At 35.4% G+C, this 72,089-nt stretch overlaps 2 protein-coding genes across 4 annotated transcripts; both read left to right on the top strand.

Annotated features, from left to right (window-relative positions):
* Positions 1–30,741: 30,741 nt before the first annotated feature.
* Positions 30,742–35,923, top strand: LOC145692995 (uncharacterized). Of its 2 annotated transcripts, XM_081768625.1 has the most exons (3): positions 30,742–31,312; positions 33,519–33,859; positions 35,799–35,923. In XM_081768625.1, the coding sequence occupies exons 1-3, from the start codon at positions 31,246–31,248 to the stop codon at positions 35,808–35,810; spliced, it is 420 nt and encodes a 139-aa protein (XP_081624751.1). In that variant the 5' UTR covers positions 30,742–31,245; the 3' UTR covers positions 35,811–35,923. The 2 variants fall into 2 exon arrangements, with proteins under 2 accessions (XP_081624751.1, XP_081624750.1); XM_081768624.1 differs by lacking the exon at positions 35,799–35,923 and having other exon boundaries at positions 33,519–34,484.
* Positions 35,863–44,338, top strand: LOC145692993 (uncharacterized). 2 transcript variants are annotated; one of them, XM_081768622.1, is made up of 4 exons: positions 35,863–35,977; positions 37,759–37,918; positions 39,002–39,132; positions 40,866–44,338. In XM_081768622.1, exons 2-4 carry the CDS (start codon positions 37,846–37,848, stop codon positions 41,199–41,201), a joined length of 540 nt encoding a protein of 179 aa, XP_081624748.1. In that variant the 5' UTR covers positions 35,863–35,977; positions 37,759–37,845; the 3' UTR covers positions 41,202–44,338. The 2 variants fall into 2 exon arrangements, with proteins under 2 accessions (XP_081624748.1, XP_081624749.1); XM_081768623.1 differs by having other exon boundaries at positions 43,277–44,333.
* The last annotated feature ends 27,751 nt before the right edge of the window (positions 44,339–72,089 follow it).

Raw genomic sequence — 72,089 nt, 5'->3', positions numbered from 1 at the left:
GTAATGAGCAAAAGCATTTGCTTTCTCAGTATCAGTATGGAGAGGAGTGTCATTCACAATTAACGGATATGGAGTGCTGGAAGATTTACCAGTGAGTTGATTAAATCGCTTCCAGAATTTTGTGGGATGCGTATTGTCTGATAAGGTATTACATGTTTTGATCCAGGTCCGTTTCTTGTATGCTACAATGTAATTATGCACAGTCCGTTGGTATTGACGAGATAAGCGAAGCGATTCCAGATTGCCGGTACGTTTGTAGTCCCTATACAGTTGTCGTGAGCGACGAATCAAAGGCAAGTATTGAGGCGGTAAGGTAGGTTTGTACGGATGAAGAGGGGTGTGCGGTATATATTTAAAGGATGCTTGTTGGATGTTGTGAGTGATCGTATGAAGAGTGTTGTATAAATCTTGTTCGGTGGTGGGAGTGGTAATGTTTTCTAAGTGGGTGGTGAGATAATTACGGTAGTTCGGCCAATCTGCTCTATCGTAACGAGGAATGAGCCTGGGAGGTATGGCAGGAGGAACTGGATGGTGCTGGCCGTGGGGAGTGATGATAAGCTTTATTGGCACGTGGTCGCTGCCCATGGGATCCAGCACATCCACTTGTATCTGAGAAAGTAAGTTGGATGATGTAATGACGACATCAGGTGTAGTGTTACTGCTGGGTCTGGTAGGTTTTGGGAGGTTATGGATAAAGCCAGTGGTATGAGTTTGGATATATGTGCGAAAGGCCGATTTTTGTCTATCGGAGCGACTGTGGAAGTTAATGTCTGCCATGATAATATAACTGCGAAATGAGTTTGAAATAAACTGAAAGAACTGTAAAGGAATAGGATGTCCAGGTCGGATGTATATGGTAGCTACTGTTACGTAACATTGTTGGAAATATAAGGTGCTGATTATGTGTTCGGGCAAGGATTGTATCCCAGAGCTATGGAGTCTATGAGGAATTGTAGGAGGGAATCCGATAGCTACGCCACCGTTAGCGCGACGTGAGGGCGTAAGGCAGTCGTGACGGAGTAGATGGTAGGATGGTATTTTGCAAAGCAAGGCAGAAGTAAGATATGTTTCATTCAGTAAGAAGCAATTAATATGTTCTTCCAAAAGTAGTTGTTCAAACAAAGGTTTATGTTTAGCTAAAGAGCGAATATTTAAAAACAAAAAATTAATGGCCATAATCAGCGTGATGATCAGTAGATGTAACAAGGCGTTTAACGGCTGTTTCATAAGGAATTGAGTGAAAGTGAACATAGTTGCCAGAGTACGTACCAGTGAAATTAATGTGAAAGATGCTTTTGGCAGCGAGATGAATTTGCTGAAGGATATGTTGTCTGAGGAACGGATGGATGTTTTGTAGAGAGACTGTAAGAAATGTAAGGAATTGATTGATAGTGACAGGTTCAGAAGCTGAAGCTGGCGTAGGGGTAATGTCTGGTGATTCATGTGTACGAATAGGTACAGTAAGTTCAGGTTTCAGAGGTTCTGCTCCCGGTTTCGCCTTACACTTATAGCTGTAGGTGGGATGAGGCGCGTTACAAGTCGAGCATTTAGGAGGGTTTTGGAGATTCGTACAGGCCTTCGTTGCATGAGGTCCTGAACAGAAGCCACACTTAAATTGATTTTTACACTCAGACGTAGAATGTGAATTATAAGACTGACAGCGCTCGCATCGAACAGGCAGAGGAGGCGAGGAGCGAGAGGGTTCAACTCGGTGACGTTTTAAATAAATATAAGCACCGTCGCTAAGAAGATTGTCTATGGTGTCTTGGGAATTCGTAAGAACCCGCACCATATAAGTAGAACCATTAGCGTTCTTAATACGGATGCACTTTAGTACGGAATGTCCCTCTAGCTGTAGTTCTTTGGTGATTTCCTCATCGCTGAATTGAGGGTCCACACCGCGTATGACTACAGAAAGTGCCGGTGGTTTACGAGGAGGCGGAGGTTGCTTGACTTGTTTGGAAGTTAGCTTCTTAAGATCTGCTGATGGTCCGAAAATTTCATAAGAATAAGTGTTACGTATGGTAGTGGCTAGATTTGGATCTGGCGAGCGTATAATGATACCATTCTTGGTATGAATGAGTTGTTTGATGTTAGTTCGAGGAACGTATTTCAAAATTCGTATATATAGCTGACGAAGATCCTGATATGTAGCAGCATAGTTCGTGAGAAGGTAGTCATAAATTGGTGGTTTAGTAGATGTCTTGAGCGGCGGGAAGTCTGCGTCCATGAGTTGATTAGAAGAAGAGGAAGATTCACTTAATGTGTGAGGACGTTTTGAAGCTTGCTTGATTTGGTCAGTATTCATAGGAGCGGATGCATTGGATGGCAAATTTGAAGTTCTTGTAGAATTTGAAGTGACTTCATTCCGATCCTTCCGCTTATCCCCTTTCACTGATGGGATAGAGGGGCCCTGAACAACTTGGTGTGGTAGTCCGGGATGCCCTGGACCTGGTCCAGGATCCATTATGCAAGCTTAAAAAGCCGCCTGATGTTGTAGGTAAGATAAGGTTATATGAAGACCACCCGTTCGGATAGTGGTCTAGGTGGGCCTGAAGACGCTTGGCAACTGCGTAGGTATCAGCTGAGGTGGGCTTGATGAGTCTCTCAGCGGTTACACACAGTATGAAGCTTCTTCGACCAGGAAGTTGGACAGGATTCTCAAAAGACAACTGTTCTGACGTTTGGTACGTCACAGTTGATACGGTCGATATTGCTATCGACCCAGAAGAAGATGACACGCAACGCGCCGTTGCTTCTTACAAATATCTAACATGTTACTATATTAGTGGCGAGTACTTGAAATTTCTACCTTTTTATATAAAAACGTAGAAAAATGTTTATACGTTAAACACAGCGTTCAGATAAAGTTTATAGTAAGCTGTAAGTTAAACTTGAAGTTTATATTAAAATATCTGCAACAGTTCTGTATTCTTTCGCGAAATAAGTAGGCTCAAACCTGCTGCCATCTATGTTCACATTTATGCTTTATACGTAAATACTACAATTTGTTATGCCTCATAGTTACCGAAATATGAGGAAATAAAGAGCGATATTATAGGTACGTGGGACTAGAGTACTAGAGTACTAGACGGAACAATTAAAAAAAATAATTAAGTTTGTCCTTTATTCAAGCTGAATGCTAACAAGACACTAACAACGCAAACACTACCTTATCGCCGAAAGTAAGGAGGTCAGCGTCACGTGGATTTTGAGAACAACTGAAAATCGAACGCGCGCGCTGGCTTTTTACTTTAATCTAAAGAAAAGCGTCTCGCAAGCGAAGCGTGGGTTGCCCGCACTACGGCTTGCGCTAAGCAGAAATAAGCTTTTGTGTATAAGCCAAAGCGAAATAAAATCAAATAAAAGCGGCAGGCAAGCTTGCGGCAAGCAAACATGCTGTCTGGGAATATATTAACCTTTAAGGATGTGACGTACAATCATCATTTGGTGACTAGTCTATTGCACTGTTCTACTTCATATGGATATTTTAAAAAGATATAGGCCTTTTTGAATGAAGATAATGGTATATATATGCTATGGTTTTGGTCTTAAAGTTTTACAACGAAACTTCATGTCTTTTCAAAAATATAAGGCCAGATTAAAAAGAACAGTGATTTTAGAACAAATAAATTATTTAAGTTCTATCCTCTATTTTTCACTTTTCTACGATATTTGACCCGTTTTGGCTCACCATGTTTTCTTACGGAGTGATGCCTGATTTCACATTTTATGCAGCACGAAGTCCTGAATTTTGTTATCCATCAAAGATGCAAGAAGCACGTATGGCCGACAACTTCTATTTTTCTTTTTAATTAGCGTAAAAGTTTCAATGTTGTTCTAAGGGAGACATATTAGTTTGATTTGCAGAATCGAAGACAATCAAAATAAAAAAAGAGAAGAAGGAAGAAAAAAAGATGATATACATTGTATTAGCATCTTTGATGAATCATTTTATTCAGAAGGTCTCCATGCCATATAAAATTTAAAACCATGCATCACTCCGTAAGGAAAATATTTGTTAGGATGTTCCCGAAGGAAATCGGAAAGGTTTTAGTATGAAAACTTTCCTGAAAAATACGGCCAGCTCCGGAGGCAGAGACGTTTCCGAGGAATTTCAGAAACAGCAATTTTCCAACTCACTAAGAAACACGTATGTTTCCGAAAACTCTCGGGAAGATGTTCGGAAACTTTTCCGACCCAAGCCAGAAAACTTTTCCGATCGTTTTCGGAAACCTACAAGTTTCTTAGCGAGTCGGAAAAATACATTTTCCGAAATTCCTCGGAAACGTCTCTGCCTCCGGAGCTGCCCGCATTTTTCCGGAAACCTGGAGAAAATATTTTTACAGTGCTCATCCCTTTTTCTTAATTCACGTTTATATATATATATATATATATATATATATATATATATATATATATATATATATATATACACCTTGTTTCAAAACAACAACGATAACTCTTAGGAGGTGATTCTTCACCAAGATAAGATGAAAAGTATAGACAAACCTGGGTGCACAAATGCTTCCTTTCGGAATCTCTTAGAATGGTTCGAGGTTCGACTCAAGGCCTTGAAAATATGCGTTTATGTTTGTTCTGTGGTAGGGATTCGGGTTTGTCGTAGCATAGCAGCTATGACCAGAAGAAACTTTGCGTGCTTTCATGATCATACGAAAAAAAAATGTCCGGTTATGGCTGGCAATCACGTCGACGATGATCTTAAACACATAAATATTATAGTTCACTAAACCGGATCGTAAGTTAGGACTGTCTGATGAAATAAAGCTTGATTAAACTTCATTTCAAGCAATATCAATGTCTCGGTCTAGCTATGGCTTACCAAACGGTTCATCGTCTTAAAAACTTAGTCCCAAATATTTCTTCACGATAATTTAAATTTTAAAATCACCAAACAGCTATGGTTAAATATTTTCAAGAATTTTGTTTGAAAATTTCGAATTATTTCTTTTGTTCGAAACTTTAACTTTCAGTTCGATAATTTTGGTTTGAAATTTTAGGTCCAAAAAATTTCATTTGAAAATTTCATTATAAAAATGCTTTAATTCTAAAATTTTACTTTCCACTTTCTAGTTCTAAAATTTGGATTGAAATGTTTTGGTTCGAAAATTTTGATTCCATTTTTAGAAACATTTTAGCTTAAAATTTCTGGTTCAAAAATTTCAGTATGAAACTGTTTGGTTTCAAAAATTTGAATTCGAAAATTTTAGTTTCAACTTTCTAGTTCAAAAATTTGGACTGAAATATTGTGGTTCGAAAATTTGAATTTCTTTTTTCGAAAAAATTCATTTAAAATTTCTAGTTCAAAAATTTCAGTGTGAAATTGTGTGGTTTGAAAAAAGTTTGAATTCGGAAAGTTTTATTTCAATTTTTTTGTTCAAAAATTTTAGTTTCAACTTTCTAGTTCTAAAAATTGGTTTCAAAAGTTGAATTCGAAAAGTTTTATTTAAATTTTTGTTCGAAAGTTTTGGTTCGATGTTTATAATTCGAAAATTTCAGTTTGATTTCTTTTGTTTGAAAATTTGAATTCGAAAATATTGATTTCAACTTTTTTGTTCGAAAAGTTTAGTTTGATGTTTTTAATTCGAAAATTTCAGTTTGAATATTTTAGATTTGAAAATTTGATATCGAAAAAATTTAGTTTCAAATTTTCGCTTGAACTTTTGTAATAACTCGAAATTAGTGGACTCAAAATTTAATCGAATAGTTAAAAACCGTTTATTTGTTAATCGAATAGTTAAAAACCGATAATTTTAATCGAATAGTTAAAAACCGGATAACCTTTGGCGGTTAACCGTGAAACGATTCCCTATATGCATTCACTGAAAATTTTTTGGCATATACTAAAATATTTTTGAAATGATGATTTAAACTAAACAGTCAATTTTATTTAAGATATAAATTACACGAACTAACACAAGGACCAAGAAGGTGACCTTAAAGTATCGTGGTTCTCTCATCACAAAGCTTAAGAGGAGTGCATTTAGGTACGCATATCCTCATTATATGTAAATAAAGTAACAGCAAACTCTACTTTGAAGAGCTCAGACAACGTCTATGTAGAGCATAAGTCCTAAACAGCACAAGAATTTAAGTTAATATTAAAATCATATAAACTCTCATCGAGAATCAAACTCATGACCTTCGGAAACTAAATATAGACCGTGTATGGCTATAACGTAATAAACAGAATACATGAGGCTAGAAGGCTTCCCAAATTATATCTTTAGCAATTTTAGGTGATCAAATACTAACATTAGTTCTAGGGACCATGACTTTGGTTCTGCCAAATTAACCCACAAAAAGTTGATAGCAATCACGTTCGTCCATGTACTCTTGCTCTACAAAAGCCTATACGCATCCATATACTGTAATAGAGAACCAATAGAGCTTAGAAATATTACACAATATTGAGAACATTTTAATCATGAACCTAAACAACATGTAACAAGCATATAACAAGTGCAGTCGGAACAGTTTTCCATCAGCTGAGCCTTTACTAATTAAACTAAACACAAACGCTGAACGTTTAAATCGTTCAAACCAATAACAATGTTTTGTAAGAGTCATTACAATGAGCTAATCAGATTTAAGCAAAGAGAAAATGTAACGTCATTATTATTTATCCACGAACGGAAACGAAAGGTAGTAACTAGGTTCGAAGTCAGCTCATCACTTCCCTCTTTTACCTTCTCTAGGAATGAATATATTCTTTCAAAGTAAACCATTACACATATATGTCCTTGTTTTGTCATAAGAAATAACTCCTCAATGTTATCTCGTTACATAAGTAGATTAATCGTTATTACAATGAACCAATCAGATTTAAGCGAAAAGTAAATGTGACGTCATTTATTTTAATTCACAAACGAAAACGAGAGGTACTAACGAGGTCCAAAATCACATCATCCCATCCCTTTTATCCTTCTCAAAGAATAAATATAATCTTTCAAAGTAAACCATTACACACTATTTGACAATTAAACACCGTATTTGTTCGAACAAACAATGCCAACGATACTGTGACAACGAATACGTAAGCATAGGTAACACGATGATTATAAGTCAATACACGAAGAAACTTTTCAAATCTTTCCAACAGTTTTATTTAACCCACAAACGAATACGATATAAATTATTGCTGTTAACCAGGTCCGGGATCGCCCCTCCCCCTCTTTTCTGCGTGTTAATAAATGTATGCTTTCCTGGACACACTTTTTGACAATTGAATATCGTGGTTCGAGTCCCATAAGTCCCGTGAATGAAAACTATACCTTAATCAAAAATCAAGTATTTTTCCCAAAGTTTTCGAGTTAAGTTGATTTTGAGTTTAACGTCCCGTTCAGCAGCGAGGATAAAACCTACTAATTAACGTGAAATCCAAACCGCATGAGCTCCTTCCGGGAATCAAACCCTGGTCTCCCACGTTAAAGACGCATATGCTAACCGGTTAGTCACGAAGGAACTCAAAAGTTTTCGAGTTTCATACTAATACTAATACTAATTTATACTATTACTGGGTCTACTAATTCATAATGTAATAGGTCATCTAAAAAGAGATCACATCTTGTTTTGGTGATTTTATACCCATAAAAGGGAACGAGAAACCATCATAAGCTCCAACCTAAAAGTCCCAGTTCAGTGACGTCAAACGAACATATTAGCTCGAACAAAATACCTCTAACTCATTCATACCAGTAGAAGTGCGGTGGCTCAGTGGTAGAGCGTTCACCTTTGTTGTATTTGGTCCCTGGTTCAAACCCCGCGAAAATAGTTTTGTGGTGGGCAACATTATGCTCAGGATACTCCAATTTTCTCCCACACTTCTCATTCATTTCTCATTGTCACTGTCCCATTTGGCGTGGGAAGTAAAACTAAAGATTTCATTTGCACCGGTGTTAGTTCATCTCATCAAAGGGATAACAATCTTCAAATTGTATGCCATAAAAGGGAACGAAAAATAAAAAAAGCATTCGTAAACCTGTACTATTTCATAACATAATGAATCATCAAGACCATATTTTTAGTAAATTTAAAAGAATCATCATAACATCTGATCCAAAACTCCCAATTCAATGACGTCATAGCCGGGCCAAGGTACCTCTGACTCATTCGCACTAGTGTGCATGGCCCCTGAAGAGGCGTAAGCAAAATTTCAATAGGTGACACAATCCCGGGCCAAAACATCCCTAATTCACTTACTATGGTCCATGGTGGCCCCAAATTGGATAATCGAAAGTTCGATAGGGTGGGGCAATTACTTCTAACTCTTTTCTTAGTGTCTAATGGTAACTCATGTCAAAAATTCCATGTAAATACAAATTTCAAGTTTGTAGTTAAAGTAGTTTTTCCCAGGCGCTGATCAATCAATCACTCATTTACTCAGGATCTCTTCTTTAAATATAGATACTACCTGGAATTTCTGTTCTTCGTACTTATAAAATAGGTTTATGGAAAACACCTTAAGGCCTTTCTTCCCTTCGGATAGGTATTTCAATGATGCACTCAGATTTTGGCATAAATTTTTAACTCCTCTTCCGCTATCTTAGGATAATCTTCATAAATCAAGGCAACATGATAAGAACCTTGAGGCAGGAACAATATTTCAAAATTCATTTCAAACCGTAAACCACTTTTCGTGATGCAATCACAAACAACAGAAAACGTGTTCAAATGTGGCGAAAAACTATAGAAAAGCATCTTCTTTCCTTTAAATACGTAATCTTTGAAAATGCTAGGTCGTGTGTTCGCTTATATGTGATGAGGAGATTGTGTTGAGACTTTCATTTTACTAAATTGAAGGACTCATGACATATTGTATCTTTCGCATTAATTCTCAATTCCATACTCCTTTCGGGTTATGTCCTCTTACGAAGATGCTGATTTAAACCTTCTGCGTCAGGTAGATACTAAGTATATTTCAAAATTCATGTGCCTGTTGTGAAAATTGCTAAATGATATAAGCTAAATGATGATAATTTAGCATATTTTATTATACACCCAGGAGATCACATGTTATGACTGAAGGCTGTAGAATCCCCACCGCCCTCGTCTAAACGATGTTCTAAGTAACCTAATTGTTTTGCATTGAGATGACATATCTAGGTAATTTCCCGTCTTTTCAAGTTTTTCAGTTACATAGGGGTTGAGTGATGAAATAATTACATTGACTTTTACATCTTTCAATACTTCAGTTAACATAAATTGTTGAGAGGGCTAAGATCAAGGTTTCAAGTGGGAAAGCCTCAACTTTACAAATAATTTTTTAGATAGGAAATCCAGCTGTTTTCTCTGAATTATTCTCTCATCTCAATAAAAATAATAAAACTAATAAACCCTCTTATACGTTGTCATTTGAGCATTGTGCTAATTGAAAAATTATGTTGAAAATGTGAACAAAAAATGATATCAATGAGATATGTTTTCATCTATTCTTAATTTGGTTGGTGATATCATTACATACAATAAGGAGGGTTAGCTGGCTCTGTGGTAGGGTTCTCATTTCTGGTATGACAGGTTCTTGCTTCCATTCCGGATCATGTTAGATTTTGGTGGACAACATTGTGTCTGTAATATTTCTCAGAGTTCATCCGCTTCCTTCCTTACTGCGATATTTGTCTCACTTGTATACGTGTAAAAACGTCAGAAATACATTGAAATTATATATTACAGCACGTGATGTTCCTAAAGTGAAGAACCGTGAAGCTTACGGTCCGTAACACTTCCGATCTCCGGTCCGCGCATTCCGTTTTCACTGCTATCAAAACTCTTTTGCTTACTTCAGAATTATGTTTAACTCAGAGCATGTATGATACATTTGTTGGGAACATGTCTTGAAAGTACGTTATGTAGGGAATCACTTACGTACACATTGTAAATTGCTGAAATATGCACTTTTGCATATCATATGTGTGGCTTTCTTTACCTGCATATCGACAGCCACTCTATGGTTTGTTCTGCTCTATATAAAGCGGGTTGAAATGTAGCCTTCCACACTTTTGGGCAGCTCTAACTGTGAAACTGAGCACTTTTGCACTTTTTCCGCGCAGGTCCTTGTGAATTTCTTTTCTTATTTTGATGTGAGGAATCATGTGTTAAAGTTTGTCGATATATCAACAAGAAATCCATATGAAGCAGCAGATGGTGGCATTAGTCCATTCATGGTAATCAATTTTATAGTTTGCAGTTAATTTAATTTACATTACGTAAGTAATTATCGTAAGTACTTACGTAAGTATTAACATTAGGTCTACACAATATTTTTAATTGGGAACATTAAAATTGTACCGTAGTTTTCACAACATTTCAGTTTTGTGAGTAGGCTTGTTGTTTTGTTGTATTTATCAGTGGCGGCAGGTACTATATGTTGCACGGTTGTGCAACTGTATGATTTTTACTTCCAAAGATTTTTTTTTAATTTTAAAATAATGTTTCGTAAAAATAATCCTTTGCTATTTAGCACAAAACAGTATTGATGTATCTCTTAAAAATCATGTCAAAAAACTGAAAAAAAAAGAGAGAAATACACATCCAGTGGCAAAAAGCGTTGCCACTCGATCCAATAGCATCGAGCATACGGCAGAGAGCTCCTATTTCTTAACATTGGAAAGCACATTTATTCTTGCATCGCTCCTATCCTCTTGTATGGTCTCTATCCAGTTGCGGACACCTTGGCAACTGCCACTCAGCTTCTGTAATAGTTATGAATTCCTTCACTCACCAGCGATGAAGGTGTGGGTGCTGCGTGGGTCGAGGCAGCAAACTCGCAATAATAATAATAATAATAATAATAATAATAATAATAATAATAATAATAATAATAATAATAATAATAATAGAATAGAGGGAGTGATATGCAGAGTGTGTCCGATGTTTTGCTCATAATATTGTTACAATCGAAAATCCTATTGTGCTGGCTTATTGTAAGTGTGTGTTTGAAGAATGTGATGGTGTTTTTGTTCTTAGCCTGTGAGTGATATTTTTAATATTAAAATATAACGCTACTAACAGGAAACTCAAAATGAATTCAGTTTGCAGTCTTCTCAGGAGCCCGTTTTCTAATAGGCCGATGGAGGAGAAGGTTGAAATAAAAAGGTTTGGGCGTCCAACACCAATTTTAACAATCAATCAACCAGTCAAAACAGGTAAGAGACAGTTTCAGCGCTCTTTTAAAAACGCGTATTATAACAACACAGACTGGCTTTGTGGTTGTGAGGGGAAAATGCTTTATTTTGTTTTCCTTGTTTACTTTTTTGGGGGGTGAACGTGCTTGGACTGAAATAGGCATAAAAGATATTAATCATTTGAGTGAACGGATTAAGGGACACAAAGCTACACATATTCATATGAAAAATGTATTACAATTAGCTTTATTTGGTACTGCCAAAATAGCTCAGCAGTTAGACAGTGAGTATAGGCGAAATATAGCTTTGCATAACGAAAGAGTGAGACATAATCGTTATATTCTAAATATTATAATTAATTGTGTGGGTTTTTGTGGTGCATTTGAATTAGCGTTGCGGGGTCATGACGAGACAGAAGGATCTTCAAACCCAGGTGTTTTTCGTAGCCTCATTGATTTCAGTGCAGAACTTGACCCAGCCATGAAAACTCATTTGGAGAAAGCTAGTGTCTTTAAGGGAACACCTAAAATGATTCAAAATGAACTTTTAAATATTATGTTAGAAGTTTGAAAGAACAAAATCTCACAAGAAATAAAAGAATCAGAATTTTTAGCTGTGATTGCAGACGAAACTAGTGATGTGGCTAATACTTTTCAAATGGCCGTCATTTATCAACATTTAGTGAATGGAAAACCAGTTGAAAGGTTTTGGACTTTCCTCGAACGTCCTAAAGACGATGCAAAAACTTTGGCGTCATGCCTGTTAAAAGAACTTGAAAAACATAGGTTAGAGGAGACCCCACAGAAATTAATCGCGCAGACGTACGACGGCGCGTCAGTAATGTCCGGAACGTCTGGAGGAGTACAAGCAATTATTAAACAACAGTTTCCAAAAGCCGAGTACGTTCATTGTTATGCCCACCAGCTGAATCTAATTATGCTCAATGGTGCTTCAGTGGTAAGAAATGTTGAATGTTTTTTGCCACTTTGCAGGGAGATTGTTCCTTCTTCTCAACAAGTCCACAGCGTACAAAATTACTTGATGATATCGTAAAGAAAAGACTTCCCCGGTCTGTTCCTACGAGATGGAATTTCCAATCACGCGGCGTTAATATAATTTATCTGTAAAGAAAAGAAATAATTCAATGTTTGAAAGATATTCTCAATAATGAAGACATTAAAAGTTCGAGCAGAATCGAGAAGGCAAGAGCGCACATTGACACCCTTACTAGACGCAGCTTTGTGTTTTGGCTAACTCTGTTCCACAAAATTTTACCTCATGTTGACATCTTGTATGGACAGTTCCAAAGAAAGGACATTGATGTGGTAGGTGCTCAAAAGTATGTTTCAGTTTTTGTAGAAAGTTTTGAAAAAATAAGAAACGAAGAAATAGATATTGAGCCTTTAGTTTCGTCGGAGACATCGAAAAGAAGAAAAACTGATAACACACAACTAAACATGGAAGCTAAGTAAGTGTGTAGTGCGATTATTAGTAACGTTAAACAAAGATTTAGTTTTACTGGCCATCTTGTGGCGGGCACTTTATTCTGTAATGAAAAGTTTGGAGAATACAGGAAGGAATTTCCAGAAGAAATTGTTCAAAATGTTTGCGACTTCTATCCATTTGTCAACGCAAAGCAGCTTCATTTCGAACTTCCTGTAATATATAACACTGCCGAGTTTTCATCAATATGCTGGACCAGTTAGTTTATTAGAATTTTTCCAGCACAATAACATTGAGAGAACCTTTTCTGAAATAACCAAACTTCTGAAGGTTTTGCTCCAATGACTTCATCGGAAACAGAGAGATGCTTCTCTACCTTAAAGAGAATAAAGACTTTTCTACGGAATACCATGACACAAGAGAGACTATCTGCCCTGGCAATGTTATCTATTGAGAGAGACTTGGTGAACAGCATTCCAGATTTTAATCAACAAGTAATAGAAAAAATTGCAGCTCGAAAAGAACGAAGGATGGTCTTCCTTTTCAAATAAGGTACGATTTATTTAATTAAATAATTTTGTTTAGCTTTATATATATATATATATATATATATATATATATATATATATATATATATATATATATATATATTCTTTTTCTTTAATGTTTTCGTAATGATCTCATCAGTAGCGTAGCGTGGTATTCCGAAATGGGGATGCCAAAGTTAGTCACTTGTGCATACAATACTACTAAAATTAGCAATACATAGCTATAACTAACTAACTAACTAACTCTATGGCCTATGGAACCCGGAGGTTCAGTGCCGCGTTCACAAAAGCTCTCCACTGACTTCAATCCTTAGCTAATTGCATCCAGTTTCTACTTTGTATTCCTATCTCTGCGAGATCCATCTTAATATTGTCCTCCCATCTGCGCCTAGGTCTTCCTAATGGTCGTTTTCCTATGGGTCTACCAGTCAAGACTTTGAAAGCGTTTCTACTTTCTTCCATTCTAGCTACATGACTTGCCCACCTAAGCCTCCTACACTTGACGACCCTAACAATGTTGGGTAAACCGTATAAACTATGTAGTTCCTCGTTATGAAGCTTCCGCCATTCCCCATTCTCGTTCCTCTTGGGTCCGAATATTCTTCTCAGGATCCTGTTCTCAAATACTTTCAGTCTATGTTCTTCCCTCAGAGTAAGCGACCATGTTTCACAACCATACAGAACAACAGGCATGATTATCGTTTTATATATTTTAAGCTTCAAATTCCTCGACAGAATTCGCGACGACAAGAGATTTGGAACCGAATAGTAACACGAATTCCCTGCTTTTAGTCGACATTTAATTTCTTCGTGAATATGATTTTCGTCTGTTAATATTGATCCTAAATATTTGAAAGTATCTATTTTATCAAAAGCATTATTTAATATTTTAAAGCCTCCACAATTTGCCGTATTACGGTCCCGACGCACTTCCATGTATTTAGTTTTCTCTGCATTTACTTCTAAACCCATGTCCCTGCAAGCGTTTAATAAGGTCTCTGCATTTATTTCTACTGTTCTCCTATCATCACCTATTAAATTTACATCATCAGCATATGCCATAATCTGGTGAATGACGTTCAACTCTAGGCCCTGGTTGCTATCTTTGATTTTCCTTATGGCGTATTCCAGCACAAAGTTAAATAATAATGGCGACAACGCATCTCCTTGTTTCAGGCCATTTTCGACGTGGAAGCTCGTGGACAAAAATTTTCCTACCCGGATTTTACTTTGGGATTCACTTAAACATATCTTAATTAATCTAATTAGATTTCTCGGTATTCCAAGTTCTGTAAGAACGTTGTATAATGTTTCTCTCCTAACCGAGTCGTAACCCTTTCTAAAATCAATAAATAGTTGATGTACCGGGGTATTGTATTCCCACTTCTTTTCGAGTATTTGGCGAATGGTAAATATTTGGTCGTTAGTTGATCGATTTCGTCTAAATCCGCACTGATAATCTCCAATAATTTCATCTGCGTATGGGGTCAATCTTGCTAACAGAATATTTGAAAGGATTTTATAGGATGTTGACAGAAGAGAAATGCCTCGATAATTATTACATTCAGTTTTGTCGCCTTTCTTGTGAATTGGAACAATGATTGATTCTTTCCACTCTTGTGGTAATTCTTCCTTGTTCCAGATAAGGAGAATGAGTTTGTGTATCTTTTTCCACAATTTTTCGCCTCCAGCTAAAATTAACTCAGCCGGAATTTCATCTACTCCCGGAGATTTGTGTTTCTTCAATTTCTTTATACCAATACATAGCTATACCGATGGGAAATATAGGGTTGTAAAAAATTTAGGGGGGACGCCCCCTTATTTGTGACCTAGTGGGGCATACAGAAGCAAATGCGTGGATTACGTCAGAAGCCAATAAGCAATTGTCTCAGCTTCTTCTTACCACTACCGTGTGACAAGAAAACTCGGCCCCGCTGTTGTATGAACATTGTTTCCAGTATAGTTCCCTTTATTTCTTTCTCGTGTTTAGCTTCTTTCTCCGCATACCATACTTCAATCTCGTTCTTTAAAAAGTAGCCCCTAGAAATTTGTCATCTTGTATCCGGAACTCAGACGCCCATTCGTGAATATGGGCCTGAGTGTATACGTATATCATTAGAAGATGTAAATAGAAAACACTTAAACCAATTCTGGGGGCCTGTTTCTGAGTATGTATTTCGTTGTCAGATATCCAGATACTGAAGGCAGGGGCGCAAATCTGTCTTCAACATTCGGAGAACGGGTAAGACCGTTCCCATTGTTTAAAGCGATGTTCAAAACATTTATGAAGTTGAAAAACAATGCTGTGGAGGATCAGAGTTGTCTTCAACATTTGGAGGAGGGCATATTTGAGGCTTACTCTGGGGGAAGGGGTGATGAAACTCATATTACGGTAGATGAATCTGATTTCTGAGGTGAACCTGTTGTATATTATATACCAGGCGATGTAGATAAAATTGTGATACGTATCAAGTGTCGTGAACACATTCGGAAATCTGAATACATGCATATTTATAATTGATATGTTTCTATTTACGCATCCACAATGATCCACATTAAAATTTTAGGACACTTGTTTTATAATAATATAAATAATGATTTTCCCAAAACTATGAAAGAAAATCAACTATGTATGGCGCAACAACACTCTTTTTTGAGCAAAATTATGATGATCACAACAGCATTATAGGAATCGTTACAGGAATTAAACAAATAGTTGAAAATAGACTAACAATAATAAATGATAATGAAATATTAAAAAACACGATTCTTTTTTTAAAATGAAACAAGTTAAGGGAAACAATTTCATACCACTTTCCTTTGTGGCATTCGGATACAAATCATCACAATTTCAAATCGGGTGGAGGGGACATGTTCCCCTCATCTCCTCGGGATATGTGCTAATGACTGAAGGGCCCAAGCAATCTTTGCGAGGGGCGAGAATGCTGGCTCTCTTGGTCTACCAGATCGGTGACCGTGATTCTACAGAATGCTTTATATTTATGCTTGTGTGTGTGAGCTCCCTCAAAGAGTTTCTGGCCACGCCACTGGACGTACTATGTATTTATGATGAAGATTAATAGTTTGCCTTTAATTACGATTACAATTACGATGCATTTAATTACGATTAAAGCATAACTATTTTTATACTATTATTTACATAACCGACATGCTTCAAAAAGACATTTCTGTTTTGTTCTCTTTCCTTGACGTTAGCGCTCGTACGTTCTGTACAGAAACTATAGCTTAGTTCAAAATAGATGGAGTTGGAAATACTTGAAGATATGCCAGCGTATATCTAGAGTAAAATGTAGAGTTGCAAGGGGTGAAGGAAGTTAAGAAAGCAAGTAGTTGCGCATGCGCAGTCCACAGAAAGCAGACAAAAAACCCGTTTCTTGCAGTAGGCCTGGATGCCCAAGGAACATAGCATACGACAAGAGGAAAGATAGAAAATGTGCATCTGATTGACGCGCATACGTAGGTTCCGCTTATCAAAGCAAGGCGAGAGAGCACATCCAGAAGATTGCAGTGGAAATAATTGTGATAATTACAAGCAATCAATTTATATACAATGAAATACGTATTTTTTCTTATTAATAGGGGATGCCGGGGATACCGGCGTTCCTTTACGCTACGCCGCTGCTCTCATGCTGTTTATATTTCCGTGCTTTACAACACATGCTGCATTCTATTTATCTTTTGTTTAAAAGTGTCGTATGTGCATAACGTATAAATGTGCAATGACAGTGATTGTTTACCTCGTTCGGAAGGAAACAGAAAAGATAGGTCATTTCAGTAATTGTTAATATACAGGTTGGCCCTAAAGTAGGTATACACCCCTGCATTGATCAAGTGTAACATTCCAGTTTATGGATTTATTTGCTTCGACTGCTCTGGGCTTAAGTTATAAGTAAAAAGACGTTAAGAACAAATAATAAGGAAACTAAGTCTACCGGTTTGATAACAATAAGAAATGACATAAAATTCAGTACGGGACTATACCTACTTTTGGGCCACCCTGTACTTAAATCAATAAACATAGCAGTAGAGTTTGGAGGCAAAGACACAAGAGAAGGAAGGTTGGGGTGGAGTGGAGTGGAAGTCGCGCGTAAGCATGTACCTTATGATACTGCAACTGCTGGTTTTACAGACCACGAATCGCTACTGGTATTTATTCTATAAAGAAAATTGTCAGATATTATACATACACCACAAAGGCGTAACTGTGCGAAGATTAAAATTCTTTATGATGGCGGAAATTACAGAGGTATGATGGCGGAAATGCTTTATTACATTGTTTTCACTGGTTTTGTATGCTTACAACCTAAATATTCTCACAATTTGTCTCAAGTTTCTCATTATTATGAAGAAATATGTTAATCCTTTATGGGAATGAAAGTACACTTGGATGGAGTCACCCTACTGAACTTTGTTCTACGAAATGATAGCTAGATATTAATTATTAAGAGAGACGTTACGTAACTTAACATTTAAATAACTTGTTCGTCGTTCGTAATTCAAGGACAAAGCTTCTTAGAAATATTTAATTTTCATGTAGATGTGTTCTAAATCATCTTTAGTCTACTATCAGTATCTTCGCCATAATAAATTTATATTGTTGTTGGATAAGTTAAACTTGTTTTATTTCTTTAAAATGTGTTGTAGGAGAGGGAAATGAGCAGTATCAGATATTCTTAGATCAGATTTCCATGCATTGTCACAAATGTATGTACTGAAGATCATATTTCGCTAGGAAACTAAAACTATGCTCAGACTGTCTTTCTTAGCTAACTTTTACAAGTGGTAGCAATTGAAACTCACATGAGTATATGGTAACCTCTCACCCGAAGTCTAAGGTTAATCTCTTTGCACATGGCTTAAAAAAAAAGTCTTTGTTGCCTCCATTTTCACTATCCCCCTCTGCCAGCCTGAATCCCCATTATATTACCAAATGTTATCAATCTTTAATTTCAAATTAAGTGCTTTATGATTTTTTTTTTTTTTTTTTTGCAATTATAAAGTCTCATTAGTTTCTGTCACCGTTGTCCCTTAGGACAAGTTATTATAACAAAGGAAAAACATATTAATGGTTCCTCTTGATTACTTTTCAAGGCTCTTTCTTATAATTCACTTAAGCACTATTACTTTTTTTTTTTACAAATTATAATATCCATCTATTTCTTTTTTTTTTTTTTCATAAAATCTGTTTTCAACACATTATATTATCATGCGGTATTAAAACAAATCTGGAACTTCTGATATTTATTTACCTCCATCATTCCATCCGGAAAATTAGTGTGATCTGTACACGAGGGAATGTTTTTGGGCTGCTAAAATTAAGATTACTGGTGCCATGCTATAACTTTGAGTTTCGCCTTATCTCAAGTAGATGCAGACATGTCAGAAGGTTTGATCCTTGTAGATACACTAGTTCAAACGCTGTCCAAGATGAGGTCTGGTAAATATGACTCTCAACGAACAATATTCGAACAAATTTATCAAGAATGTTTGGAGATGTGTAAAGAAAATGGTCTCGAATTCCAGAGCCAGAAACAAATATAATATAGGGGTTCCTCGTGGAAACGAACTAGACATCCGCCATCGAAATATCACAAATTCATTTTGGATGAATCTTTTCCTTCATTGGATGCAGAAAACGAATTTTCTAAAGATAATATATCTATCAAGAGACATTTTTCTCCCTACTATTGATAGACAATCACTGATATGGAAACCCGCTTTGTGTCATGTTGCAAAATCATCAGATCAATCACCACTCTACATCCAAAAAGTAAAAACTTTTTTAAATTACAACATTGTCGAGCCTATAACCCAGCATTATGGAGTGATCTGCAAACATTAAAGTGAGAACTCAAAATCCTCCCAAACACACTTAATAGAGCAACCCAAAAGCATAAAAAGCATATAAAGCATAACAGCAATTTACACATATGGTTGGTACCTTGAACATGATTGTGATTGTCTAAGAGTCCAGAAGAAACTAGTTGTAAAAGCATAATTTTAGAAAATAAAACATAAAGCATAATTTAAAATATATAGCACAATTCTTAGAAAATTCTCTTTAACTGAAAGTTTAACATAGTGTGTTAATATTTTTTAAAACCAATATTTACAATGCAAAATCACTGAGAACATAATAATGCAACAATGAAAAGCTTATTTTCATTCATTTAAACTTTTCGGTGTAATCCTTTATGTGGAGAAAAGAAAAAAGTAAAAGAAGAAATTTTTCCGCCAACAAGGAATAGTATGCAAGAACTACATACTATATTGTTATGTTTACTTTTTGAACTTAAGCACTTTCTATACTTTTTGGTGGCATCTTTTATTTTCCCTTTCTGTATATATGTACCTGTAAGGCGCACACAAATGATAGAAAAAGTTTTATTCGAGCAAAGCACATCTCTTTACAATGAATTAAGTAGAAAGTTCTTTAAATATGAGAGAAACTAGTTGCAAAAAATATCAATAAATTGATCAAGATATTTAGAATATTTAATGTATAATAAATATTATACATTATCCACGAATAATGTAAAATAATCATTGAAATTAACAATAAAGCATAATACTATTAATTGATTTCGTTATTGTTTATAATGTAAATAAAAGCACTGCATATTGCCAGTATTTACTGTTTAGAAAATTTAGAGAAAATGACTTAATTCCTAGGTACCTGTTTGCCTTACGCGAACGAACCTTGATCCCTAGTAACTGATAAGACTTTGCTTGCTTTCTATCATTTCCAGAGGGTTTGTGTTTTACCTACATACAGTTTGGATTCGAATGGACTGTTAATTTCGTTCTTTGGTTTTCTTAGATTTGTTGCCGAAAGTGAATCGGAGTAAAGTTTGGAAGGAAAATGTTTAGAATTCTTGTTGGAGTTCAGATTGAAGCCAATTTCATTTTCCTACTTGGCCCTGTAGAAGATTGTGTAAAGGACTTTGATAAGACCCAGCCGTTAGTAATATTGCGATAAATGAAGGAGGTTACATTTTGTGGTTTGCTTTCGATTTCTGCTTGCAGGTGGTCGTTGAGTCTCACTTGAGAATTTAAATTATTTTCAGTTATTTTAAAAGGTTTGATTAGCACTGTTTTGATGGGAATTGAAATTATAGCGGCATTCTATTTCTATCCTTGCTTTTTTTCTTCAAACAAGCTTTAAACAAGGCGACTTCGTGCCAGGCCTCACCGACCTATATCGATACCTCTTCTCAATTCAGCACTCCGTTAAGAATGGACTGCCATTCCCGAAGAAACCTTCCAACACTTGCGTGCGAGAGTGGAAGTTGTCATCAAGGCTGGGCCAACACCATATTGAATTCCAGCAGTACCGATGGAGGGCGCCACGAACTTGTAAGTCATTTTCAGCCAGGTGTGCGGATACTATTGGTCCTTATTTTTACATGTCTGAAATTTCAACCTGTGACACTTTTCAGGTTGCTCCTTTCTACGAAAATCAATTTTCTGAGACATTTGAATCAAATTTATTAATATTTAAAGGTGGCTCAAGCGATTTGATGTTGCGTTGCCTAAACACAAACCACTGTTGAATTACGCCCATGAGCAAAATTGTCAACTTAATTTAAGATGCTATTCACTGTGTTTTCTTTTACTTTCGATCACGATGCGGGGAAAGTCTTTCATTATATGTAGCGTAGTGTTGTTGCTACATATTTAATTGTGCAATAGTGAAGTCGGGCATACGTATCTATTTGTTGACAACTAACTTGTGTTAATCTTCCATTTAAGAATTTTTACAACTCTGGGAATCATATATTTTTCCGAACTATTGTAGTGCCGAAGTGGTCGTTGCAATCTTCTGTGTTTCCACAACGGAAGAAATTGGAAGTTAGGAATGAAGAAATCTGTCCCTGAGAGCAAATATAACAATGAAAAATCGATAGGACCCTTAAACCTCAGCGATTCTCATGAAAATGTATGTCTGGTTTTAGTAATAAGGTATGTAAATCAAGAATACACGGAAACACTCAACCATTGAAAAAAACACAACCGTAGAAACAATGATTGTATGCAAGGGTATGGTCTTTGTAAATGGTAACAGTAAATTGTTAGTCGTTAGTTTCAATATAGATACAGTCTACGATATTAGGTTAGGTTAAGATAGTTGTGATTGTAAATTGTAATAGTAAATTGTTAGTATTTTCGATATAGATACAGTCTAAGATGGTCATTGTAAATTGTAATAGTAAATTGTAAGTGTTAATTTTCAATATAGATACATGCGGTCTGTGATACAATATTGGGGTCTGTGAGAACCCACGACAAAAGAATACGAAAAAATTAAGGACAAAAAATAGGGGTTAAACACTGCATCTTGATATTACCTTTTATTTATAATACGTACTGAAGGAAACATTTACACCATTTAAATAACACACATGTAGATTATACAAGATGGATCCCTTGTTAAATTATATATCTCCCGTTGCTATAACGACAAATACACACAGAGCCCGAAACGACTCGAAATGACAGAAAAATTCATGTCTTCAAATTTGGACATACTTTAATGTGTACAAATGAACTGCCTTCTAATGGCGGACATAAGGAAATATGTCGATTTTTTGACATTAGGGATATGTCCGCCATGAACTTAAAAAATGTTGCAACTATAGAATGTCAAAACGATCTACTGCCTTGTTTTCACTAGTTTTGACGGATTAGTGTGTTATGTTTTGATCACTGGGGCAATGTTTGAGATGATATATTTTCACATCAAAAATTTATACAAATGTGAAGAAACGTGAGGCGGTTGTAGTTTTCTCTCGTTATCAGTGTTACCAATGTAGCACTTTGTATCTTGATCTAGAAATTTTTAAGGATATTTTTTATCAAAAACAATCGGTTCATTGTTAGAATAGAAATTTAGCACCCTTTAAATGTCTAGTGACTAAACTAGCGTTATTTCCACTAAAATTAATATTTCTAGTGTCTTCTTGCAGTGTGTTAAGTAACAGTATTATTCACGTTGTTGGCAGTGCGTTTAGTATCATTACGACATGTGTATGTACCCTATTACGGACAGGTTTGACATATACTTTGCATGCAATATCTTGTCCTTCGGGCTCTGTGTGTAATACATACCGTCAGATTACTATGTTAACAGAACACCAATCAAATTATCCGGAAGAAAATTAATTCTAGTTCTTTTTATATTTTCTTCTTCTTTTAGCTGGCTAGTGCATATTTTAATAGCACATATTGGCCGTAAATATAAGTAATGATATTAAAAATTACACAATATCGTTATATAATGTCGCCCGATCAATAGGATTTTTTTCGTTTACAATAAAAACAGAATCCTTGACCGTTAAATATTACATATTGATTATCTAAGTTTTTGAATGATCCTCGTATATATGATAATTACATTTCATATAATTATATATCATATTTCTTTATATTAATATATTCTTATTATCATAATTAATGTTATTTTAAATATTCATAAAATTCATCGACGCAAAGTGAAGGTACATTCAAAATACGGTATAACAGTTGTTTATTTTTAAGTTCTTTCCAGGTCATTAATGCTTCTCATAAGTTAGAAATTAACAAAATCTATATTAATTTCTTGGCCATAACTAAGAAGAGTTTGAAAAAGATATTATTGGCATTCATATTATTATTATTTTGGAACGAGAAATGATCAAATATATTATACATTTAAACAAAGTACAAAATACAAAACGAAATATCGACAACGTTTAGAATAAAAAAGATAATCAGCATCATAACAAAAACTAACACAAATAAAGAAATTATCATATTAACAATGAATTTAAAGATTAAATGTCATTCATGTTAACTTTGGATTCAACTTTAGAAGGTATGAATGTCTTAACTAACTAATTCCATTTACTTTTAGTATGTTTAGAGGGACGCCGTAACTTAAGTTCATCAATATTGCTAAACTCAAACGTTTACCATTTTTCATATCCATTTGTTCGAAAACTTTTGGATTAATTTGTTTGATACATAAATATGGTCTTATACGCTGGATTTTTTATCATATTAAGAATTAGCATAGTTATCAGAACTTTAATAAGCATTATTCACATTCTAGATCTTTTGCTATATATTATGAAATTCTTATCACTGATTTTTATTTATATTATTTTCATAGAATTCAAATAAAGTACAAATAACAAACAAAATCATAACGTTATTTACAGTGAAATAAAACAAGAATCAATTGAATATACTCTTTCAGACGCCACAACATTAGCTTAAGTTACATGACCAACGAATTCATTTAAATTGTATTGAAAGTCACAAACCGAAATACAGTCTTGTGCGTGATTTATTTCTGCAGTTCTTTGCTTCCTATTTTGAGAATTTTTGGCATGTATGAAATTTCTACGAAATCCAATTTGAGAGAAATTAGATCTAATGATTGCATGCTTCTTAAGTATAGTACGATTACTATTACTGTTGCTACTAAGATTAGGTTCGGTTATCTTACCGGTAAAATTAGGTTCAGTTCTCATTCGTTTTACTGATGGTGAAATGTCGTGTCTTCTACCTGTACTACCAGGGCTGTACTTATTCTTTCCACGATAATCATGGTAATTTGTCCTACCACAATTTCTATTCCATGAAATCGTCCTCTGGTCATTTGATGTATCACTGCCCTGCTTCTTAGAATTAGCTGCATCGCTGTCAGGCGGATAATTTTTATCTGACTTCTTTCTCTTTCTATCAACCCATTCTTCTCTTCGCCGATTGTTTTGACTTCCATTTCTGTACCCCGTCCTCTTTCCTCAGAACTTATCTCTCCGCTTGTGATCATGTTCATCTTTGCTACTTCCCATGGTTAGCCTCACAACATTATCAGAAGTAAGTTCTTTCCTTCCATTTACTTCAGGGATTTGCAAAACAGGAACAGAATCAAAGCACTGTGAATCACTGTTTGTCGGTGAACTATCAAATGGGTCACTGTTTGCCTGTGAACTATCACTGGATGGAGAATTGAGACAAATTCTGGATTCATGCTGATTGTCTTGGGAACAACCACCGTTATCCGCATTCTTGTTGTTTTGATCCATTGCACTCTGCTATGTATTCTCATTAACTAAAGCTCCAACAACTTCTAAGGAATTTTGATGTAAAGCGTGCTTATTGTCTTGGGAATAACCACCGTTCTCAGCATTCTCGTTGTTTTGATCCATTGCACTCTGCTCTGTATGTTCATTAACTTTAGTTTCAAGAAATTTTACGGATGCTTGTACTTCGGTAAACTTACGTAAAATCTGCTCCATTTTACGATCACTTTGCTCGATCCTTTGTGACAAATATTGCAATGACTGTTGATTTTTCTGCTCTATCCGTTGTGATAATTGTTGTGTCATATGCTGATTATTATTATTCATTTGTTGCTTCATATTGTCCATTATTTGTTACTTCATATTGTCTATTTGTTGACTCACTTGCTCCCCAAAGTATTTAATAAGGTCAGCTAGGTCTGAGGATGTATACCTTGCTATAATAACACTTACTTCAGGTGTATTTTCACTTCCATCAACATTAATTTTAATATTTCTGTAAATTTTTCTTCCACTGTTTAACAAAGTATATTCCGTGTTGATGGATTTCATAAAACTGATACGTAATCTTAAAATCAATCTAAAGTTAGTTATTTAGGAGATTGTTTACTTATCTTCTCACAAATTTCTAGAAATCCTGACTCGGAAAACACCAAAATTATAGGTAACGTATTTTGTATATTTTTAGCATTACACTATAATCCACAGTTCGAATATGTCTACAATCTAGTTTACTATTTTACCAAAATCCATTTAAACACTGCATCTTGACATTACCTTTTATTTATAATACGTACTCAAGGAAAGATTTACACCATTTAAATAACATACATATATATTATACAAGATGGATCCTTTGTTATATTATATATCGCTCGTTGCTATGACGACCAATAACATATATCGTCAGATTGCTATGTTAACAGAACATCAGTCATATTATCCAGAAGAAAATTAATTCTAGTTCTTTTTTATATTTTCTTCTTCTTTTAGCTGGCTAGTATATTTTAATAGCACATATTGCCCGTAAATACAAGTAATGATATTAAAAATTACGTAATATCGATATAACAGCAGCTGCAAAAAAGAGGAATATTAAGTTAAAACTCCATATTCCAGTAAACCTATTGATGTTCGACTTCGAATGCGAGGGCGCAAAAGTGATGTATTACCTCAGCTATCTGCAGTGTTCGATAGTAATATTATCAGCTACAGGTGTGTCATGATAATCTCTTCGAGGCTTCCCTCGGTCTGTGGACAACATCTTCTGGAACTAACCATCCATAGATCAATCATCCACCATCAGTATGAACAATACAGGCAATCAATCGGTTCCTACTCACATTAAAGAGTCATTGAAACTAAACACAATTTTGACATTTCATTTTGATGGAAGTTATTGAATGATATTAGTGGTAGCAATAAGGTAGAGAGATTGCCCATTTTGGTATCGACCATCGGAGAAGAAATTGCTAGAAATTCCAAAGTTGTCTTCTCGGAGTAGAAGGGCTTCCGCTCATGCTGTGTACAGTAGTGTAAAAGAATGAGGATTGGAAAACTTGATTCATATCATGTTTTAACACTACCTGTTCTAACACTGGTCGTTCATCAGGAGCGTGTATAATTTTTAAGCAGCTTTACGTCACATCCTGGAACTTATTCTGTACTCTGCCTTTGGAACATGCGTAGGACCCATCTGCTCACCAGAGATTCTCTTTTTCAAACGTAGGAAGTGGCCCTTCATTTACTAAGGAAAGTATGAGAATATCTTCTCAGACGATTTTGTAGCAGCAGAAATTCATGATGAAGTAATTTATTTATGTGAACACCAACTTCAAGATCATCAACTGCTAGATGGTTGTCGCGAATCTCTCTTGTTGATGTTGATCTTCGAAAGTTCAACATCTGGTCCATCAACCCAGGTCTTCCAAACCCCTGAACCAATGCATCAAGCTCGCTGGATTGCAAGGTCTAAATGTTTGGCTATTCCCTTCCCAATTTAAGCTGACACACAGTGTTGAAGGGATTGCGAAATTTCAACATATTTCCCACGAAGATTTATTTTAAATTCTGCTTTCTGGCATCCCAGGTTTCAGGAAGAGCGAGCACTTATCTCGAACTCCTAAAGAAACATGGTTATCCTCAATGTGAGATTGGTAAAGCAACATCACACAAAATGACACAACATCTGTGGTACCTATCAATAGATTTGATCCTCCTTAGGCTCTGATCCATAGTTTAAGTGCAATCTTCAGCAGAGATGGAAGGGCTAGTTCTATCAATCAAAACAGAAGTGGATTTGGTTATGATAGAAAGTAAGACACTCGTCGATCTTGTGACAAAAAGAAGGATAAATATATTTGCTCTTATTGGCATCCCACGTGGTTTCCTCAGTCAATACTCGGATGTGTGAAATGATAGGAATGACTTTAAGGCCACTAAAGCAATTATTTCCTCATTATCTACGACAAATAATTATGCAGTGCTTGGTGTCGCCCTCTAACTCAGTCAGGACGCGTTAAGACTTGAGAAATCGAACACACCCCGGAAAAGTTATCCGTTGCAAGCAAATCAACTTTTCTTCAAACTAAGTGATTTCAAACCTATAAAATAAAATAATGGCGTTCCTCACAATCGGAATTTGGTGTTCTGTAATAATTCAACAGTGACTACTCCAAACTTTGCAGTTACATTGATTTACTGTGAATAACTGATTTTGTAAAACATAAAATACTCGAACAAGCACACGAAGCATTAGCCTTCACATGGCAAAACTTGAACTTTATTGAGCTACCTCTAAAAGTTCGTAAATGATATTTTGCAAATATTATTTCTATATGAAAAGGAAACTTTTGAAGGTGTCCTCCCACTTGCCTACATCCCTATTTGCGTACATGTTAAAACATTTCCCAGTTGCGTGCAAGTGCCAAATGCAATGAAATGTCATGATTAAAAGCGATATAAAAATTCCCATATCCGTACATATTCAATAGCTAGTACTATTTTCTTAAATTTTTGTTAAGTGTTTGAGCAGAGGGGAATATAGAATTTAAAGATTTCGTTTCGAGTAACAGCTACAGCTCATAAGAATACTTGAATAGTTTCATAGCAGGCCAGCACGACCTTCTTTATTGACGGCACGTTTTAAGAGCTACGACAAACTTTTCTCCCAAATTTTTGTAGTTACGAAGATATTGAAAATTCAATAGAGGAAACGAATGTGATTCCAGTGGTTTCTAGCCTTGTCCCGAACAAGAGAAAGCATCCTATATATGAAAGGTTGAAGACCTGAATTGGAATATTGAAGTTGTGATGGTAGGCTTCAAAGAAGCAGTAATAAATTCTTTTAGAATAATTTTCCTTTCAGCTTCCATAAGTGGGTGCAATTTTTACTGTAACCAATGTCTTTGGCAAAAGATACAGTATTTGGTTTTGGTTACAAACTACAAAAACAATAATGATATAAGACTTTAGGTTCGAATGTTTGCGTCATTAACTATTCTTCCGTTTGAAATGATCGACAGTAGTTGACTGTTTTTTCAAGAAGACATGCTTTGAGCTTGAGCAGTTTTCTGGATATTTCATTGACCAGTAGCTAGAACATTCTACAGTCCCAATAAACATGTGGAGCTTTCATGAAAAAAGCCATAGAACAAATAATACCGTAGAGGATTGGGATAACATTAAATACTCTGCTAAACAAGGAAAATCCTCATGTCATCGAATTAGTCCGTTTTCTCAAGTTAGAAGCCAGGACAAGTGACTATGTTTACGACTGGAAGTATCTCAAGTTGCACGGTAAAAGAAGAAAGTGTATATGACGCTTGACTATAAAGGTTTTGGTAGCTTTGATGTTCCAAAAAATGTTATATGATATTTGGTTGCACTTTCATATATTCTTCGACGGAGATTCTTTATAAAAGCCAACTTCTATATTCCTTTGATGTGATTTGTGAATTGATATCACACACATTTCGGGCATACATTGGTCGAATTTGAATTCAACATGAAGAGTTGAGTGGAAAAACTTGCAAGAGTATGGAAAGCATGTATGCATCTTTTCGTATTTCCTTCAGCATGCAATTTCATATCTTCCTCTGCTCAAACTTTATTAAAAACACACAGAAACTGAAACGGAAATGGGAAAACTCTTATCAATATCAAAAAATGTAATATCATCGCCCATTGTATTTTTACTCATCTGGGAAGGATTTCGACATGTATGCATCTGGGAATGTACGCAACACTATCGTAAAATTACTTAAACTACTTAATGTTTGATATTTTGGATCGTTACATAGGCGTAAACCCCATAGCATATCTCCACCATGGTCGGTGGATACATGTATAATATTTGGAGATTTTAGGATGTTACAGCATCTCCACCATGTTAGCCTGACTTACGCTAATTCTATTTGTGTATGGAGATCGTAGCAACTGAGTAAAAACTAGACCAAACTAGAGAAATGTCTGAAATTTCTCTCTCAAATATGCTCCTAAAACTCGGGCAGAAATTGTATAAATTGCAAGCAAAACTAGATTAGCGTAATGACTATTGAAGCTGATACAAAAATTAGTAAAGTCTTCGTGTTCATTTTAATTTATTTTATTAGGAACAGGTTCGTACAAATTTGAGGTTTCAAGAAATTTTGATTGGTCATGTTTAGTAGCTATCTGGAATTTGTGACGGATACTGATAAAGAAAACAGGCCAAAATAAGAATGCCATACCTGTTGTGTCGCTGGTTCCTTTCCGACAAAGAGATCCTAATCCACAGCTCTGCCTTCGTCCGATATAAAATGTTCTCTGAGATCGTTAAGCTTGATGATTTGAGCACATAACAATAAAAGCCTTTCTTAAATCCTTTAAACACTATTCAGACTCGAACAATATCGTATACCGCAAGGTGCTTAATAATTCTAAGATATGACTCATTTATCGAATTATCTATACTCTGAAGTTATTCCGAATTTTTACTTCCGTGACTCGAATAACGTCTCTGCTCACATTCGTTCCTCTCTTCTACTCTCTTTTTACACACCCCTGAATTTTGAAGGAAACATTTTATATGGCCGAAAAACGTGAGATTGTAGATTTTCAAAGAAGTTTTTCAAGCGGTACCGACTTCAACAGGCACGTGAAACCTCAAAAAGGACCTGAGATCCTGAGAAAGAACATTCTGCTGCCAAAAATCTTTAAACTTTTCTGTACACAAAATTCCTAATATTTTAAATTCTGCCAATCTAAGAAATTACTGGAAAAGATGAGTACAAAGATTTTACAATGTTACAAACATTTAGTGTAATACAATGCTGAAATTAAAATGCTGATTTATTGACAGTTATTTAACAGTCTTGTTATGTAAGTTCTTTTGATGTAATATACTAGCTTGCAGTATTTTGTGAATAACAAAATCTAGGAATCATAATTAATGTGAATAATCTCCATGGCATAATTTCTTTTTACACCTGTTACAAGAGAGTGAAATTTAACCAACACAATTTATAATGTAAATAAAATTAAGTTGAATTACTTGTGTAATATAATATATCATTGCAGTTCTTCCATAGTATTTAACATTGCAAAAACTGCATTAATTTGCAGTGTGGTCACCATGGAAGTCATCATGAATTTTGCCATATTGCATATAACACAATATTTTTTTATGTAAAAGGTTGTGATTTTACAATTCAACTTAGGCTTGAATATTCCCACAAATGAGAATGTGAACTCGTTTTCCACACATCAAGTGTTTCAGGCAAGGTATGCTATATTTGGCATAGGTATCTAATAGGAAAATGTATCATGACAAGGCAGTATCAAAGTGACGCATGGATGGAGGAAAAGCAAATGTTATAATTTGACATTCGTCAGAGGTAAAAGTGGATCTGAAAAGGTAAGGGGACTGTAAGTAGCTGCACGCCGTTTCCCCTGCCTATCTTTGATCATCATAATTTTTTAGGAACTGGGAGATGCCGTACATGTTTTCTCGAGGTGGGGGATACGGCGTTCCTTGGTGTTCCCCCTCACTTTTACTATTCGCATTGGTATAAAACTGCGTTAAATGATTTTGTGTACATCATGGCAGCCATCTTGAATTCCGCATATTGGACACCACACAATATTTTAAATAGAAAGAGGCTAAAATCTTCCTATAAACGATAATTTAAATTAATTTTTGACAGATCGACATTCATTTACGAGATAGCGTTTGCTATGTTTTACATTTTTCAAGTAGAAGAAAGTATCTTGACAGGCAAGTAATAAATAGATCCTTCGTCGTGTTCTTCACGTTTCTATTCTCTTGCTTGCTTTTGTAAAATCTTGTAGAGTGAGTTACCACATATATTATTAGTATGTGTAACACATTTTATCATTTTTTTTAATAGTAAGTGTATTTGTTGTTAATTGTTACTTTATGAATATAAAGCAATGTAATGCTCTTAATGTGCAAAGTTTCGAATATTCAGTAGAGCTCAATGACTTCGTTGAAATAGTAGCAAGTGGTAACAATGTTTTATCTTGTCAGTTTATTGTACTGTGTGGGATTAATATGGTAAGAGTATAATGGTAGAATACACTGAAAAAAAGGGCTTGGTCAGGAATACCAAATTTGTTTGGTCAGAGCATTTGGTCACTTTTTTTGGTTAATTTAACCAAAATTTGGTCATTTTGACCAAACGTGTTTGGTCATGAACACTATATTTTTTGGTCAGAACATTTGGTTGATTAATTTGGTTATGTGAACCAAATTTGAACTGGTTTGGTAATTATTTGGTTTTCCTGACCAAAATGTTTAGTGACAACGTCACATGTGTTTATTTGCATTCTGTGTAAACATTTCGATTACGAAAGTGTGGATCGCATTAGCGCTTTATACCGTAAAAATAAAAAGGAAAAGAAAACGTAGGGCAACAATCATAAGGGACATGTCTTGGAAGTAAAAGAACTGTGTGTAAATGAGGTTGGTTTGCACTATACAACTTTCTCAACGAGTAATTTTCACTTTTCAACGACGTAATGGATGCTTATGTTATAAATTTATTAAGAAGCTGGAATTTACCGCAGCTAATCGACATGTTTCAAGGTAAGTGTACTTTTTCGTATATAGGCTATTAATTTTGCTGTTAGTTCATATGTACTTATTCTATTGGCTGTAAATTTGGCGTATCAAATACACCTTTGGTAAACTTTACAATGCACGCCCCAGCTGCGCATCGATATGTAGAACCGCTTTCAAAGGGTGTAGAATAGAGTAGGGTAGGGTACATTAGAGTAAGGTAAGAGTAGGAACGGGTTAGCTTAAGGTTAGGGAATTTTTGATCCATTTTCATAGAATTAATAGAGAGGAATTTCTCGCTTCAAAGTGAGTACCGGTATACCACCCGGAGCGGGCATTATTAAGTTAAACCTAGGCCCTTACATATAGATAAGGGGGGCATTGACGACACTAGAGCAGGGTATAAAATTGCAGGGGCAAGAGTTGGGGTAATTTCTATTACCACTAGATACTTCCGGAAAGGGGTAAATAAAGTGACACTAACGCTGGTAGTTTGCAAAATAAATTGGTCCATTTATAGTTTACAGATGAACAAAATTCTAAAGTTTACGGAAGAAATATGGTGTATTATTTAGTTTCTCCTCCAGATCACTTGGTATTGACTCTGACTTACTTGGTAGGGGTTACCATTCGTTATTTGTAAATATAAAGTAGTCATGAGTATAAGTACAGTTCGAACGTATAGCATAAAAAACTACGCATAAAACACTAACCAACTTGTGCTATATGGACACGGAAAACCATTTATGCTATCGAACAGAGTCAGAACAGAAGCGTAGCAGCGGGGCCCCGACGGTTAGAAACGATTTGCGTCCGTAGGGAGCAAACGCGTCAGCGACGGTGGGTATTCGCATAAACGAGGTAGTTAACAACAGCTTACTCTAAGTCACAGTACTGGGTCCTGAGCCGTCGATGGATTTGGGAGAGATACTAAATGTCATCCGAAATATAGCCTAAAGCATAATTTTGAAAGAACATTTCATGGAACCCAAATATAGAATCCTTACCTTTGAAATCGATATTTCTCGTGACATACGCTGATAAAAGCGTGCATTTAGGGGGGCGCGGTGGCTCAGTGGTAGAGCGTTCACCTCTGGTGCTTGGGGTCCCGGGTTCGATCCCTGCCCCCGCCAAGTGAACTTTGTGGTGGACAAACACCGTGCTCGTGGGTTTTCTCGGGGTTATCCCGTTTCCTCCCACTTTCTTCATTCCACCATTTCACTCATCTCTCATCATCACCGTCTCCTTTAGCCTCACCGGCATAACCGTGGGACGTAAAACTTAAAGATTTCATTTCATTTTTTTTCATTTAGGTGGGCACTAAAAAGCGCGAATGCTATCTAACAGTCAGGGCAAAGCAAATTTGGTGGGCCGAAGCGGCATCGCAGGCAGCGGGCACGTCAGTGATGGTGGGTATACGCGTAAGTAAAGATATGAAAAGAAGTGGGATATTGCAATGATACGAGTTTCAATAGCACTTGTCATACTTTGACACTAGTAACGCTCCACTTGTAAACGTAAAATTCAGCTTGTGTACACTATGTCATATTTCTTCTGTAAATTTTACAAAATTGTGCTTCCGTAACATGAACCACTATCCCCTCCCTATATATATTCGAGTGTATACTTCTTATTAGGTAACTTCTATTAGGTATTCGGAAAATATTACATTCTTCAAAACATTCTGAGAATAGTGTATTATCTCCAAAAGATAATTCTGTGGTTTGGAGCAAAACGACCAATGTCAGAAATTGCAAAGAGGAGAGAGAGAGAGAGAGAGAGGAGACAGGCTATGATTTCTGCATAGAACCTTTCATTGTTTGTTAGAAGTACATAAGTCGTTGAAAACAATCGGTTAGCATTAGACTTATTGTTATCCATAGGTACTTGTTATGCACCAAATTACAAAATTATTTGCATGAGTTAAAAATGCTCTTAAATTCTTGTTGTTGCTTCTATACCATTGTAACTTTTACAGTATGAAGCTGAAGTATGAAGTTACCATGAACATTTTTCTCTTTAGCTTTGCCCAAATACACCCATTTCTGTAAAGCCCAAGAAAAAAAAACTGGGGTGAGCAACTTCCTATAATCTTTGTGTGGCACATGATCGCGTAACATACCAAATTTCGCTTGGTAGTGTAATAAAACTTAAATGCTTTCACCATTGTATAATTCTTTTTTGATATTCAGTAAATATCTGGTTACTTATAAACTTTCAATCTACATTTCAGAACAGGAAATCGACGAAGCAGCATTTAATTCATTAACTGATGAACTAATTACTCAGTTAATTCCCAAAATAGGGATACGTGCAAAGTTCTTAGCAAAATTTAAGGAATTTGTAGAAACAAACACAGTTGAAATTTATGATGTGCTAGATGACGGTTCTCTCTCATTTGCTTCACCATCAGTGTCAACGCCAGATGACTCAGTGTCAGTTCGATCTGAAACTACAGAAAGCAGTTGTTCCATGCCAGCACCAACTAAAAGAGGAACTGATACGATGCTGAAACGAGAAACAAATTTCTCTACAGAGTCTCGGAGTCCGAAGCTCTTCAAGCTGACAGATTTTGTAAGTGTTCTGTCTTTAGTCACTTGAATATCAATTGATACAGTGATACTTATGCTGCACATATGAACTGTGCAAATGTGATTCATTATCAGTCGAAATGTAAAAGATTTTTGCGTTCACTTTTCAATCTGGTGACAGCCTGCGTGTTATTTATTCCATCTTTGTTGGTGCAAGTAACTTTTCTCGGGATATCAATCACGTGTTGTGCTCGTTGTCCAAAGTTTCGAGAACAGACGTTGTTCTCATCATCAGGGTCAGTATCATGAGAACAATGTCTGTTCTCGAGACTTTGCACAACAAACACATCACCTGGCTGATACCCCGAGAAAATTTATTTGCATCACGATACGAGGAAAGCATCAGATGCATTGAAAGAGTTTTTGTAACGTCCCACGGTTATGCCGTTTAGACTAAAGTAAACAGATGATTAATGAAAGTGAACGTTCGCAAATGTTTTTGTGCTCACACCGGGAATTGAATCCGGACCACATACATCAATGATACACCCGTTATCCACTAGAGTAGCTGGGAGGGCGAGGAGATTGGTATTCAGTTATATTTTTGGTTATTTCAATTTAAGCGAAATGACACCACAATATGCAGGATCTTTAAAATTGTAAAGGAACAGGAGGAAAAGGTGGAAACCTTAAAGGTACTACCTCAGTATTTATTAACTACAAGTGAAAATACCCGGATTCGATTTCGTATAAAATTTGATCTAGGTAAACAGCATCTCTGCTCTTAAGTTCCTAATCATAATTCGTTTGTATTTATTCCGTCTCCTTTAGCCTATGAAGCTAAATCAACTGTTGATATATGGTCGGGAAACATTTGACAAGTACTTTTGACGAAAAAGATTTGAATGAAAAGATCTTCTCGGGAGAACTCCGACAAATCCACACACACGGTGTCACTTAGCGCGATTTGGAATCAAACAAAGTATCTCACACGTCAGAGGTCAACCCTCTACCACTGAACCACCGAGGCCCCGATCATACTTTAAAAACTGCCAATGATTTACCTATTTTGTGCCAGGGTTTGCAAGAACCATGTTTTAAAAAATGGTTTAGTTTTTTTGTTTTTTCCTGCTAATTGAACGTATGGAACACATTAATATAAGTCGATACTAACCTGAAAGTGTTCCTGTAAGATTAAAACGTGGTTCTTCAATGTTCATATGTATTTCTGGCAAAAATATCGTGTGCCTTTCATCAGGATGGCTCAAAATGTAAAGTGTATATGCGTTCAAGCTGAGTATTTCAATAGTATAAGGTAATAATGGGACTGTGTAGATATTCTTACTGTTTACAACATGAAACTACAGTCGAGAAATTTTTCACCTACTCTTCAGTTAAGCAACCAACTAATCTATTAAGGATTAAATAGTGCACTAAATTAATCGATACTTAGTTTCTATGTGTTTCTATTTACAATACTGAACAAGTCCAAATTTTGTATGCTTAATCTTCAAATCCTTCATTACAAGAGTTACTTTGTTGATAAGAAATCATAAGTAGCATTTATTACTAAATATTTTTGCGACTTTCTTCGTCGTAGATAGTCATTATACTTATATAGTACCACTATTACGTTATACCATTGAAGTACTAAGCTAGAACATGTAATTTACATCAGTTCTACATGTTTGAAGAATTAAACCATTCTGATGAAAGGCATTCGATATTTGTGCCGGAAATATGAAGGCAAATTTCAAGTTCAGCTTCACAGGAACAGTTCCAGGACATTTTTTTTTTTTTTTTTTTTTTTGTAAATATATTTCTTTCTTTATTATATATTACATATGGATATAAATACTTGTACAGAAGACTTATGAAAATATAGAATCATTTTAACTGATATTTGAAAAAATATAGGAATTTATTTATTGAGTTTTTAATGTAATGCAGATCTGTTTGGTAAGTTTATTCTTCTCTTTCAGAATGTGGCATAGATATTGAAAACAGCTTAGCGTGGCTAAAGCATAGTGTCGAGCCCTGGTAGGAAGTACTTAATCACTGGAAGAAAACGTTGAAAGTTCGATTCAAGCAAGAGGGCAAAACTGTTCATGAAATAATTTCAACTTGGCCAGCATTGAAGCAGCCTTTGGGATATACATTGGTAAGATTCATTTAATTAACCTGCATTCTGTTTTACTACTAAGGACTGTGTTGTTACTGAATAGGCCATAATTTACAAGCATTGAATTATTCTTTGGGGCTGAGAACACTCATACAAAATCTTTTGCTCACGTCCAGAAGTTGATTTTTTCATAACGTACTTTTTAGAACAGAAGTTTTCTTTAAAATTGTGTCGCGTTTGACAAGAAAATAGTAAAAGCCTTCAGGATAGTCATACTGAATATTGAAATGACATATACTAGTGTAGGTATTTGTATGTGTGAGCTAATAGACCTTAGTTGTCATAAAACCATAATAAAAATATATATAAATGGTGGACATGAATTACTTCCTTGTCCTCTTATGTAATATCTGTTCATGAATGTTGAGATATCTTGAAGCAGGTCTGAACTGCCTGTAGGTTGGTGGTTATCGGTTCGATGCCCGGTAGGTGTATAATTTTATAAAAGTAATTCAGATTCAACTACAAACTATAGATTCCTTCCTGTTTAGCTCCGGTGATGAAAGAGGATAGAGGCAATCAATGAATCTGGAAAGTTTTTGCAGTTTCCTTTTCAAAAAGTGAACATTTTGCATTGTATTTAGATTGCATATTAAAAGAACTAAAACATGTCTAATAATCTTTTTTGCTGGTTCTTTATAACATATTCATCCACATGCATGTAACACAAAGTGGGAAAGGATTAAGTTCAGTTTATTAGCAACTCGATCTTCCTTTGAACAACTAGATGAAAAGCTCAATCGCAAGTCTGAAAACAAATACTCTAAACCTAAAATTATTGTTTTCATTTTTAAGACGCATATGATTACGTGGCCATACATTACGAACACGTGCACTGACTTTACCTTGCAATGGAAAGAAACGTATCATATTCAGTAAAATAACAATTGAGAACTGAGTTCTTACAACACGATGTCACTTGCTTATGAAAGCGAGATCTCAGAAGAACAATACTTACATGACTGATAAACAATCTTTCTTGTGATTGCGTACCAACCAAGCATATACGTACAGCAATAGAAACTTTGACGGTGATTTTTTTAAATGCATGAAGTACTTTTCGATTCAATAAGTCTTTTTCTTTTACTCAGTAGATAGCAAATAGTGGTTTTATTGTCTGATAAACGCTAACAATACTGTAGAATTTTCTTCACTTTGTCCTTTGACAAATTAATATGAAACCCTAGCGGCCTTATTTCAGAAAGTAGAACCTTGGCTTTACATTCGGAAGCTTCCGGGCTCAAATCCGGTCATCGTGACTGAAATTTCCGTGGATTTTTCCTCAGTCATTCCAGCAAATACCGGGATGGTACCTGTAATATTAAGTCCAGATCAATACTTTCCCCATCCTTGCCTAATCTATCCGAGTAAATAGACCTTTGTTTACATTAACCTATATAACCAAAAACCATTATAACACGACGAAAGCCCGTGATGCCACAACCTCAATATGGGTCTAACTGGCAATTATCGTCAATGTAACATCTTCTTGCACTACGTTTCTGGCTTTTGTGGTCTACTTATTTAAGCTACCAGTAAGTCAATTTCCTCAAGATGTTGGACAACACCAGAGGAAAGCAGGTTGAATTTGAACCCAAGTCCAAGTCCATAAAAGTACACGCTGTAACTAGTAGTTTGTATTGAAATTGTTACAGTTAAGAAATTTCATTTATGCACGTAAAGGAAGTTGTGATTCTTAAAAATTAATGAAATAATGTTATTAATGTAAATGTTTTAATACAATGGAATTCCATTTCCAGATTGATCAAGATTTCAAAGACTTATATCCTGATCATACATCCTTGTTCGTGAAATGGGATTCTGTCAGTAAAAAATTGGAAAAACTAATGAAGAAACGGCTACATGACGCTCCAGCAGTCGAACTTTTAAGTCTGTTAGACACAGAAAGTGTTACAGAAGGTAATATTATTTTTGTGTTCTTTAATTCTTCCTTTGTTTCTGTTTCATTAACTTGAAATTGTAATTACTTGTATGAATGAAGTAGATTTTTCTATCTGAATCTAGTTTTATTGCAACAAGTATGTTGTAATGATCATATTAATAATTATACATTGGTTGTAAGTAGTAGACACTATACGTACAATATATACTCAGTTGTTCAGCATTGATTCAAAGAGTAGATCTCATTTCTCCAGATAAGCCTCTATTCAAACCGGAAGTGGTATGAATCAGTCGTTTAGGGTTTCAACATTGATCGTTATAAATCAAACATGGTTATTGATAGTTAGAAACTGTTTCCCTGATTCGATTTAGCGTCTCAAGTAAAGTAAACACATTAACCGGTGTTTCTGTACAAAAACCGAAAATAGTAAAGCTATACTACTACTTCCGGTAAAATAGTGGCATCCATACAGCATCCGATTTTTTTTTCTACTGAAACCGGGAGAAGTAAAAACTAGTAGTTATTGTAGTTTCAATTTTGATTCCTAATAATTATAACGGATAGCAGAAATCTGTTTTTCTTATAGACTCAGCGCACGAAGAACAGATTATCTCTCTCTCCCTGTATTGGAACCGAAAGTTATGTGTCTACTACTTGCGGTTTTGTTATTAAATTGGCATAGTTTTTAAGTCTACCATAGTTTCAACTGTAAAACAAAACTCACTCATATTGAGTTACTAATGATTAAAGATATAATTTTTATAACACTGCAAAATAGTTCACTACTAAAAACAAAATGACTTTCATTCATATAGTTCTTTCTTATCCATCACAAACATTGCAGATTTGTTTCAAACCGTTACGCATTAAAATTAATATAGAAAATAATGGAATTGATTCACAGAGCTGTAATGGGTGGGGCATTTGCCACTGCAAACTACTGTCAAACGTCCGGTAGGCATTTTAATCGAAATAGTATATAATTTTTAAGATTTTATATGGAAGATATAATAATGCAGGAGTCCGCGTATAAAAAACAATTTCGGTAAAAATATTTTTTATTTTATATTCTATTGTATAGTTTTCATTTTTATTTTTAGATACCAGATCCAGTGTACTACTTTTATTGCTTGGTACCCTGTGTAGGTCAACATCACATATAAAAACATCGAAGAAAATTTGGAAGCCAACTGTGAAAGAGTCTCAGGATAGTTTCTTCTGTCATGTTAATGTAAGTAAAGTATATTTTATTCTATTGATTGATCATGGTCAGCCAGATCAGGTGTCAATTACGTATGTTTTGTTAAGAAAATAAAGTTACGTCTTTTTATGGATCTGGCATGGGCATGAATAATATGAGAATTAGATCTGTTAAATCAATATTTCGGTGGAGAGAGGCAATGAAAATCTTAAGAGGGGCAGAAGCGGGGTCGCACTTGCTATTAGCCAACTAGGCCCATGCCTGGAGTGCAAAATTTAAAAACTATTGAGATAAACTCTCACATTTCATTTCAAACTCTTTATAAACATCTGATTGGCATTATATTTCATACAGAAACATAACTTAGTTTATTGTTAATTTCAAATAATGTGAGGACGAGAGAGAAAGAAAGAAATGAAGTGAAATTTTTAAGTTTTACGTCCCGCGGTTATGCTGGTTAGGCTAAAGGAGACGGTGATGATGAGAAATGAATGAAATGGTGGAATGAAAAAAGTGGGAGGAAAGGGGAGAACCTCAAGAAAACCCACGAGCACGATATTTGTGCACCACAAAGTCTACACGGCGTGAGCTGGGATCAAACCAAGGACCCCAACCACCGGAAGTGAACGCTCTATCACTTAGACACCGCGCCCCCGAGAGAGAGAAGTAGATTATTATCCATTGCTGGCTATCCATAATTATCCAATTGTATCGGGCGTGGACGAAAGGTTCAGTTTTCTAGAATACGTAACACAGTTCGTAGTCCGACTGGGATTTTGGGGTATGCTTGGAGATCACACAGCGAAGGTTCAACAACTTGTTTATTAATAGAGTTAGTCTTCTTCCCCTATCTCCGATCATTAAGTTCGGAGGACTGTAGCGTAAACTAAAGTAATTTGTGCCAATCAAAGTGGTATGAAAATGTTCTCGCCAATAATTCTCCCCCCCCCCACACACACACACACTCTTCAAAGACACACGTTGGAAAGAAAATTAAGGTTACGCCAAGAACCCTGTTTTCGGAGTGTGAAGCTGAGCTACGACGTTTCATTACATGTGAACAAATACGAACTCGATACATTTATTTAATAATAACCAAACAGTGGCCGCGGTGGCTCAGTGATAGACCGTTCATCTCTGGTGCATGAGGTCCCGGGTTCAAACCTTGCTCCAACCAAGTGAACTTTGTGGTGAACTAACACCGTGTGCGTGGGTTTCCTCGAGGTTCTCCAGTTTTCTCCCAATTTCTTCATTACACCATTTCATTCATTTCTCATCACAGTCTCCTTAAGCGTAGCCGGCATAACTGTGGGGCATAAAACTCAAAAATTTCATTTCATTTTAATAACCAAAATCACTTACTGAGCATGAATGTGATCTATTCTATATTCTCTGTTGGTAAATGCTAGTGAGGAAGTTCTTAAGTCTATTTGAGGACAAGTTGTCGAGTTTTCGTAATTTAGTAGCTTCTGTCCTTGTTTGAACGTATCGTTTTTGCAGTCAGATATAAATAGCTTTTGAAAACCTTTGCAGCTTTTAAAGCATTTAAGAGCTTTTAAAACTTTGCAGTATTAGTATTACTTACCAATTTTTTAGCTTCAAAATAACATATATTTATAGGCGCAAAATGCATATGTCATTGTAAATGTACAATAAATAATGCTTCAGACTATTGAGGAAGCAGAAATGTCTTTGTTCTTATATGTAAGAAAAATTATTTAAGTATGTAACATGATCAGTTAACCTCTCTCTAATTCCAACAGGTAATGGGTGATGTTCAACCCTTCATGGAAACGAGAGACAAGAAGTTATCCATGTTGGGTTTAACACGCCAACCCTCAGTAATTGTTATGGGCTCTTCTTTAAAAGACATTCAAGGAACGTACGTGATAATAGACAACACCCTTTATCTGCTAGACAACGTGCTCAAGGGTGTGGACATATGTTTTAAAACTTTTTTTGTGTTTAACGCAGAATACCCTAAAAAAGGGGAACATCTTTGGCTTCTTCTGCAAAAAGCGGTATATGACATAAGTACTCCTCACGATAAACAGATCATGAGTGTAAATACACTATTGTTGGACATGATTGGTCTTTAAAACAAACTGATGTGAAATACCGGTATTTACTGCTCCATCTTTTCAAATAGGGTGTGATATACTGTTGAACATTTTGATTCAAGAACATCACGAGTTGTTCCTAAAAGTTTTCAATGAACCTTTGAAACCAAAGTACCATTTTATGTGTCATTATCCGATGATAATGCGTCAGTCAGGACCGTTAGTTCACTTATGGAATATGAGATTTGAAGCAAAACATAAAATTTTTAAATCTGCGTCATACGTAACTACGTCACGAAAGAATCTTACATATACTTTAGCTTTAAGACACCAGTTAATACAAGCAGAAAGAATGTTAGGTCAACGAGGACTAAAGTCTTCCACAGTATCAGTCGGGCCGGGAGAAGAAATACTAGTATCATCACATACTGATTTTATACATATAAATGACATTCTTTCTAGCAGATCTTTCGAGATAAGTTATATACCACGATGGGTTTCAATTAAAGGAACAATGTATAAACCAGGCATGATTCTTGTTCTTGATATTCTCAGTCACTTTCCTGTGTTTGGTAGTATTACAACTATTTTAGTTAATCGAGAAGAAACTGTAGCTTTTGTATGCAAAGAGCTAGAGACTATATCTTTCAATGAACACGTGTATCCATATGAAGTATAAAAAAACAGAAAAGCTGGTCTGTGTTCTTCATAATAATATAGTTGAGGTGAGTCCTACTTTTCTTGTAGCATTGGGTAACAATATGCTCTGCGTTCCTTTACGAAATGCGCTTTAAAGGGATAACTTGAAGGCAATCTTGGCTTGATTGTGTAGCAATATTAAAACTTCCAGTTAATTTAGAATTTGTCCAAGCAAAGAATTCTATTCTGTGACTAATAATACTACATTGCTGTTCCTAAATGAACGGGCTGTTATCAGAACAACATATTTGTTCAGTTATAGGATGATTGTCACACAATAAATAGTTATACGAGAAATTAAGAATGGTAGTAATAAGTTAGTAGGAATGAATGATTTTTTAAAAAAAACGTGAATGTTGAAGAATATATTCTCGTCTAACAGCAATGAAGAGCTTTCAGGTAATGCACTCATGAAACCTACATTTCAGTTGTAAAACTTGAAAAGTCGTAAATTATGTATCTCCCAAGCTTCCACTGTGTATGTGTATCGTCCAATAGCTTAATTAAAACTAGTTTCTCGCTCAGTTAAGAATAGTTCATAATTTATTTGAAAGATCTTCAATGCTGTTTGCTGGGAGTAAAATTATAGCTTAAATTTTCCTATATTTCTTTATCTTTTTTTGTTATAAAGATTTATATTTGGCCTAAAAATGTTATTTTATTTTCAGTAAACAGTTGATAAATGTTAGTATCATTGTTTAATTTTGAAAAGATTTATATTTGGCCTAAAAATGTTATTTTATTTTCAGTAAACAGTTGATAAATGTTAGTATCATTGTTTAATTTTGAAACGATTTATATTTGGCCTAAAAATGTTATTTTATTTTCAGTAAACAGTTGATAAATGTTAGTATCGTTGTGTAATTTTGAAACGATTTATATTTGGCCTAAAAATGTTATTTTATTTTCAGTAAACAGTTGATAAATGTTAGTATCATTGTTTAATTTTGAAACGATTTATATTTGGCCTAAAAATGTTATTTTATTTTCAGTAAACAGTTGATAAATGTTAGTATCGTTGTGTAATTTTGAAACGATTTATATTTGGCCTAAAATGCTTTTTTATTTTCAGTGAACAGTTGATAAATATTAATATCATTGTTTAATTTTGAAACGATTTATATTTGGCCTAAAATGCTATTTTATTTTCAGTGAACAGTTGATAAATATTAATATCATTGTTTAATTTTGAATTTAATATTTTTGTTTAATTTTGAAGTCTGTATGGCTCAGTTGCTATACTCAATTATAATAAAATTCTTGTGTAGAAAAGTATTTTATGTACATTCTTTATATCTTAAATTCGTTCTACTTTACTCCAAAAGTTGATTTATAACTTTGTTCATATATGTGTGTACATGTATTAGAACTTTATGAAAATGTAGATGTATTTATGTACATGCATGATATTCCAGGAATAAACCGACAAGCCTCGCATAGTGTGTTCAGGACCTCCGTATAAGAAAAAGAGTTTATTTGCAACTTTGATCGGAAGCGCCTAATTATGCAGATGGAACCAATTTAAGGTAATTGAAGACATACAAGAGTCAAAAAATGCGTCTGAGCCGTGAGTGGAACCCGGGATCTTCGTCTTACCATGCAGACGTGCTACTCAGTCCGCTCTCAGTAACAACTATACATTCTTTCACTCTTTATAACGATGTTGTTCCACAAGGTGGAAGAATGTATGGCTGTTCTGGGAGCGGACTGAATGGCGCAGTGGTAGCGCATCTGCATGGTAAGTGGGAGGTTCCGGGTTGGAGTTCCGGTTCAGTTATATGTTTTTCAGTCTTTGTATATCTTTGATTTCGTACCTACAAAGGGTCTGGTGTGACAAAATTGGTTGTTTTCTCAATTTATCAATATATTAATGTAATTATTTGAATTGATCGTAGGATACTACATTGAATGAAACAATCGAGGAACTTTGCACACGGTTGAGTACCTCGATACGAGAGAGTTGTTTTAATTTGATCTGAAACGTTTAATTACGGAAAAGTATGTATGTTCTACTTACCTTAAATTGGCCTAATTTCTGTAATTAGGCTTTTCCAACCGAAATCGCAAATAAACTCTTTACTTATAGTGAGGTTCTGAACACGTGTGCGATGTTTCTCGGTTGTTTTATTCATTGTAGCCACTCCTGCGAACATTTCTACTGATTATCTTCAATTGGCCCCAGTTCCGTAAATATGTATTTCCGACCAAAGTCGTAGATAAACTTTTTTCTTGTATTAACATTTTAAATACGTATGCGAAGTTTTTCAGCAACTAATTTCTAATTTATTTTCAAAAATCTTCAATGTTGTTTACTGGGAGTAAAATTACAGTATAAGTTTTCTTTAAGTTCTTTACGTTTTTTCTTGAAGTTTTGAATTTGATCTAAAAATCTTACTTTCAGTACTTTAACAGATGTTAATATCATTGTTTAATTTTGAAACCTGTATGACTCAGTTGCTGTTTTTTTACTATTATTATTTACAATAAAATGATTTTGTAGAAAAATGTTGTGTGTAAATTCTTTATATATTAAATAGTTCTATTTTCCTCAAAAAATTGATTTGCAACTTTGTGTACATATACATAGAGTTTTAAATTTACATGTATTCGTATACATATTTCGTATGTTGCTTCAAAATGTATATGTAAATCTTATTTTTGAAGAAGTTCTTAGTAACTAGAAGCAATAACTTCTAACTTTATATGTGGGTTACCGCAAAAGTCATGGCAACTTTTTTTTTTTCTTTCTTACGAAAATGGTCACGCATCAAAAACTTCTGAAATATCCAAATGGAAGGTTAGCATATACGTAAACGTTACATGTAAGGAATTGTGTAAACATACACATCTCCATCAGAATATAGCACGAGAAAAAAAGTAAAAATGATTGTTCGTATTATGGGAATATGTATTTATATCCAATCTATACGTAATATTTACATATGTATTAACTTTCCATTTGCATGTTTAAAAATTTCTTGCTTTGTTACCATTTTCGTTAGAAAAAATTTCCCATGAATTTTGTGATAACCCTCGTATTATTTTCAGTTTAGTACCTATAACAACAGTCTTTGGTAATTGCTACCAAATGGTTTGGTCAAATTCACTAAATACGGGTTTAGTATTTGCAACCAAATTATTTGGTTCCATGAACCAAATTTCTTTCATTTTAACCAAATTTTTGGTATTCCCAACCAAATTCTACTTGTTTGGTCATTATTTGGTCAAAATTACCAAATGCATATTTGGTACTGGTAACCAAATAATAGGTTCCTGCAACCAAAAAAATCGTGACCAAATGATTTAGTGCTGGTGACCAAGCGTTTGGTTGGCGCTATATTGACCAAACGATTTGGTAACCAGCACCTATTTTTTGGTCAATTTGACCAAACCTTTTTTTCAGTGTAGCTAGGAAGAAAGCGTAGGACGAACCAACAGGACGAAGTACTATCACACCATGAACTGAGCATTTGAGAATACTTACACAAAACGATGGATTGGAAGACGAGCATGATCGAATGGCCAGCAAGATTTTGCTATCTATCACTTCTGGGTTACCCTCTGTAGTGGTACATTATGGACAACGTGCATCACACCAAACCATATGCCTAGAATGAATTATGGATCGCCTTGTGAAAGAAAGAAGAAACCTTCATTTTGATAAGCTATAGTATGCACTTTCCAATTTTTACGACCAAGTAGGCTATTGTCACACAATCGGAAAAATGCAGATAAATATAAATAAATGTCATTTTTTCTGTAATATGCAGTGTATAATGTACAGGAATATAGTAAACCTTTCAGATGATTGAATTTTTAATGTCAATCGTACCACACTCTATCTTGTAAAGAATTAGCGATACATAAAAAGTAAGTTCAGGTTCCCGTTTCAGGATACATCCTAGCCAATATTGGTGCCATACATATCCTTTCCATTTAGATAATGTTCTGTGATATTCCCCGCAATGTGGGATTACCAATGTTGGCTGCCACGATGTCCACATCCGCATTCAATGCAGTTTTTACACCAACACCCACTTGCAACATTTGCTTTTCCTACGTCACGTTATTACTGGATTGTTCAGGTACTTTTGCCTACTACATACAAATCTTAACACATCTACCTTGTAAAAGAACGATGGTAGGTTAAAAATATATTCAGATTCTCGTTTGTGGGAAGATTCAATAATAAATTAATATGCCAAATGTAGTCCTTTCCATTTAAACATATTATGTGATATCCAATATGGCGGAATCCAAGATAGATGTCATGATGCTCACACCCTCAATCAATGCAGTTTTTGCTTCAACAGCCACTTGTAACTTTCCCTTTTCCCCGTCCACGTGTCTCGTTATTAATTGCCTGTGCCGATACTTTTAACTACTAGATACAAATGCCAAACGAAGCTGTAACACCCTACCTCGCAAACGAACGAAAATAGATTTGAAGAAAACAACAAACAAGCATTTTATAAATGATCCAAAAAATGCATCTAAAGATTGTGATTTTGCTCAATAATTAGTTTTTGGATCAGGTGCCACAAAGTTTTTGAACATTTCCTAAATCGAGAATTCGTGTTTTTTACTGAATAAGAACATCATACTGAGTTAAGTGATAGTTTAAGTTTGACTTCACTGTATGCAGTTCTCCAGATATCAGACTTAAGTTAAAAATTTTGATTGAAATATATCGGATTTTTTTGATCCAATAAGTTCATATTCTCATTTGTGAAAAGATTCTATCCTAAATTTATGTGCCGAACCTACCTCTTTCCAGTCAAATAATATTCTGTAATATCCAATATCCGTGAATCCAAGGTATATGCCATACCCCATTCAATGTAATTTTTGCATCAATACCCACCTGCAAGATTTACATTTCCTCCGTCCACGCTTATCGTTATTGCTAGTCTGTCGTAACATTTTTGAATAACTCTATAGTATAGTAAGTACTTTTTTTTCCTCACGTGTGTTCTTTCAACACAAATAAATCAGGTACTATCCTCAGAATATTCTTCATCTAAACATTTTTATGATTGTCCGGCTTTTCAGGCGTTTTTTGTCGCGGGTCCCTTTTGATTCGAGCCTTTCTGTCCTCGCTCTTTTGTCCGGGTCCTTCAGAACACACATTCTCAAATTATAATTTGAGAAGTAATTATCGGCTGTGAGATAATGGAGTGAATTCTTTATAGAGCGGTTTTTAAATAGTAAAAAGGATAACATTGAAAGAAAAATTTTGTAGGAAATTTTGGGAAATTTTCTTCTAATACTTCACTAAAAAAAATATGTATGTGTTATGTTAGCAACTAAAGCCACAATTAAATAGCTAAAAGTCTAATGATTTAGTGATCGCGAAAAACTTCTGAGAAATGTACGTATGTATAGTGTTGTAAAAAATGTTTTTTTTTTTATGTGAAGTTTTTTTTCAATAAAAAACATCGTTCTTTTTCATGTTTTTTTTTTCAAAAGTCTGTTTTTTTCTGGCAACTATTATTTATTTATTTATGTTGCAGATTATTGAAATAATCAACAGAACTTGAGTCGAAGCCCTCGTAACTTACAAATTCTTCGAACCTATACGAGCAAAATTGTGTGATTATTCCTTTCGGTCCCAGGCCATTTTTGGCGTTTTCCTACATTTCCAGTTAGTGACTTATTGCTCAAAAACTATTCATTAGATTGATATGGTTAAGGCTTTGTTTTTAAGAAAATGGATGTGGCTATTTTTTGGTGTAAGTTGCATTGCAGTATTACCAACGTGGGAAATTATTGAGGGAAATGTAGGGGTGAAAATTTACAAAAAAATCCCTAATGGGGAGTTTACACTTAGTCGACTTAGTCGCACAACTAAATCGACTCGCTGCATTTGCCACTAAATCGAAGCAACTAGGCCGAATAAGATGGATGGATGTGTTCAATTATTTCAACCACAGAAAATAGAATGTCTTTTAATTCAGTTCCAGTCGATTAGTGGCCTTCGATCAACAAGCGAATAAGTTGAAGTCCCGTTTACACGGTCGATTAAGTTGAAAGTGACGTCAATTCATCTGAATCGAACGCAAATCGACTAAGTGTAAACGCCCCATAACCGAATTTTAATTTTTTTTGTATCTAACACCACTGCTGCTGTATGGGTTCAAGTTACCTAAAGAAATCTTTGGTGTGTTGACAAGGTACAGTGAAATCCTGAAGTCTCTGGCTTCCATTCAAAGACGGAAAGAAAAAATGCTGTCATACACATGAAATTTTGACACTTTTTACGCCTAAGAGGCAAAAATCAAATATGCCGGGGTACAGCTTCTCTAATTATCCTATTGAAACTTTTTATAGTGCGTTGTGTAGGGCAAAGAGGAAGCTTTCAGGTAGTGGTACGTTTGTTTCAATGTAGCCAGTAAGAGGGTAATAATAGAGGGGAAAAGGGAAATTTTCCGAATTTTTCACCTAATAGCGGGAATTAATTGTTTTGACTTGAAACGCTGCCACCAGACAGACAAGAACTATCTGAAAATAAACCGTGGTACTCAAAGAATATATCCTACAAGTATCATGGCGATATATAACAAAGTAAGCATGAAATTTAAAAAAAAAAAAAATCTCATTCTACCTCAGAAATTCACCATTTTCTTACCATTTCTAGAACATGGTTCATTATAAACCTCAACTGTACTTCCCCTAAATATTCTAGTGAAACTTTTTATGGTGCGCTGTGTAGGCTAAGGATGAGGCTGTTAGACACTGGTACATTTGTTCGAATGTAGCCAACAAGAAGGAAATAATAGAAATAAAAAAGGGAATTTTTTCCAAAATTTGCCCCTAAAATCTGGAATTAAATTTTTTTGTAGCTAGCAACACTACTATCAGACACACACAAACTATCTTAAAATAAGCTTTGGTATGCCTTTAATATATCCTACAAGTTTTGTGATGATATCTAATAAAGTAAGCATGTCAATAAAAAATATCTCATTCTACCTCAAGAAAAATCACAGTTATCTTTCCAATTAGAGAACAAGGTCCACTGTAAACCTCAACTGTACTTCCCCTAATTATCCTATTGAAACTTTCTATAGTGCTCTGTGTAGAGCAAAGAATAGACTTCCAGATGCTGGTACGTTTGTTCCGATAGAGCCAACAAGAGGGAAATAATAGAGACAAAACATATAATTTTTCCAAAATTTCCCCCTAAAATCTGGAATTAAAATATTTAGTAGCTGGCAACACTGCAACCAGACAGACGCAAACTATCTTAAATTAAACATAAGTACACTACTAATATATCCTACAAGTATTATGGCGATATTTAAGGAACAAAGCTTCTAATTACCAAAAAGATATTACGGTAAACAGAAAAGTAAGGAAAAAAAAGAAAAATCAAGGGCTAGAACCTAAATACGGATTTTACGTGCGTCCCCTAATTATCCCATTGTAACGATCTGTACTTTCGTTTGTTAAGTAAGGACAAATGTTCGAGTGGCGTAAGTTGACTTGCACTCGAACGTATAGGTACGGATTTATAAACAAAAATTTCTAATTTTTTGCCCAAATATAGGATAATTTTAATTTCCCTAATTGGCAACACTGAGCGCAGACCCGTCCAATTGATGTCAACAGTTAGGTATCCATCCGAGGTATCTACCTGGCAAGTGTTAAGGATATCTTTCTACAACGAAGGAAGCTATAAGGGACAAAAAGGTAAAGGAAATTCGAAATTAGAAAATTCTTGAATTTTTTACTGGGGTGAAATTTGAGAAAGAAATTCGACACCAGAAGAAAAAGAAATTAATATGATAAACTATAGTCCAACCACATTTTGCAAGAACAATATCCCGATATCTTAATTAGTGTACACACTGGAGCGGATTAAACAAGTGACACACCTATGTGTGCCATTTTGGCCACCTGGGCCACCGACTACACATTTGATTACATTTTTTTGACTACTAACTCGTGTTGTTGTTGTAGTTATAGTCTCGACTAATAATAATATCGTTGTAAACAATAACTTTATAGGGAAAATTTTCTCTCCTTTTTACATCTTAGTTCCAACACTGTTGGTGAGAAATCTAGAGTGTTTCAAAATGAATTTTGGGGTTTAAGTCTTCGTAGTACTTACTACATTTTACATACAATTATGAGCAATGCATCAAGTAAAAGAGCACCTCAAACAGTCTTTACTACAAGTGTTCAATGTGAGATTCATTCATCACACGGCACACATCTCGTCGATAGGCGAGAAAGGCCCATAAACTTTCCGCCATATGGCACAAAACACATTCAATTTAGGGGAGTTTCGTTTATAATTGTAAGTTAATTGTAATAGATACTACAAAGTTTCAAAACCCTAATATTAATTTTGAAACACCCTGCATTACTTCAAATTGAGTCGGGGGCCGCGGTGGCTCAGTGGTAGAGCGTTCACCTCTGGTGCTTGGGTTCTCGGGTTCGATCCCAGCCCAGGCCAAGTGAACTTTGTGGTGGACAAACATCGTGTGCGTGGGTTTTCTCGGGGTTCTCCCGTTTCCTCCCACTTTCTTCATTCCACCATTTCATTCATTACTCATCATCACCGTCTCCTTTAGTAGGGATGCATTCGAGTCGAGTCGAGTCGAGATTTAAGCCTGTCTCGACTCGTCTCGAGAAAATGTTGTCTCGACTCGAAAATATGTTTCTGTCTCGACTCGTGTCTCGACTCGACAGTCTCTGTCTCGACTCGACTCGAATTCGAGTCGAGACGTCTCGAAATTCGAGTCGAGACAAAATGTACGAGTTAAAATATACGCACACATCAGCCAGACCATCATGACTACCTACCTAGTGTCAGTATGTCGACTTTTGGCATGGATAAAAACGGCGACACGTCTTGGCATACACGCAATGATCCTTGATAGGTCGCTGGAGAGAGCTGGCACCACATGTGCTCACTCAGGTCACCTAATTCCCGTAAATTCCGGGAAGGGGGGCGATGTGTTCTGACGTCACGTTCAATCACATCCCACAAGGGACATCACTCAAATGTACGGCTCCAATTTCAATGGAACTTTTTTTGGTGATAGAAGGCATGTATGCATCATTACTTGTGATGACAAATTTTTGCCATGGTGCATGTTTTCTATTTTTTTAAATAACTTTTAAGAGTTGTGATGTGGTTATTAGAGATTACTACAGAAGTCCCTTACTACCCTTTGTAAACGGAGCGTTAATGAAGAAAAGTGAAGAAAAACCATGTGGATACATATAAGTCCTGGGGGGAAGTCGTATAGTAGATATGACCTTGATGGCAGCCATCTTGAAATCCGCCATTTTGAATTAAGGTCAAGTTTTCAAAATGGGAATAGGGTAATATGATACATAATTTCGGGCTAGAATTTAATTAGAAAAATAATGGTGAGGTTAGTTTTAAGATACACCCATTTGGGGGAAAGTTACAGGCATATTAATTGTTTTTACTTACTGTGTGCGTAAGTCCCTTCTTACTTTCGTCTCAAGACCTCTAAATCGATCGCAACGGCAGAGCCCGGTTTCGCACTAGTGTTTAGAAATCTTTAAACTCACTTGAGGCAATATTTGTGGATTATTGTATTGTATTTTGCCTTTAATTAAATTTGAACCCACTTCATGATCTTGTGTAAAGTATCATTAAAAGAGAATTTCTGTTTTTATGGAGAACGTAAGCATAGCAATTATAAAAGGTGAGTAAGGTGCGTATGTATTTATAAGAAAGTTTATTTTACGAGTCTTTTGTGGTTCCGCCAACCTATTCTTTAGTTGTTTTTTTTTTTAAATACTCATATCTCATAAATAAAAGAGCTATTATAAAATCTCTTACCACTATTCTTTAATACTTATAAAATTTTATTTATTGTAAAAGCACTGGCGAAATATTTCTTATCGCCCACTAAAATTATGGTGGAGCTCCTTCGTGGCTAACGGTTAGTATACTTGCCTTTGGCGTGGGAAACCTGGGCTTGATTCCCGGTGGGAGTTCATGTGGTTCGGATTCCACGTTAATCAGTAGGTCCACGTCTCACATAGCCTCGCTGCTGAACGGGACGTTACATTGACTACATTATAAAATTGTAATTTGTGACGACTAAAATATCAGAAATTAAAGATTTTTCTCTTGGGTTTTGGAACATTTTGAAAAACGTGAAAATGTGGTACTGCACCGATACAACACACCTTTTGGATTTGTCATTGTGTAAAGTGATACAAACTAAAGAAGAATTACAACTTTATGAAATTGTATTAGGACTTATTTAGAAATAAACACCAAATAAGTGTAATAGTTCATATCCGTATCAAATACCAAGTTTATGATGAATCAACTACACAAAGTAGGATCCAAAAACGCTCATTGCAATTTGTTCCATCCTTCAGTCGAACCAGGAACTGAAACATAAAGAGTGACATTTTCTTTTTAAAGATACTTTGTCCAGCTAAGTATTGTGAAGGTTTATGCCAGTAGAAGGAATTGCATTCCATTATACAAGCGCAATTTCACAACTTTATGTACACATTACTAAATATCGAACACCCTTGTCCATATGATTAGCATACGCGTCTTTGGTGCGGGAGACCTAGGTTTGATTTCCGATGGGAACTCCTATGGTTCTGAACCCACGTTAATTTGTAAGTTCACGTCTCATATAGCCTTGATGCTGAAAGGGGCACTAAACTCTAATCTAATACTAAATACAAATATTTAAAGAAAAATGATGACGAACCAAGATGACGTGAATTTAGCTATCAAATCCATTTTGTGTTTTCAGTTATTTTCTAGTAGTATTTTTTCTAGGCATCCTTTCAAAAGACAGTGATGCAAATTTCGTAACTGCGAATTCCTGTTAGAAGCCATGAAATTATCCGATTAGATGCAAAATTTCCCGTCCACTAAAATAGATACCGTAAATTTACAATATCTAACAATAAATAATTTTGAAAGATATCGCTTTCGAGGGAAAAAATGAAGTGAAATCTTTGAGTTTTACGTCCCACGGTTATGCCGGTTAGGCTAAAGGAGAGGGGTGATGATGAGAAATTAGTGAAATCATGGAATGAAGAAAGTGGGAGGAACGGAAGAACCCCGAGGAAACCCATGCACACAGTGTTTGTCCACCACAAAGTTCACTTGGTGCGAGCTGGGATCGAACCAGGGTCTCCAAGCACCAGAGGTGAACGATCTACCACTGAGCCACCGCGGCCCCGCTTTAGAGGGGCCATGACGTATAGTTGAACTCATTCTCGTAGTATGAAAGGCATTGTTTATAATTATGCATGATAGGATCACAAATAAAATTTAAAAATATTATGTGCACTTTCTTTTAACAAACATTATATTGTCTTTTATGGTGTGGAAGGGAATGTTATGTTCGAAAAAAAAAAGTCCTTAACACGATTCTTGTTGCTACACACTGCATGTTCCTAGCCACAGAAAAGATGCAGCGATAGGTGGGCTATTTTTCAATTGCTTTACATTGGTTTGATGTTTCAAGTCTTTTGTGTGTTTCTGAAGTTCACTTTTACCACAAAAGAGCTCAATATTGACATGTCTTACATAGCTTTGGTTCAATTCTCAACACGGACTGCAACTACCCGTTAAATTGTGCATCCGAAAGGCACTCTTTGTTAAACCTCGCTTATCACCGCTCATCTTAATAATATATATAACTTCACCGCGAAGCAAATGTTGCATTTCTCTCTTTCATCCTAACACAAAACAAAACTAACCACAGCTGTGACACGAAGGAGCTATTTCGAAAAGAAACAAGCTGTGCTTCATAGAGATGTGTACCAAATGATAGAAGTATAAAGTATTGTTTTCTTTCCTGTTTATTGATATCAGTTGGTGTTCTTAATGAGTTTACTCATTAGTTTAGAAATAGTATATATGGAATTTGGACATATGTTGTACGTATTTTCCTGAGAAATTGATGAGACCAGAAAAATTATAAGGACAGATGGAATAGGTTTAAGCGCATCTACGTGACTTTATCAAATATTTATTCTCCATAATGGTACCACGCGGAAAACTTGGTATACTATAATCTTTGCCTCCCTCTGTTAGCTGTTTCGTATCATATATATTGGATGGTTTTGATATTTCTTCTGATCATTAAAATATAGCAATAGTACCTGTGTGCGTGCAGAAATGCAAAAGCACAAGATAACTTCCTATTTGTTTTGGAAACAACAACACCCATTTCACGTGTGCGAGAGAAATTGAGCACAGCAAGATCGGGTGTTTATGTTTACTCACGGTCAGTTCGCAGCAGGAGTCCATGGTAAAAGATTTGGCTAACTATCTCTTCATATTGACGTGAAAACACTCGCAAAACCCTACAAATACAAAAGAATGAGCTTCAAAGAAAGTTTAGACACAGATGTTTCAATTTTCTCTTAGCATCTTTCTTCAGCAAAAGAGTCGGTTCATTGTATTCGAAAAAGGGAAGGGAGAAAGGGTGAATTTATATTTTATGAGGGGGGGGGGGTAACATTGTAAGTAGTATAAACAATACATACCGCTTCCGACTCGACCCTCATCCTACCTCAAGTTGTAAAGTAGAAACTACTAGAAAGGGACAGAAGTATTCAACATGACTGCGACTTGAGTTTCAGTTCACAATACTAAAACCAGTGAGCAAGTAAACAGTCTTTTGTAGGATCGTGTTTTACTTCTTGAATTTATTTTTGAACATTTCTGTGAATTCAACAACAGAACGCAGTAGAAATACGGACTAGTTTTTACTTCAACCATTACTTTCGCTCCAACCCAGGGATGCCACATTTATGATTTCGTATAATACTAGATTTAGTGATTTTACTATTGAACTAGTGATCTAGTACGTACTTTGGGTAAATAGGCACATTCTAGTGATTTTTTTGCATTTTTTTTCTGATGCAGACAAATGACAAGGAAATGGTTCTTAAAATAAAAGGAAGAAGTATATTGCAGTTCAAAACAAATGTAGAAACTTTAAATTATTTTTTTTCTCTCTGACTGAGTGAAACCCCTGCTGTGTAACGACCTTAGGTAAACAACGGCTATCTTTGGTCCGCTACCTCCTTTTGTTAGCCGACATGAGATGTATTACTTTTTTTTTAAGAAAGTGAAGAAATAATTATCCAGTACATTTACGTTTTGTCAGGCACACAGGCGCAGTCTGTACTCGTTTCCTAACGAATTTTAGCAACATAACATAAATGAAACATGTGTACCAGAAAATAGAGGCAGTACAAACGGACATTTTCATCTGTGACACATTTGATGAGAAATATAGTTAGGTGTCACGTGCAAGCACTCTAAACATGTCCTATCCTTTAATTCTATTCGTATGTTTATGTAGGTGAGACTGAGAAATCAAGAAACAATAATAACTGGTTTTCTTCCAGGGCAAAAATCTAAATGTGAAGGGATGTTACACTGGGACTTTAATTGCGTCCTTTGTACAAGATTGACAAGTAATCGCAATTTTACAAGATTAACAAGTAATCGCAATTTTTTTTAATTTATTAGTTCTTGGGGAGAGGAAGATGGAAGCGAACCCTCGTAAGGACCTCTGCAAGAAAACATGAATACTATCCGCCACTGTTTGTTACATTACACAAAATAGTTATATATATACAGGGGCGGATCCAGGATATGATCAAGGGAGGGGCTAAACCATATTTTTCCGTTTTATCCAGTGTAAAGCAGGATTGAAGTCCATTTTATCCAGGGTATACCCGAGCGTCAAGGGGGGGCTATAGCCCCTATAGCCCCCCTTAGATCCGCCACTGTATATATATATATATATATATATATATATATATATATATATTGAGTTTTAGTCAGGGTTTTCATTCTGCAGGAGAGGGGAGGATAGTAATACCTGGGGAACATTTTCTATTCTCAGAGTGTTGCAAATGATAGCATTTCCTTCATTATTGCTTGGCCAAGCTAGTTGCATTATATATAAGGATTAAGTTAGCCTAAAAAGCTTAAATTTTTATGGCAGTTTTACTTTGTAGCCATGTTTCTCATTTTCGGTCTACGGGACTCTGTGTCCGGAAATTTTCGATGGCTTCCAAGTCGGAAAATAAGTGTATCAAAGGCATATATATTATATGTATGGTTATATGAGGCATGGATCTACAGTTTAAAGTGGAATACCGGTAACAACTTCATGAGCTTCCACCGTAAATCGAACCAGAGTCTCCCGCGATCAAGGTGTATGTGTTAACCATACAGCCACGAGGAAATTCACATAAGCACACACACATATATATTGTTGAGTTGATTTTGACTTTACCGTCTCTTTCAGCAGCGAGGATATATGAAGTGTAGACCTACTGATTAACGTGGAATCCGAACTACATGAGCTCGCGCCGGGAATTGAACCCGAGTCTTCCACGACAAAGACGCGTACACTAGCCACGGAGTTCACACACACACACACAGAATCAGAGTCCTCACACACCAAGGGTGAAAGCTGTGCCACTGAGTCACAGCAGCCACGAGGCTAGGTCGAGTCCACTTTACGTTCATAGTTTCTTAGTACATAAATGTTACGATTATGAAATAGATTTTCCTTAACCCATTAGCGCCGTGCGTGATCATATGATCACAGCAGTTAGTATTTATGAAAATAAGCCTTGTATAACATACTTTTAGTGATCTCTTTACGTTTTATGTGTTAACTACTAGGAGAAGGTTCTGGTAACGATATTCAGACAAAACAAATTCCAAATTGCAGCGTAAATGTAACCTAGAGGTACAGATATACGCAACGCGCCAGAAATAAAAGAAAATTGGCAACGTCCTCTTAGTAAGTATTAAAAAACAATCTTATATATTATCGTTTCAAATTATTTTCAGCTGGCTTATGTTTTAGAAATGTCAAAAGTTGTTACTGATTACATTTCACTCATCTTAAAATATTTGTGTCATGGTTATAGACGTTTTCCACCAGTGTGATCGTATGAACACGCAAGGCGTTTAAGTAGCTTTTTCTCTCTTACGTACGTATGTATAGGTGTCGATAATACAGTAAAATTTTGCAGGTATATCACTTTAGAACAGTTTGTACATGCTTTCAGTTGACTTACTTTATCATTTTTACTTTATTATTATTATTATTATTATTATAATTATTATTATTATTATTATTATTATTATTATTATTATTATTATTATTATTATTATTATTATTATTATTATTATTATTATTATTATTTAAATGATTTTTGCAACTCCTGTTACTGGTAATTCTATGGTTTTCCTTTTAGATACAGAGGTCTTTCACTTCAACAAATTCTTGGTACTTTAGAATCTAATAACGTGCAAGACATGCAAAACATGCTGAACCTCCGAGACGCTAACGTCTTTTCGGATGATGAAGATTCGGGAAAGGGGGATGGAAATGGACAACCTTACAGGGCGCCAACTTACCAGTCATGCTGAAGTTGTTTTTTTACAGATAATACTCGATTTGGTGAAGATGATGTGACAACTCTGTCGTCACAACTGCGTATACTTGTAACGGGGTTCCGCCTGTTTTTAATGTCGAGCAAAATTTCCTAAATGAAAAGAGAAAGTACTCGTGCGTATGAATTCGGAGAATATTAGCAGCACATGAAAGTTACTGATCAAATGGACCAGAATATCTCATATTATAGAATGAGAATCAAGTCCAAATGTGGTGGTGGGCGCCTCTCTCTTGGATGATTGATGTATCGCACGAAACGCATGGCTAATGTTGAGAAAAGCCAGAATAGGCATCACATACTTAGAATTTGAAAGACATATTGTACAAATTTATTTGAAAAATTATAAAGCTATTCTATTAGATGCAGGGCTTCCAGCCTTTTTTGAGTCCAGCAGTCAACAACACCATGTAAAGGATGACGTTTTTCTTAATGGGAGAAACCACTTAGTGGTTCGGTCTAAGCGTAAACGTTGTGCAAGTACACTGTGTTCAAACACAGTACCTACGAAATGTTTCAAATATAGCATGGGTTTGTGTTCCTACTAACTTTTTTTTTTTCATTTTCCATAAAGTCCCATATATATTGGGCTCCATAACCTGACAATTCCATAGTCCAAATACTGTGTTTATTTTTGTCTTCTAAAGTGTAACAATTTCTAAGACAATAAATGTCTCTTTTCTTTTCCATATGTGTTAATAATTTAACAGGACATTCACTTAGTCATGATATACGAAAGTACTTAAACGCCTAGCGTGTTCATATGATCACGGGGCACCCCAACAAAACCGCTTACGTCACGAAATCAAAGTTTCTCGTAAATGGTCCTTACACCTAAATAACTCAAAATTACAAATTTCACCGGAAAGAAAAACAAAAAATAATTTCGGCGTTAATGGGTTAATGAGCTGCATATAAACAAAAGCTTTCGAAATGTATTAAACAATTAGCTCGATTTGAGTGTGAACTTAAAGTTATATGAGAGTGTAAATACGGATACGCACCAAAGCTCGAAAACTTAATACACGATTTCTCCTATATAGTCAGCATGTACCAAGCAATCGTTCAGCTTTCATTTGAGAGGATGGAAATCGAAGGCTCCTGAACAACTATGTTACTAATGTGCGGAATGTATTTATCTTACAGTGAACTGCTTCGATGCCAAGTGGCCTAACTCCAAAATTGAAATTTTCCAGGAGTGAAAGTTAAAGTTCAATATCAAATGAACAATTCATATTTCTTTTATGTTGGGAACCAAAACCATAACTACTGTATGTAGTTCATTGTTTTATAATTTAGTGTTTACAAAAATCCTTTAAAAAAATACCTATTCACAGAAGTGAAAGGTACTTATCTGTACTAGTTCTTGGCATCCAAGCAGTCCATTTATTGTAATACTAGCTTAATATACCCATTCTTCGCATGGGGGCTGTATTTGGAAGTCAACACCTGTAGAAGTATCACCATTCATTTCAGCGACCGCGAAAACTATGGATTTGACACTAGTATCAATCAATATGGGCTATTTATACATGTCTCGGTATTCCTCACCCGCTGACACCCGGCCCGCGTACAGTGGTAGCTGAATTTGCAAGTCATCGCTGATGGAAGTGTCACCATTGATCTCAGCGACCGTGAAAACTATGGATTTGACACTAATGTCGATCAATTTGGATTACTTTTACTACATGTCTCGCTAAACGCCCCCCTGAGACCCCCTGGTTCCAATTTTGACAAAAACGCTTCGCCTTAGACTGGGACTTGGACCAAGGTATCCGTGACCAAAATTTGGTAACTCTCGGTCAACTTGTCTGGTCCCCGGGTCGGTCCCAGTAAACGTTCCCCCCGAGACCCCCCTGGTTCGAAAAAAAAAGCTTCGTCTTGATCTGGGGCCTGGACTAAGGTACCCGTGACCAAATTTTGGGAACTCTCGGTCCACTCGTCTGGTCCCCAGGTCGCACAGACAGACAGACAAACACACAAACAAACTCTTTATTTTATTTGTATTAGATAAGATATACTATATGTAAAATAGTCTCGTATCATAATATGTGATGTACAACAAATGTTACATTATATATTATCCGTGGCTCGTGATATGCTGCAACATATTAAAGCCTCAGAATAGTTGGGCAAGCGAATAATCCAGAAGTTACGTAACCCTATTGCGTTCATGGGAACAAAAACAATAATTATAACTATGCTAAATTACTATAGACTGTCAACTGCTCATTCAGAGAATTTATGAAGTTCACTTTATCGCAATAGTTTTATACAAACTAGATTTAAACTACGGATAATAGTTTTATACAAACTAGATAATCAATTATTATTATTATCATTATATTTGCAGTACAACCAAATACAACAACATTAACTATTAGTTCTAATTAACTGAATTGAGCTGAAAATTAAATCTTGATCTTTAAAGATTAACTATTAATTTTATGCGTTCTGTACCTTTCTGAAGGAATAAAAGCTGGAATTGATTTCAAGGCTGTTTCTGAGTGAATACTTTCTTCAAAATAATATTAAAAATTATAGAAAAATTTTCGAGACATTCGAGTCGAGTCGAGATTTTTAAGAGCCGTCTCGACTCGACTCGTGTCTCGACTCGAAAATTCGAGTCGAGAAATACGTTTGTCCCGACTCGTCTCGAATTTTACAAAGTGTGTCTCGACTCGAATCTCGACTCGAATTCGAGTCGAGTCGAGTCGAGATTCGAGACATGTCTCGACTCGAGCGCATCCCTATCCTTTAGCCTCACCGGCATAACCGTGGGACGTAAAACTCAAAGATTTCATTTCATTTTTAAATTGAGTCATCCCATATTCAGGTCCTAGTCAATTTGTCGCCTCGTGCAATGGCATAATTTGCCGCCTCCCCCTTTCTCCAGAAAGAACAAATCTTAGAAGTCATGATTTTAAGTATGCTACTCCAGTATGAACAACAAAGGTGAGGTTAAGTGCAGTCGCACTCAGAAAGGCTTAAATACTTACTAAAAATGCAAGTCCGTTGTGTATGTTGCTTTTTCTTTAAATGTGAATCTATTATGATAGTGAAAGATAAAGCAAACACACCTGCAGAGGATAGATGGTAATCTTTTTTATAGAATTCACTATCGAGCTTCAATCTCAATGTATCAGTTTGCAATTCCAGTGCAACTAGATCTTTTATATTTATTTCTTGATTTTTCTTCTACATCTCCTAACATTTTTTAAAAAAATTGTTTCTATCTTCAATGATAAGGAACTTGCTTCTGACAAAAACAAGACTACTTTCATTTCAAAACTGTGATAACATACGAAATGGAACAGATATTCACTACTATTCGAGAATTGAATTCTTGCATTTGACAACAATCAAGCAATTTGAGCTCGGATTTATTTCGACCACTTTAGCATTGTCCATGTGGTCTTAAACTAATGCAACCTAAACATAATTTATGAATGTAGTATTCAAATAGAAGGTCAGCTTAGTAAATGTAACTACCATAATCATGAAGTATGTTTCCAACAAGAAATATTTAATTTAAATAATATCCTTATGACAGATTTTGCCGGACCATCCAAGCTTGCCGTTCCACGCAAATGCACGTGTTGCATATATACAGTGGCGTATTTAGGAGGGCTTTCCGGCTTAAACCCCCCCCCCCGAAATCTTACTTACTATAGTAAAGTATATGAAATATCTTGCAGAATTTTCACATTTTCAGGCAAAGCCCCCCCCCCACGAAAGTTAGCAAAGCCCCTCCCGAAACAAAATCGTAAATACACCACTGCATATACGGTAGAGCCGGCTCTGCATATCATATATATCTAGTCGACAAATTATTTATATATGACATTTAGAAAAATACTATTAGGCAAATTAGTATTAGTTTTTACTTTTAGATAAGTTATTTGAATTTTATACTGTTCGTGACATTATTTTCGTACTTATTAAAGGCCTGCTTTCACGAAAAAACAAAATTTCATTTCTACTTTTATTTCTTAGTTGATATTGATGAAAACTGCTGAAATCCGAATTGTTAATAGGTATGGTATTCATGTAAATTTTAAAATATTTGTAGCGTATCAGTATCTAGCGTTTAATTTATGTTGCATTTTACGGCGATTATACCTACATAAAAATATTTCATACTTAAATAGACGTAAGATGCATTACAAATGACTATTTGAAAAAAAAATAGAAAAAAACGAGAGGCAATGTTTTTTTCTAAAAAAAAACGTACATTTCTGAAAAAATACGAACCGTTTTTTTTTTCTATTTACAACACTACGTATGTATAGAAACGAATGACAGAAGTAGTCCATTTTTCCACTTTTTTGACTTAGATAACTTGACAACCAAGTGGCCTATATGTAGCTTCAATTTTGTGAGTGATCACTAGGACAACTCAAAAGCATAAAAAGCATAATAGCAATTTAGACATATGGTTGGTACCTTGAACACGGTTGTGTTTTTTAAGGCTGTCGAAGAAACTAATTTTAAAAGCATAAAGCATAATTTAAAATATATAGCACAATTCTTGGAAAATTCTGTATAACTGTAAGTTTAACATACTATATATATATATATATATATATATATATATATATATATATATATATATATATATATATTAAAAGAAACAATTTTTACAAAGCAAAATCATTGAGAACAACAATGCAACAATGAAAAGCTAATTTTTATTTCTGTAAACTTTTCGGTGTAATCCTTTGATGTGCAGAAAAAGAAGGAAATGAAGAAAGCTTTCCGCCAACAATGAATAGTACACGAGAACTTCACACAATATTTTTATGTGTACCTCTTGAACTTGAGCACTTTATGTATTTTTTTGTGATATCTTTTACTTTCCTTTTCTGTATATATGCACCTCTAAGGCGCACACAAGTGAAACAAAAACTGATTCGAGTAATGCACAGGGGCGGACTGGCCCACCCCGCTACCCTGCAAATTCAGGGTGGGCCCCCCAAGCAGGTGGGCCCCCTCCACCAATTTTAAAAAGATATGTTCAATTAAACCTACCAGCATCAAAAATATTGCAGGATAACTCCCGCAAACTTGTGTTTTGCATAAAAAAAAAAAAACGTAAAGTTAAACTTTCATGAACATATCTTATTCTTCTTCACGTTTATCGATTTAAAAAGGTTCCGTCTATGAGACAATTAGGCCCTAAAACATTGCGGGGTTTGTGATACAGCAGCTGTTAAAAACGAGCACGTTAACTACTACTTTTTTAAATATAAGAAATAGAGTAGATTTCAGACTGTTATTGGATTTGGATACCATTGCCTAATCCGGTCCTTTTACAAGCCGGCGAGTGGCGATGTTTTAAAGAAACAATAGTTTCGTAGATATTGTTATTGAGGAAAGTGGAGGTGGAGCCGGAACGCTTTTGAACTGAATTGTCCTCAGAGCAAGCTTCGCAGAAAGAAATCGGATCAGGCTTCGTTTTTTTTTTTTTTTTTTTTTTTTTTTTTTTAGTGCGGTAAAGCGAAAAGAAATTAGTAACCACTATCAACGATTGTTTTATACAAACCTAAAACAATTACTATGAAGTTGCTGCCCTCGGCTCGTGTTTTATTTTTATATTACATCGAAGAGCAAATCTGATAGCAGCAATTCAATTATTGCAACACCAGTTAAGTGTCGTTTGTCGTGGAAGACAGATGTAGTTGTGTCAGTATAGATGGTAGGAGTGATTGTAAGATTACTGTAAAGAAAAAATATAATAGTGGTGCTAAAAAGCGAGAACACAAACGAAGATGTGATTTACAAAAAGCTGCATCTGACCCAAACAACGTAGGCTATTTGAATCTGTTAAACCCCAAGAAACAAATGAGCGTGATGTGACTCATTCGAGTACTGCAGGACAGTTGCCAGGTATGTTTTTTTTTTTCTGTCTAAGGTGTTTATAAATTATAATGTATACACCACGTCTTTGGATGATTTCGGTCAATTGTAGCTTATCATTTATGGCTATTTTTACTTGAAATTACACAACTTTAACAAGCGATCACGAAATTAACTGAACTGTTTGCTGCCGCGTAGTGCTTTCAAACGGGTCAGATTAGGCTTTCATGGGTCAGGAGTCGAGTCAAGCCTGCTTGAGATACGGGTCGGGTCAGGTCACCTACGCTATTCAGGGCTGCTCTAGCCACGGGTCGGCTCGGGTCAACTTTCTTACGCACCGTTTCGGCTAAATCCTTCTCGGGTCGGGTCGAGTTGAACGTCGATCCGACCCGACTCATGGCCCGAATAGGTTTTAGCCGAAACGACATATAAGAAAGTTGACCCGAGCCGACCCGTGGCTAGAGCTGCCCTGATCCGATCTGTGACCCAAGGAGGTTCGACTCGAGCCCTGACCCGATGAAGCCTGACCTGACCTGTTTGAGAGCACTAGCTGCCGACACTGGGCTCAGTAAGCGTTGGTGTAACTTCTAAAAGTGCTGAACACTTATGCTGTCAGTCAAGTCAGTGTGTATATGTGTAAATGTTAACTTCCCTTTAGTTATTTAAAGTTAATTTAAAATAAAAGTGTAGTAAAATGTAAAAATTATTTGTGATGTGCAAAGTAGGTATTCATATGAAAAGAGAATTTGGGGCCAGCCGAGGAATGGGGGGATTACACTAGACGATAGACGATATCTAATCTTTCTGCGACATGAAGATATGATATTATGACTTACTTATGTCAAGAAAAATCTTGCGTTTCGAAATCTATCGCAAATTTATCTCCAATCGCATTCTTTGTGTTGCACTGAGGCCACAAAGTTACAGCTTTTTCAAGTTTCCAACAGTGACACGCTTGTTGGGGGGGGGGGGGAAGTTGCCTGCTAAGAGCGAGACGTACTTCCTCGAGATTATACAGCAATATTTAGACGAGTTTGTGTGTGTGGGTTTCAACATTTTCTTCTCGGCAGAAAGACAGGTACAGAGAGAGATTGCAGCAACTTCGCGAGCAGACTCTCGACTGAAGTAAGTGGTATATTTTACGTATCAAGGAGGAGCGGAGCCCCAGATCAGCTATGACAAAATACGGATCTTCGTTAAGTAGGGTGGTTGCAGGTTTGGTTACTTAAAAAATTGGTTACTTAAATTGTCAGTGTAACTGGGGCATAATGAAGATATTAATATTAGGATACATTTCTGGCATTCATATTAATATGACATTATATTAGGTTACAGTATGCAATTCAGTAGAAAATTTCAACCAATTTTATATTAGAACTTATTTATGAGGAAAGAAACATTATGTCTGTCAGTGCTTTAATTATTTAGTGTTTCAAAGTTGACTTGAGATTAGTTTTTGCTTATTGCACATGCATATATTTTGGGTTTTCTAAAACATGACACTCAATTGTTTAAATAAATGGTTTAAATTCATTTTATAAAAAAAACAATAGCACTATATAAATAACTGAAAGCACCAATTCCGGTATTGTGTGTGTTTACAATAAAAAAATGATAATGCCAATTACACACTGTATGAGATACTATTAAAATGTTCCTACTTCAGATTTTTTGTAATTAATGTTTTGCTTTTGTATGAATATATGGGATACTATTTATGGGTTCGAAGATAGACTATTAAAATTAATACTTATGAAGAATGCCAAGTACATTTTTTTTTACATTTTTATACAGTGGGCCTTCATTTCAGTTTAGCAGGGTGGGCCCTATGGTTGCCAGTCCGCCCCTGGTAATGCATATCCCTTTACAATGCATTAACCATGCAATACTAAGCCTTCGTAATTTTTACGAATGGAGTTGGTAAAACTGGCATAGAAAGCAAACCCTACCCCTTCCTCTCCCATGACAGGTTCTCTCACCGGACCAGTAAGCCAGTCTCGGCAGTCTTGTCAGATAGCGGGAAATTCGTAGCGTTGGCGGGAATGCGGGAAATTCTGGTTGAAAACGGGAAATTCTGTCAACTTTTCTTCCTTTTGATGTCATCTCTTTCTCACTCCTTGTCTTCATGTTTTTGTAGATGGAAACGTCTTTGAAGGTCAAAAGAACCAGAAGAGCAAGAGATGTTTATAAACCGAACCAAATGGAACTGATTGTTCATCGCGCCAATATCCATTTTCTAGGAGGAGAAAGAAGGGACGGATGGTTTATGGCCCTTTGCTTACTATATCTGTAAGGGGAAGGAGGAAAGGAAATAATGCTTGGAAGCAGGACACACACAGACACAAAAAATGTATATTTCTCTCTATACCAAATAACCTACAGATAGAAAATATAAGGATGACCCTATAATAGATTTCTCCTCCCGCAGGAAGAGATAAACTTCTGATTAATTGTTCATAGTTATTTGATTTTAATTTGAAATGAAAATTAGAAACTGAAGGAGGGCAGTAGGGAAAACCGATTCCACACTAACATTTACTTACGTGACGAATGCTTTGTTTATACTTTTAACCACAGACAGAGCGTTGATAAAGTCATGTAACTACAAACACAAATATATATATATATATATATATATATATATATATATATATATATATATATATATATATATATATATATATATAAAGAAAGAAAGAAAGAAAAGAAAAATGCATGCTCTCGATCGCGCTATTGAGGATCTGGATTCTAGTCCCGGTATAGCAGTTGACATTTCTGTCGTTTCTGACCAACCCGTACAAAAAAAAAAAAAAAAAAAAGTTTCCTGTGCCAGCAGAATAGTGGTTTTGATTTGTTGCTTTTGTATAATCTACAGGTATAGCCTATACGTTGAACTTCTCGTTTTTGTCTATATTTTGAATGATTTGTCCAAAGTTTTTGAGAAATTTGTATTAAAATTAAGAATAAAGAGAAACATTACTTTTAAAGCTTTTCAGGAAACAATCAGACGACAACTGAAGGGATATTACTTAGATGGTCGCTATTTTGTCTTCAGAAGTAATGGTTTCTGTCTTTATTTAAGATATCATTTCAGTATAAGACTGTGGGAAACCAAAAGGAACTTCTGTCCATATTGTTTGAGCATACCTGTGCCTACATTTTTAGTGCCCTAACACCTTCTATTGTAGCTAATAAATCAAGATGTTTAATAAAACAACTATGAATCTCCTTTGTAGCCGAATTGCTACTTATCGTGCTTTCGGTGCGAGGGGTTCCGGGTTCGAGTCCCGCTGGGAGCTCAAAATTTACGGTGTTCGTGAGTCCAATTGAGGAGTTACATGAATCGATATGCAACGTACTCTGGTCAAGGATATGGCGGTGAAGGGAGTCATTCGACCACTTTACACCCATACCCGCAGCTACGGGAAGATCATGGGGCCCCAAAATTATCTTTACCCTCTAATCGATATAAAAATATCACTATGCTTATTAAAAAAAAGAAAAAAAACCGCCGCTACAGTCCCTTGGGACCAAGATTTGCTAGTAGGATTACGTTCAAATTGGTGGTTACGTGGTCAGCTCATTAAGGATTACATGGTCTGCTACCTCTTAATTTAGACGTAAATTCAGACAGCTTCCTAGGGCTGGATTAACGCATTTGGAGGCCCGGGGCTAGAAAAATTATGTGTCCCCTGCTAACTTCACCTAATACATTTCTATGAATGTATGGTAAGAAAGTTAAGGGAATATATTTCATATTTGTGGATCAAAGGATCCAATATATTTCAGTCAAAAATTTTCTTGTAGGCCTTATATCTGGAGAACTACATACAGTATAACCAAACCAAAACTACCACTTAACTCAGTATGCTGTGCTTATTCCGTACAAAATACGAAAACTCGATTTAGGGGAAGTTCAAAAAAAAAAATGTGGGCCCTGATCCAAAAAGCCCAATATACTTCATTCAATAAAAAATTTTCTTGTTGCTCATATTTTATTTTCTGATGATTGTATCTTCATAATTCTTTTTAGATAGCCAGTTGGGACTTTGATCAGTGTAGAGGCCTCTGTCCACCTTGAGGTCCGGGGCTATAGCCCCCTAAGTCCAACCTTAATCCGGCCCTGCAGCATCCCAATTGCCTTCACGATTATGGGTGAACATTGAAATTTTTCAGTAGCCGAGAATCGAACCCGAACCTACGCGCACCATAGGCACGCGCTAACCACTCGGCTAAGAGGAAGCACATCACTATGATTACTATAGAGAAAAGATATGTTTGGAACCCAATTTTAATTTACGTGCCTCTGAATTTACTTATGGTCAACCAAGCTTTTGTGGCTGACTGCGGGCTTTGTTACAACCCACTGAAACGAAAAAGTGCCTGTTAGGGATGCACGGATTATTATTATTATTATTATTATTATTATTATTATTATTATTATTATTATTATTATTATTATGCTAGGGTAGTATAATATATGTTTTATGAGTCAGTTTCTGTTGTATTCATTAATATGAATATTTCAGATAGTAACAAATGCTGAAAGTTTTTATGCTTTCTAAATTGAGTTTCCTTGCTGAAGGTAGAAGGTCACTGAACTTGCTTTCCAATCCTATACTTGACATTCGACATCTGCGAACCATCCCTTGCTTAAATTTCTCGGTCCTCTCCGGACTCCTAATTGAGGCCTTGCGGTAGAAGTGCAATAAAACTGAAAACACTAGTAAAATCTGTCCACCAGGTCACAATATATTCTCATTTTTTCTGCAAGAAAGGCAATCAAAAACTGGTTAGTTCGTTGTTTGGTGTTCCAGTGTCAGGAAGTGTCATGTGTTTGGCTAGGTGGATCTTGTGATAACTTTTATATATATATATATATATATATATATATATATATATATATATATATATATATATATATATATATATATATATATATAGAGAGAGAGAGAGAGAGAGAGAGAGAGAGAGAGAGAGTAATCAAGATGAGTGATTGCGGTGTAAAGAAACGAGACAAATCTAAAAAATTTAATAAGGATTGGCTTTCGAATCCAGAGTTTAAGGGGTGGTTGCAGTCTGTGCCGGGAACAAATTCTAAAGCTAGGTGTAGAGCATGCAACGTTGAGATCGTGTGTGGCAAAAGTGAACTTCAAAAACACGCAAAAGGGACCAAACATCTAACTAATGTTAAGCAATTGCAGCATACACCATCTATTGCTGCAGCGTTTACGCGACAAGGAACAAGTGAGGACCAAGAGCATAAAATTCGCGTGAAGGTTAGTGAAATTGAAATAAGTGCATTTTTTGCTGAACACAACATCCCGTTTCAAGCCGTGGACCATCTTCTTCCGCTATTGCAAAGAGTTTTTTCTGATTCTAAAGTAGCACGAGACATTAAATTAAAAAGAAATAAATGCGTCAGTATAGTAAAAAATATATTGTGCAAAGTGGAGACAGAAGAAACTATACAACAACTCCGGCAATCTTTCTTTTCGATTATGGTTGACGAAAGCACCGACATTTCAAATGACAAGCATCTTTGCTGCGTGGTCAGATATGTTTCTCCAATAACAGGCCGCATTAGAACACAACTTTTAGAACTTATAAAGCTGGATGCAAGAAACTCTTCTGCACAATCACTTTTCGGATCTTTTATGCAGTGTCTTAACAAACATGAAATTCCCGTAAAAATGTGGGAATGGCAAGTGATGGGGCATCAGTTATGGTGGGGAAAAAGAATTCATTTATGTCCAGGCTCCGTGATCGAGTTCCATATTGTGTTCTATTAAAATGTATTTGCCATTCAGCACATCTCGCAGCAAGTAAAGCGTGTGAGAAACTGCCTCGTGGTCCTGAAGAACTTTTGCGTTCTATATCAACATATATGTCTTCAAGTGCCAAACGCTCAGCGCAGTTTATGGAAATACAAGAGTTCTTCTTGCAGGAGAGAAAGAAAATCTTAAAACCATCATTAACTAGGTGGCTTTCAATGCATCAATGCATTGAGCGAGTACTCCAAAACTGGGATGTGCTTATAGCATTTTTTCAGGTGGCAGTTCTGGAAGACAACCTTTGAAGTACGGAGACCATTCTTAATGATTTAAATAACCCGTACACAAAAGCTTACTTTCTCTTCCTTAAAAACGCATTAAAATATTTAAATTCCTTCAATGCATTTTTTCAATCCAACAGTGTTAACATTCATACTTTGTTTATTGAATGTAATAAACTATTTAAGCAGTTTTGTCAAAATTTCATAAAGGCAGAGCTACTTGAAAGTGAAAATATAAATGTTTAAGATCCCTCCAACTTTTTGCCTCTGCAAGAAATATACTTAGGGCTGGATTGCACGAAATATCTCCAAACTTGAATTTGCCGGAAAATGATATTAACAGTTTTAAACTAAAATGTCTCGATTTTTATATCTGCGCTGCAATGGAAATTCAAATTAGATTTCCTCTTAAATATCAGATTTTCAAAGAAATGAGATTTCTCGATCCTTCCATTGCATTTACTCTAAACAGAAAAAGTTTAAAGGAAATTTCGGTTTTACCTTCTAATTTTTCTACTGTTCTGAATGCTGAAGCAGTGGCCGCTGAATGGAGAAATTTACCGTTGGCCCTTGATTCTGACGAAAAAAAAGGCAGAATTAAATATTGATGAAATGTGGCATTCCATTGGGGAAATTAAAAATTTTGAAAACATTTGGCTGAAGGGGCTGAAGAGGCTGAAAGAACTTTTTCCATTGTGACCGATGTAAAAACCAAGAAAAGAAATAGGATTGGATCTGACTGTGTTAACGCTATTGCTGTTGTCCGGTCGAGCTTCCAGGCAAATAACATAGACTGCACAACTTTCCGAGCAACTCCAAGTCATATTTCCCACCACACAGCATCTGTACTTTATGTGGAAAATAACGACAAACCTACTTCATCATCAGACAGACAAATATAAAGATACAGTGTTACATTTTAAATGGAAACGCGTCTTTTTGTATAGTGTATATTTGTAGTGCAATAACATTTTTTAAATATATTTTGTAAAGTTTAATTGCGTGTGTCCCTGTGTGTATATTTGTGAATCCATTGCGTATAATAACTGCATATACTGTTTGACTATGTATAGTGATGGTAGTGATTTTGTATAGTGAATTTCGTACGAAGAAGATGGAATTTCGTCAATTCTTGGTGAGTACACTTTCACTTTTTGATTTTTACCATATTGGAAACTTATTTTTCTTGGCGGGAAATTTTGCAAGCGATCGAGAAATTTCAGGGCTTTGAGCGGGAAGTCTGTTATTCTGAATCTGACAACACTGAGTCGCGGGCGAGCAGTCCTGTAGTTCATTTCGTTCTGGGTATAGTGGATGACGTTTCATAGTAAATTCTTAGTCGTAAAAATACGAATGCTTAGTACTAACGTTTGTTTTTCATAGCGTATCGTACATTTTTCAAACTACATTCGGCACAGTATTTTATCTGATTTCCACAACTTTACTGTCATTTTCTAAAAATGGCCCATAATAGACCACTAGACCCGGATGCTATGAGCAAGTTGTTGCTGGAAGACGAGAGTGAAAAATATTAGGAGAAAATTTAATCTCCAGCTTTGCGACCAGCTGGTTTCTCCTCACATGCATTGTCGAATGAGTAAGCACATTTGCAGCGCAATTTTCGAGTGTCAATATCAGATTTCCTGCAAGTTCCTATTAACTCAGGTCGGTAGTCAGCCTAAAAAATGTAGGGGGGCTCTGTACAAGTTAAGGGGGGCTGGAAACCTATCGTGATAATTTAAGTGGAGCGGACCCCCTACACCCTCTGGATACGGGCCTGTATCAACACTGAAGGACGATAGCCTCTTGGAGCCACGAAAACATGCTTTTACTGCCCAACATCTAAAAGGGGGATGACAACCACTTACAGTAACCACTACCGACTGCCTAATTGTATGGGGTATAAAGCAATATGTTGAGTCCAATGTGATAAGGAAAAGTAACAACCTAAACTAAACACTTTGGCGTAGTGTGTTAAACCGTCCACAGTATAAACTAAATCAATATTCCATTGTTACAGAAGAATTATTAGGTCTGACGGTTATGTTTTACAGAAACATTTATATATGTCATTTTTCATTTTGAACATATGCGATATTTAAGTTTACATCTAAAATAGAAAAATATATAACTTTTCCTTATATCATAGAACACGATGTATTTTAATCCTTTCTGTATAATATAGAGTAATTATTTTGTGAAAATATTTTCTTAAAATATTTTTTAAATGTTTTCTGAAACTTTATTTTTGGCATACGTGTGAAAAATGACCGCAACGGTAGAGAAATAGAAAGATTTCAAAATAAAAAATATACATTATTTCACGTAATAATGTAGTTAGTCATAAACAATAATACTTTTAAACAATTATATCACATACATATGGCTTTAGAAAAGAAAAAAAACGACAGTCGTAAAAATTACGAATGCTTAGTATCTACGTGGTTCTCAAGAGGCTTAGTAGTCTAGGGTTAAGTGGAAATTTCATTGAATATGAAATTTTCCATAAGTAGAAGCTTTGCTTTGTTATAAGTAAATATAAACTTATTATTAGCTGAGTAACACTATAGGTATTCATTAAAATTCAACACCTCTGATGAAACCAAAAGTTAGTTGGCGAAACTGTAAAACGTGTTGAATTTTAATGAAAATATATAGTATTGCTCAGCAAACAATTAGTTTATACATTAAATATGAAAGAAACTGGTTGCATAAAATATTAATAAATAGATCAATATATTTAGAATATTTAATGCATAGTAAATATTTTACATTATACACGATTAATATAAAACAATGACTGAAATTAACAATAAAGCATAATAAAGCATAATTTGGAAAAACAAGCATAA

The sequence above is a fragment of the Thermobia domestica genome, chromosome 8 (genome assembly GCF_964235325.1).
Source record: "Thermobia domestica chromosome 8, izTheDome1.hap1.1, whole genome shotgun sequence".
NCBI classification, from domain to species: domain Eukaryota; kingdom Metazoa; phylum Arthropoda; class Insecta; order Zygentoma; family Lepismatidae; genus Thermobia; species Thermobia domestica.
Note: the sequence above shows the minus strand (reverse complement) of the source record. Positions and strands in the feature narration are given on the sequence as shown.

Coding starts and splice junctions, on each gene's coding strand:
- LOC145692995 (XM_081768624.1), top strand. CDS start 31,246: ATGGATGCTTATGTTATAAATTTATTAAGAAGCTGGAATTTACCGCAG. Junction 31,313..33,518: donor GCTAATCGACATGTTTCAAG/GTAAGTGTACTT, acceptor TCTACATTTCAG/AACAGGAAATCGACGAAGCA.
- LOC145692993 (XM_081768622.1), top strand. CDS start 37,846: ATGAAGAAACGGCTACATGACGCTCCAGCAGTCGAACTTTTAAGTCTG. Junction 37,919..39,001: donor CACAGAAAGTGTTACAGAAG/GTAATATTATTT, acceptor TTTTATTTTTAG/ATACCAGATCCAGTGTACTA. Junction 39,133..40,865: donor GTTTCTTCTGTCATGTTAAT/GTAAGTAAAGTA, acceptor TAATTCCAACAG/GTAATGGGTGATGTTCAACC.